The sequence below is a fragment of the Tasmannia lanceolata genome, unplaced genomic scaffold (genome assembly GCF_043159265.1).
Source record: "Tasmannia lanceolata isolate RefF3 unplaced genomic scaffold, GAP_Taslan_0.1 ptg000081l, whole genome shotgun sequence".
Classification (NCBI taxonomy): domain Eukaryota; kingdom Viridiplantae; phylum Streptophyta; class Magnoliopsida; order Canellales; family Winteraceae; genus Tasmannia; species Tasmannia lanceolata.
Window position 1 is genome coordinate 18,329 of NW_027518758.1, and position 72,089 is coordinate 90,417.

General features: G+C 39.8%; 1 protein-coding gene across 9 annotated transcripts; it reads left to right on the forward strand.

Annotated features, from left to right (window-relative positions):
* Positions 1-11,345: 11,345 nt before the first annotated feature.
* LOC143865505 (disease resistance protein At4g27190-like) lies at positions 11,346-39,999 on the forward strand. 9 transcript variants are annotated; one of them, XM_077375838.1, is made up of 4 exons: positions 11,354-11,607; positions 15,586-18,596; positions 18,733-19,775; positions 36,533-39,999. In XM_077375838.1, the coding sequence occupies exon 4, from the start codon at positions 36,538-36,540 to the stop codon at positions 39,481-39,483; it is 2,946 nt and encodes a 981-aa protein (XP_077231953.1). In that variant the 5' UTR covers positions 11,354-11,607; positions 15,586-18,596; positions 18,733-19,775; positions 36,533-36,537; the 3' UTR covers positions 39,484-39,999. The 9 variants fall into 9 exon arrangements, 7 of the variants coding, with proteins under 7 accessions (XP_077231953.1, XP_077231954.1, XP_077231949.1 ...); XM_077375839.1 differs by having other exon boundaries at positions 15,586-15,741; XR_013241910.1 differs by lacking the exon at positions 36,533-39,999 and adding an exon at positions 20,589-21,476 and having other exon boundaries at positions 11,346-11,607; positions 15,586-19,775.
* Positions 40,000-72,089: the final 32,090 nt, after the last annotated feature.

Sequence of the window (72,089 nt, forward strand, 5' to 3'; positions counted from 1 at the left end):
AATCCAGGAATGGCAGGAGTAGGGGGGTTATGTAGAAACCACAAAGGGGAAGTCCTCTGGGCTTACTCGGGGCCTATCGGAGTGGCAAACTCAAACGAGGCAGAGGTCCGAGCCGTTCATAGCGGGCTTCTCTCGATGCCTCGTCTAAAGTGCGACAAAATTATCGTCGAAGGGGATTCCTTAAATGTTATTCGCTGGCTTTCGGGTAACGCTTCTCCCCCTTGGCGATTTTTGCCTCTCTTAGAGGAAATAGAGGACAGAGCTAAGGGCTCCTCAATAGTTTTTCGCCATGTAAGGAGATCAGCCAATGCGGAAGCAGACAGCCTTGCCAAGAAAGGAGTCTTTCGGGCCGCGTTTGAGTGCTTTGACTATCTACCTCCTTGAATTATTGTACTGCTATCTTTGTATTATCTTTGTTCCTTCAGGACCACCTCGGTTCTGTTTTTTACATATATATAATATATTCTGTTGCCCTTTTCAAAAAAATATGTTGCAAGGCTTCTCGTTAGAGGTTTTCGTTGTAGTTTGCCTGTGTCGTCATTGGTTCATATGCAGTGTTTCACTAGGAGGAAAGACAAAAGATTGGGTGATTGAGAGAGATTTGTTTGATACAGCATTCATCCTTAGAAAAAAAAAGGCCAATGCAGGAATTGGTTTGTTCTCTTACATCGTATCTTAGGTTTTGTGTTGAATGTATGTAAAGCTCGTTTGTTTTAACAATGCCATTGGATGCATGCAATATGAGTGGCTTATGTATTTGCAAGTTCACCTATGAGATAGATACATAGAGATGATTATCTTAGGTACCTTACCAATATGCCAAAAGCTCCAGAGCTGATGGCATGCGTTAGGCTCTTTAAACCAGTCCCATACCAGGCTGAGTCCTATCCAGTCCCATACCTAAGTGGGCCCCCACTCAGGACCATAACATACCACCACGCTTCTGAATCCACCATCCATGGCGGACAGTCCTCTCCACAAGTCGCCCCTTCTGTGACTTGAACACATGACGTGGTGGCGGCTCGGATACCAAATGTTAGGTACATTACCAATACCCCAAAAGTTCCAGAGATGATGGAACACATTAGGCAAGGCCCTTTAAATTTTGTCTCATATCAGGCTGGGTCCCACCCAATCCCACACCTAGGTGGGCCCCATACAGTCCACTACCCACGTCCGATACATTGCACCATCCTCCGGGTCCACCCTTTGCCAAAACTCATTGTGCAACAAAGCAAGAGAGAGAGGTACGAAAAACTTTAAATATTCCTCCCAAACTTTTCTAGTTTCTAATGAGGGACTAGGGGTGTAAACGGATCGAATTCGAAGCGAATATGGCTAAATTCGAATTCGATTACAGTATACACTATCCGAATTTGGATTCAGATTCGAATTCGACGGATATTTAATATCTATTACCGAATTCGATTCCAGTGGATATTGTTCGAATTCGGATATTATCCGTATCCATTTATCCAGTAAATTCGAACATTTTATTGCAGCACTTTATCTTTCTTCTCCTTCTTACTCCTCGAATGAATATTCCAAACCCTAAAACCAGACATCTACCTTCTCTTCTCAAAATTAACTCCCAAACCCTAAAATATATGAGATCATCTTCTTCCTTTTAAAACAAAGGCAGAGAGAGAAGCAGTGGGGATGGATGGTGTTGGCAGTGGTCTTTGGGTTTTTTTTTTTTTTTTTGTATATGATGGAATATGTTTGGGTTATTTTGAATAGGGGAAGTGGGAGTGCTAATGGTGGAAGATGAAGAGAAATGGGGATGAAGATGGGGTTTGGGTTAGAGATGGAGGTGACTGGCAGTGATGGAGGGGTGGTGGTAGATTTTGATGTGCGTTGGGGGTTGGGGGCGCCAAGGAATGCCGGAGATGGTGTCTCGGCCTCCTCCTTTTTTCTCTTTCTTGCTTCTCTTTTTATAAACCTTAGACGTCACCTCTTTTAATTGCATTTTGGGTTTTTATATAACCCTAAGTTGGAAAATTGATCCGAGCCGTCCATTTACCATCAATGACCTAGATGGCCTTTTTGCTTTAGAATTCTCTAGAAGCTATGCCATCTTCTTTCAATCACCATTATCCATTTGTCTCTTTCATCCTACTGCCGACATTTGTTGCTTCATAAAGAAGCCATGTCAAACTCTAAGAATGCCCTTAAAATGAGAGATTACTCCATTTCCCCCACCCAAAACACTTTTTGTTTTCATTTTTTTTCTAAAAAGAAGATTCACTTTTCTTTTAGAAACAAAAGATAGTGTGTCATTACTTAAAATAAATATTAATGATATTATTAATAATAAATAAAAAGGATGTACTTCTCGGATTCGAATGTTAAACGGATCGGATATACCATTTACCAGATTCGCATCCACTAAGAGCTGGATATCTCATAAACGGATTCAGATAATATATGCTTGAAACGGATTCAAATAATATTCGCTTTAAACCGATTCGGATGCGGATGGTAATCAAATTTTCGAATATCCATTTACACTCTTATGTGGGACTATGTTTTGATCTCCCAAAAGTACTTTTTCATCTCTTTCAAAAAGCATCCACTTTACAAATAAAATACAATTTTATTTGTAAAAACTTTTCAAAAGAACTTTTATATTGAAAATACTCTAACAATCCCCCACCATTTTATCATACTTGAAACTCTAATGAATGGATGAAGGTATCTTACGATTTGAACATTCACATAGTGAGAAAATATCAAAGTTGACCATAAAGGCATAGGACACATGCCTTTGAACTAGCGATTCCATATGGCCAACTTGATACATTTTACACATAAGAAATACATCTATTCAGGTGATTTTAATAAGCCCACATGTGTATTGACCATGTGTCAATATCTCGGTTTCATGAATGCTCTGGAGACTAGCGAGGTCTCATAGAAGAAGCACCACTTCCACACTCACATAGGTAGGCTCATTAAGATTGCTGATATGACTATAGCACTCTAAAAACCTTGCTATAAGCCTATTAAGATCTCATTTGCTCAGTCTCCTCTATTACACATTACAGGTACCAAGCACTTTCCCTTGGGATATTATTTACATAATATTATAGTGCTTACAATCACTCCATATCATGTACTTGGACTCATTGAATTGAGTTTCCATCATTGACGATCATTTGTTACTGGATTTAGACTCATCCCTTTTATGGAGTTTAAAACACCAACCATCTCGCGAGATCTCTCTTTATTGTTCAACCAACTGAACTCACATAATCATATGTTACTACATTATCTATAAGTAACTGTCTTACATAACCTTACTCCCAAGTCCTATATATCCGGGCTTACCATTTGGTTATAGGCCCACGATAGAATAGTCACTATCGTTACATAAGTAATATTGGCTTATGCCAAATTAGAATTTTCATTGATAAATTCCTTAGCCAATCTGTTTCTTTATAACAAAAAGCCAATGCACCAAATTCTGGTGCAATAGTAGAATTAGGTACGCATCCTTACTTCTTAGAGACAAGGGAGATAGAACCCCACCATGAGTGCATATCCATTCACTTATTCATGTGTGCTCAGTTATTCAACTATCATCTTCATATTCTTTTGTCATTATAGGATACTGACTATAGATTTATCGATACTTCATAATTCTTTTCGGACATTTCAAAATCTATACATGCCAGTGTAGACATTTCAAAATCTATACATGCCAGTGTAACTAACCTAAATTACTAGTAAACATATTAAGTTAACCTACTGCATATTATACCAAGTCTACCACCTATGAAGACGTACATTAAACTACCAATTACTAGTGTAGACATTTCAAAATCTGTACATGCAAGTGTAGACATTTCAAAATCTATACATGCCAGTGTAACTGACCTGAATTACTAGTAAACATATTAAGTTAACCTACTGCATATTATACCAAGTCTACCACCTATGAAGACGTACATTAAACTACCAATACTTTGGTATACTTAGATTTAGAATCAGTTCTACAATTTTTTACTTTATGTATGTCCCAAAAGTATACAACTTGCTGTAAGTTCAAAATGATTGAACTTTTGAGTATATTCTATGCTGAGACAAAACCATGTGATTATTTCTTTCTCATACCACCAATACTCAAGATCATATTTGCAAACACCATTATTTTTTCATGACAAATTTTGATCAGTATATTACATGTTGGACAAAACCATGTGATTATTTCTTTCTCATACCGCCAATACTCAAGATCACATTTGCAGACACTAATGTTTTTTCATGACAGATTTTGATCACAAAATGCTTTGACATCTTAAATACTAATTGTCAATACCAAAGTTCAGCGTGTCATCCATATAAATAACTATTTGATAACAACTTCATCACCTTTAAGTTTGCTATCTTCACATTTACTACACCAAGTATCATTGGATCATCTGATACTATAACCTTGTCTTATCTTCCATGCCATTGTTTGTATACTTGATCAAGACCATATTACTTCTATTTCCTCTATCAGAAGTAATCAAACCTTCAAGTCGTTCCATATATGTTTCATCATCAAGTTTGCTATTTGAGATACTATATTACCATCCATTTAATAAATATGGACCTTATGGATAGATACTATGGTTATTATTACTCTAATGGTTTTAATGCTAACAATTGAAGCCTTATTGCCAAAGTAATTGATTTTGGCTTCCCTTTGCTAATCTTTTATCAACTAATCTTTCTTTAAATAAGTCCATTGTTTGCCACATTTTGATCTTTTCGTAAAGATCCACTTTCAACCTATGTGATAAATCAAAGAACTTCCCATAATAGAGTCTATTTAACAATTATTATTGCCATTCCACAATAGAATCTTGAGATTTTCTATCCTCTTCATACTTTTGAAGATAAGACTCTATGCTTAAATTTAAGGTGGAAGTTTCAAGAGAGTATCTAATTTTCTATACTAGATAAACTTTAAAATCAGAACTATATTTCTTCTTTTCCTTTCCCTTTTGTTTATTCCAATTTCATTTATTGTCTCCTCTTTATCTTTATGTGGCTTCAATGAAGATTTTAAAAGAGGGTTAAAACCTATCAACTTTGGGATATGGAAGACATAATCTCAAATAAGATTTCACCCTAAGTCCAATAATTGTTTTGATCTCAAATCGGACATTATGCTTTATAGCTTAAAAACTATACACTTACTTTAAATTGAATATGTATTCAATACCCAACCCTCCTAACCTTCTCTTCTTAATTTAGGGTACTAGAGTCAATTGCTTTATAATTGCATTCTTTGAGTTAACTTCAGTTAGGTTAGTCATATAAAATTCATAAGAGTTATTCTATCCAATCTATCACAATCAATTAACAATGCTTCATTCTAAAAGCTCTTGGTTAACCTTGTATTAACCAACACAACATTTGCTAATGCCTTCAATTTCTTATTGATTAGTTTAGCAACATTATGCGGCGCTGCCCTTCATGCAGGTCCTCAAGGATGCCAAAGGGAGAGGGGGCACACATCGTTGATGACCACAATACTGCGCTGTCAAAGGTGAAATGAGCGAAGGCACGCAGGGAGCATGCTTGGAAATGTAGTTGAGCACGGGGGCCGCATTGGGTGGCATTGAGGTGCTAGTGTCATGGTCGCCCACGGGAATTCGTCGTCACGTATTTCTTGGGATATCCGAGTTGGATGTGTTCCTTGATCTGATCTTTCACCTGTCTACAGCTTTCAGTGTCATGTCCATAACTGTTGTGGAACTGGCGATATTTGCTTTTGTCCACCTCAGCCCTATTGAGCGGAGTCTGATGGGCCACTCGACAAGGTTCTCTTGGTCTATCTCCTACATGATGCTTTCTCTAGTCGCGGTCAATAGGGTGTAACTTTTTGGTCGGCTGGAGGCCTCACGCCTCTGGTGCGGGTGGATGCTATGATCGAGACGGATTGTTTCTACATTTCGTTGGTTGGTTAGGAGAAGATTTGGTCCCATTTCCTCCTGTGCGATCTTCCTGTTTGATGTGCTTATTGACTTGCTTGTAGGGACCGCTCAAGTAACATAACTTTTCAAGGGTTTGCCCTTTTCTATCAGAGGGTCGCTAGAGAGGATGAGGTCACCTGAAACTCTGAGCTGGAGATGAAATGATCGACGAATGACACACCCAACATTTGAAAAGAGCCGATGGATCTGGTGATGAGAGAGGCATACCAAGTGTACGCCGCTTCAGGTAGCTTGGTTGCCCTTGTCAGGCGTTTGCATGGTAGAGGCCATGATAATGTTAAATCATCAAGAAAGGAGCAAGCGAAGGAGGACGAGTGGACCGTCCATGGACTCCTCTAGCACCTAGTGTATTAATCTTTGAGGCTAGTATTCAACCATTTCTTACCGTAAATACAATGTAGAGGCCCCGCGGTGGGGGCCAATCTGATGTTGCTCAAATTCGGTCAAGCAAATGAATGGTCCTGATACACTTGGTCTTGACTTCTATTTGATCTTGACAAAAGCGAGGTTGCTTCGACCTGTGGCCTACACTCACAGACTAAAGGTTAAGGACCACGCAGAGTAGGAACTCCGATGGACCCTTCGAAACTCAAGTCAGACGGAAGCACCAGAATAAGAGCTAAACACAAAAGAGAGGGAGAGAGATAGGTGAGCGAGCGGTAAGCAGCTCGGGTGGATACGTGCACCTGGGTGTGGAGTTCGTGTGTTATGCTCTACTTATGGGAGAAGCCAGAAGCCCCGAATGTGGAGTGTAGGGTTCCCTTTTATGGGCATAGTTCCTTGTTCATTGGTGTGATGTCACGATGACGTGACATTATGTATATCACTTGAGACGTAGATCATGCATGTATGATCTTGAGAGGCGATGTGACAAGTCATGAACTGTGTGTCGTCTCAAGTGGAGAAATTTCGCAGCCGGGAAATATAGGATCTTGTATAGTGGTCACTAGATCTCGTACTGCAGTCAGTAATAATAATGCTGAAGAGTGACAGGGCATTGTGTGCGATCTCTTAGGCAGGTAGAAATAATTTCAGGGATGGTGATGTTATAGAGGCCATTGCTATTGGAGGGTAGACCCAGTGCCAATTGAATAGGGTTTGTTCATCTTGTATTTTTCGGCTTGCAGGAAATTTTAGAAATATTTTTCCTTTTGAAACTATCTCAGAAATTTTCTGCAATCCACTGTCAGGGTCATTTTGGATTGCCGGAATTTTCTGAAAAAGTTTAGAAAGGAAAAATATTTCTAAAATTTTCTTATTGTTTTTCACATGAAAAAAGATAACGTGAACCAAGCCTATTCAATTTTAACTTAAAGGGATCTTCAATTTAACCATAATCAAATCATTTTCCTCTAATAAAAGGAAAGAACATTTTTTTACCGAGAAACGTTTAGAGAACCATGTAAATAAAATTTTGTAGTAAAATTTTCGTACATTTCTCTTTCTTCTTTTTAGTATTGTGGGAAATCCTCTCATATGTGGAAGTAGTTCTTCTGAAGAATGCTCTGGAACACGGAGAAATATGCAAAAGTATCGGATGGTTCTAAATATCAACGGTCAGTATCAAAAGTTAAAATACCCCCAAAACATAGACTTGGCAAACAGGTGGGCCGGGCCGGGTTTGACCCGACCTGTACGGGTTCGGGTCAAACGGGCCGTGTCAAAAATGACCCGTAAAATTTACGGGTCACTAATCATAGACCAAGAGCCCACCCGTACAGGCCGGGTCGACCCGCGGGTCACCCCTTTTTTTTTTTTTTTTTTTTTTAAGATATTTTTGTTGTGTGGTGCATTCACTACCGTTAACTAGAGCCCACATTAAGGTCTCCTTTAACAGCTAGATTTTTAATAAAGAAGGATAAAAACATTCGTGATATCAATGAGATTTTTGGATAGCCTCGTGAGTCATGAGCATATGATGTGACCATTGAAGGGATGGAATGAGAATCTTAGGCCAAAAAAATCACATGGAACCCTAGCTTGAAAATATCTCGAAAAGGGTCGAGAAGTTGAAGACATCTTCGTAATCATCGATCATGCAGCATGATGTGACACGTGGAAACATAAAATAAAAATAAAGGTGATGTGACATCATTTCTGATGAGGCCCGAGAAATTACGAAGAAACTTTCGGAGAAAGAAATCAGCTACTATATTTTAAAACGCGTAAAACCTCTATTTTACAGGCACCCGCAGGGGCCCACGGGTCCACGGTCCACCCGGACTGGCCCAGTTTTTACGGGTCGGTGGACCCGCGGGTCATGTTAAAACGGGTCAGACCCGGACCCCGGAAAATACGGGCGGGTCAGGGTCACTTCTTGCCGGGTCTACCAAAAAGCAAAAGCAACTGATATCGGCACAACCATGTTTAATAATAGCACAAACTCAGCTTATCTTTTCTTTTAAAATTGGCTTATGAGAACTTTTGTGAACTGTAATAACCTTCTTTTTTTTTTTTTTTTGTTTTTTATGACGAAGGGTGTCCCCACCCCCTTCGGGGGTAGAACTATTCCCTACGGATCTGCACAGGCACCCGCAGACCACCCGCATCGGGTAAGCCCGGGTGGGATTCGAACACTCGTCTCCGGGGAGCAAACTTGTGACTTTAGCCGAAGAGCCACACCCGTCCGGGTTTACTGTAATAACCTTTAACAGCTGTTTAGGGAGGACCGTGAAGTATAATTTTAACCCATCAATATAGCAATAGACCACTGGATAATTCTAACCTTTTAATTTTTTGCCATCAAATGGAGGGTAAAGTATAAAGAAGCAACGGTTATAATCATCCGATGAGATCAGATTGTGATCCAGGACTCATCCTTACTATATTGACCTGGGTCCCATGATAATTGGATGATTCAAGACTGTTAATCAAGCATGATATTAAAGACATTCTTTAATATGTGTTTAAGCGCTTCATGTTTTTCTGCACCCCAATCTGACCATTGATTGGGACCTTCGTTCTTCAAAAATTACGACTAATTATTGCTATGACAATAACTTTAGTTTCACAAGCTTATACACTCCTCCTTAATGAAAGACGTTTAAAAGAGAGAAAGGGGTGTATTTATCAATAGTTAGGGGTGTAATTTCATCTCCCCGTTATTTATGGGTAAATTGTTGTAGTGGTGGCCGCCAAGAAGATCAATTAGATAGAGGCTTCATAATATGAGAAGCTTTATGCTACCCACTTGTTCGGGTATCTTTCCAACCAAAATTATTCTTTATAATTTTTTATTAGCTTGTACAACTACAACTTCATAAATAGGTTATAAATATGATTTGGAACAATTACCAATAGGGGACAAAAATTAGGCGGAATTATCAACACGACCCATGCTTTTCAGAAATTATCAATGAGGGACAAAAGAGGTATTGTCATTAAAAGCTGGACGAAAATGCCCTTTTTTTAAGCAACACGTTTTGCTTTTCCACTTTTCCCTCTTCTCTTTTCTTTTCCTCTTTTTTTTCCTTTTTTCATTTTCAACTTTGTTTTTTTTACCTTACCGGTCATCTTCTTCATCATTTAGCCACCATTGGAGGCGGGAAAGCTCGAAAACTTGAAACGTGAGTTCATTCCCATCTATCCCTCTAAATCTAGGTTTTGTTTTTCATTTGTTTTAGGGTTATGCATTTCTCCTTCTCCCTTTCAATGGAGGATGAGGAAGTTGAATCATAGGGTAGAAAGAAAAAAAATGGTGAAAATGAACGAGTGAAAAAAAACAGGAAGTAAAAACTTGTTCATAAGAGACTTGATAAGCCCATCCGGAATTTGGTAACCCCATTTTGATACTGGATAACCCAAACCCAAGAGACTTGAAAACCCCCTTTCAAAACTCCAGTACCCTCGGCCAATTTTAAGGGACTTGATAAGCCCATTCATAAATTGCTAACCCCATTTTGATACTAGATAACCCCAATCCCAAGTACTTGAAAACCCCCTTCCAAAACTCGAGTACCCTATGCCAATTTTCAAGGACTTGATAAGCCCATTTGGAAATTGGTAACCCCAATTTTGATACTTGATAACCCCAATCCTAGAGACTTGAAAACCCCATTCCAAAACTCCAGTACCCTCGGCCAATTTTCAAGGACTTGATAAGCCCATTCGGACATTGGTAACCCCATTTTTGATACTAGATACCCAATCCCAGAGACTTGAAAACCCCCTTCCAAAACTCCAGTACCCTTGGCTAATTTTCAGGGACTTGATCACCTCATTCAGAAATTAGTAACCCTATATTTTTATACTAGATAACCCCAATCCTAGAGACTTGAAAACCCCCTTCCAAAACTCCAGTACCCTCGGCCAATTTTCAAGCACTTGATAAGCTCATTCGAAAATTGTTAACCCTACTTTTGAGAGTTACTAACCCCTTCCAGAGAGTTGATAAACCCCTTCTGCTACAAAACCCCCTACCTATAGCAACTATTCTAATGGCATTACAATTCTGCTCATGATAGAAATAACAAAAGAAATGGATGTTGTTCTCATTAAATGTGCTTCATGTATTACATCCCAATTTGTGTATTACAAAAAACAATTTAAGTAAATCAAAAAATGTGTAGCGATCCATTCATGTATTACATCAACTTCCAAAAAAGTGAGTGAAGCCATCCATGCATTATTTCCAGAATACACCCTAAAATACTAACCGCTTAAACTCTAAACAAGATAAATCAGAAACAGAGGAATGAAAAATAGTGCAAAACCCTAAAAAAAGAAAAGAAAAACAAAACCTAGATATAGAGAGATAGATGGTAAGAACTCAACATTCAAGTTTTCAAGATTTGCTAGCAATAATGGTGGCTGAACAAGGAGGAAGATGACTGGTAGGGTAAAAAATAAAAAAGGGTGATAATAGAAAAGTAAAAGAAGAGGGAAGAAGAAAAAAACAAGGTTAAAACGTGTTGTAAATGCCAAAGGGCATTTTCGTCCAGCTTTTAATGGCAAGACCTCTTTTGTGATAATTTTTGAAAAGCATGGGTCTGTTGATAATTTCTCCTAATGTTTGTCCCCCATTGGTAATTGTTCCATATGATTTATTTCCATAAATAATATTTGGACTACCTTCATTTGATAATTTTAACCCGTCATTAATTTTAATCATCTAATAAGATCAGATTGTGATCCAGGACCCATCCATACCATGTCTTGAATATTGACCGGGTTCCACCATGATTGGATGATTCTAGACCGTTGATCAAGCAAGATAATAAAAGACATTCTTTAATGTGTGTTTAAGCGGTTAATTTTTTTGTTTACCCAAATCTGACCATTGGGACCTTCGTTATTCAAAATATGACCCATATTTCGGTCACTTAAATAAATCCTTGACTTCAGGAGATTCTCCCTCCTCAGTTATTGCTGTGAGCTGATCGAAAATATCAAGTGATGCTCTGAATTTACCTTTTTAAGCCTCCAGCCTTATCTTTGAGGAGACAAGCTCATCCACTCATTCAAAGCTATCTTCTGTTCTTCGTACACCCAGAAACTTTACTCTTTTTGAAGGCATCTATCTCCCTTCACTTCTTTTATAAAGATCATTTGAAGAAGCAACCTTAAGATCATTCATCTCTCTCTCTCTCTCATTGCATTTGTTAACCAGGACAATCGGGTATGTTGTTTGAGTCCATATTGTATGTTGTTTGAGTTCATATTGTATGTTGTTTGAATTCTTATTTCTGTATTTCAGATTTGTATCTCACTTAATTATCCTTTTCATGTAATGAAGTGTTTGTGTGTTCTCACAATCATCTCATGACACTCCAATCTTGATTCTTTCAAGAGTAATGGATTCTTATTGTATATTTGTCCGATTGTTCTAACCCAAGAACACCTGGGTGGTTTTTCCCATATATTGAGATTGAATTTAGTCTTTTTATCACCTATAGAAAACTAAGATAAATATTAAATTAGTGATTTTGTTTGGATTCATTTGAGGTAGATTATTGAAAATTATTTCTTTTAAATAGATGAATCTATGTGAAATATGAATACAGTAGAAGAGTTTAAACATGAATAAATCAAATATTTCGAGCAATCTGAATTTTGGATATTAGTAAATTGTAAAGAGGTTCATAGATGAAGGTAAGGCAGTCAAAAAAGACAAATGGATGTTACAGGTAGTGAATAATGAGTATCCAGGAACTGGGCGAAAGTTTCTAACATTAGCGTGGCCTTGGCCAAAGGTTAGCAATGGAGCTTGCCTTTCATGAAATCTGTTTGAAAATATTTTAAAAACAAATATCAAATAGGAGTTTTGCCTTTTGGAAATGAGTCTTTTTAAAAAGTGAGTTCGCAAAAGGCTCATAGAGACTACACGTTTAATCCCACATTGTTGAGGAGTTTATATAGCATCTCTTACTCCTAGCTCTGGCTTTATTTAAAGTGAGTTTTGCATGGTGGCCATAGGACGGTGCAATGCCCAGCAAAAGCAGTTGGTTGTAGGATACTAGAAGTGCATAGCGGCGCTTTTTGTGCATCCTCGCAAACCTCAATTAGGCACTTTAAATTTTTCCGAGTAGATATGGGCCATTGATAATAATCAGAGTTGATCCTGATCGATTAAAGTAATCATACGATCATATATGGTGTTCGGATGTGATCGTTCATAGATGGCTGCAATATGGACCACAGGATCGTACCCAGATAAGTTTCATCGATCTTTGGTTTCCCAGATGAGTGTCATCGGTCACTAATAAATGGTTCTCATCGGGTAACTGTCTCCCAGATGACAGTCATTGGCCGGAACTCAAGCGGGTGGGATATGGACCACAAGATCACGATCATACGTTTACCAATGATTAGGACCAACCAGAACCACCATTGGAGATCAATAGCGATCAAATAGTCAAATAACGACTAGATCATGATTGAACGGGTTTTTGATATGGCCAAAGGTTGCTATCTGTAGTCAATGGACCATAGAGTTGCAGTCGGATACAATATTCTAACAATAGCATTGGAACCTACACTGATCAGGAGTCAATCTAAACTATAGTCCACCTTAAGAACGAGTGCCGACTGTTGCACCCCGGCCCCGATGAGGGAAGGAACCGCTGCGGAGAGGGAAGGAGACACGGGCGCGTCAATCTCTATCCACCTCCATGTGTGACCTTTGTTTCTTTTGTGTCGTTTTGGTATATGGCTCTATGTTTTCTTTTGTTTCGTTCTTTCCTGTTGGTTGATCCGAGGGAAAAAGACGGGCATTTCCCTTTTTGAGTATATGCTATTTTGCATGGGAAAGTATGTGGCCTTAATATAACAGGCATACCTTCAAGAGGCGTGCTAGGTCTTGTGAGAATGGGAGGCATGTCTCTTTCTTTACATAGTCGCCACGTAGGAAATAACGGGTCCTAGGTCCCGATATGACACTTTTTGAGCTGCGTCGAGATTCTCAGCAGGGGCCGGAAGGGGTTAGCATCGGCTCCGCTCGACCGGTGATCGGTCTTTACTGGGAAAATGAGAGCAGGATTCCAATGGATCTTGAAGGAGAAATGGATGCTAAAAAAGGACTGAAATTCGCTCCTTTTATTCCTACAGACGGAGAAAATGAAGCAAGGAGTTGTTTCAAAGGGTGGTCAGCACGAGCCTCATCTTATAAGGATGGGTCCGGCAGGGCCCGGGCCCCCCTTTTCCTAGGTTCGGGCTCACCCATTGCTCTAGGTGGCTCGATTCTTAATTTGAGTGTCCTTGCCCGTGAGATGGGGTGCTCCTTTTCCTTTCCTTCTCATCACAATCCCCAAATGTTGAATTAATGCGATATTTTGGGATTAACTTTTATTAGATGAAAAATCAGCTTCTGCTTCTACCAATTGTTTTCGAAGCCCAAAATTATGGGGAACCGTTCTTCCGAAGACCCCAACGTCATAGTGGTAATGAGGGTGAAGGCCTTCGTGGGGACTTGGAGTTCTGAGTGAAATTGATCAAAAGTGGCTGAACCTTACTGAGGACTTTTGTTATGAACCCTCACTGGGCTAGAAACCCTTGGATGCCAGTCCGATCTTATATTCGCTTTTCGATTAATGGTAGATCCAGAGCTATTAGAAGGGTTTTCACCCCCGGGCCTTATTAATGGTTTTTAATCATTTTTTTCGATTAATGGTTTTTAATCATTTTTTTCGATTAATGGTTTTTAATCATTTTTTTAGGAAAAAAAAAACTCGGGTTGGGTCGGGTTGAACCTTATTGGGTCAGAACACGGGTTGGTTCGTGTTCGGGTTGAGTATATGGTTTCTCATGTTGGGTTCGGGTTGGCCTCAACAAGGTCCAACCTTACCCGAGTTGCACCCCTACACAAAGGGGTGAAACACAACTTTTGTTCTTGAAAGACTTCTGATATAGATCAGAAACAAAGGGGAAAACGAAAAACCAATGGAGCTTTTTGTTCTTTTAGTTTTACTCAAGATCTTGAAGTAGAGGATGAAAGTGATGACAGAAATTAAGTGAGTAGTGAGAGAGATGAGTTGCCCGAATTTTCTACTCTAGAGTTTGTGTTTGTAAAATCCCTACAAAAACCCCATCCGTTTTTATCACTTTTACAAATTGGTTTAAAATAATGTCTAGATTCAATGAACCTAAAGTGGAGAGATATGTTGGACGAATTCTCTATGTGAGTTGGACGAATTTTGTCCTACAAAATCTCCACTTTCTTTTAGTTTAAATAAAAAACAAATTCCTATCTAATCTCCATCTCTCTTTATCCCTCTAGCTTCCCTACTTTTTATCAATCTAGATTTTATCTAACTTTTAATTTGAATTTCAAAAATAAAACACAAAAGGTGATGGACGAATTTGAGTGGGGACCACTCCCCTAAATAATCCTCCAAAAACATTTTGCACTAATTAACATCATAGTTTCAAATTTAATAAAATCTCTTTTGCTTACTGTTGAATTTTCTAAAAGAAAAAAGGCAAAAAGGTATTTTTACTTTGCTTTAAAATTGGAGGGAAGATTCAGAATTTGAAGTCTCCCTGTTGTTTTCAAAAGCAAGTGTCTTTTTCTTATTTGGGACTTGAACCTAAAACCTTGGAGTGTGTGTGAGTGGTTCTCATCTAAAGGCTAAGACAAATAGTCCCACATTGCTCACGGGGAAGAAAACTCTCACCAATATAAGGTGGAGAGTTGGAGAAAGGCTTGGGCCTTCAAGGGGCATGGAATTCGTTGGGTGCCTAGCTTTTGTATGAACACAAGTTCATATTCAAAACACACTCGCGCGCACGCCTCGCCGAACCGTGGTCCGAGGTCCGGGTTTACAATAAAAAGGTTATTTTTATTGGAAAAAGTTTTGTTTTTAAAAACCCATACGTATTGATGATGCCACCCACATTAAGCGTGCATAACTGTTTCAAGTCTCCAACGATCACAAATGTGATTGTTGGGAGAGGAAATGTTTTCTCCTTAATGGTGGCTCTTACCAACAGTCACATTCGGATCTATAAAAGGGGAAGAGGCTGGCATTGTTGTATATGGTAGAGACACAACATATTTTATAAAGAAAGTTTATGTTCTTTTTCTCTCAAAAACATCATCTTCTTCCTCCATTCCCTTCATATCTGAGCATATTTCCGTTGGTGATTCTGGGTGGACCAGTCAGCGAGTGCACGTGGACTGGAGCCATATTTGGCTGTTTTATCTGGGAGCGCCGATTCGCTAATCCCGGCTGCATCGGTAGGGGATACAATTCTTAAGGAGAGTGACCAAGTGGCACGACTCAGCCTTCTCCTTTTCAATCTCGTTTACAGACAGGTTTTCTTCAAAGGAGATAAGTACCATTTGTTTTTGACATCGTTTCTGGATTTTCCAAAAGAAAGTAATTTTTGCTTCGAGCAACAGTTTTTGGCTTTGAGTTGCATATTTCAATTTGACTAAGTCATAAATCAGATCCTATATTTTTTTCCAACACTTACTTTATTTGAATTTTATATGCTAAAAGGAAGTGGACGAGTTTTTAAGGTGAATGGGTTGGTCGTGTAAGATCACCTCATCCCCTAAAAATTCTCCCATTTAAGAATTTTCACAGTTCATTTATGTAAAATAAATAAAACTCATTGTTTATTACATCACATCAATACCTCCCATCCAATGGGATTTAAGTTCCATTTTAATAACTTGAATTTCCCTTAAGACCCTTTAGTTAACACTTAACTAATTTGGTATTAATTTGATCTCCCATGGTGTCTATACCAAAAGACCATGCATATTTTTCCCCGATATCTAATACAACGGATCCGATCCGCCAGTGCAATCTAGGAAATGTGGGACCCTGAACATAAAAGGATGTGAACGGGCTTGTTCACATACGAGTTATGAGTGGGATCGTTGCAGGGATCCGACGCTCGGTCCTTTAGAACCCAAAGATGGGCTACACTTCGATCTTGCTCCGTAGTCAAGCTACAATCGCATTGGATCAGTGGCCTCCATCGTGACATAACCCTAAAGATGACCGTCAGATCATCATACCCCTAATCACATCTAATGTGCAAGTCCTTTATCTGATCCACATCTACTGAGTTGGGTCCTACAGGGGGTGGATATCTATTACCCGCATGGCCCACTCACGGTATACCTTCCAGTCAAGCAGTTTTGGGCCGCCCGCAAATGCATTTGCAAAACAATTTCATAAACATACAAATGTTTTTCAAAATAACTTGATAAACCATTTATCAAATTCCCCTGGCCGGGCTATTTTATAGGCCTACTGCTCTTACCGAAATTGTAGATGTCATCCCCTACAATTTAGGGTGGAGAATTTCATATTGGGTATCCCTATTGGACTCAAAGGTTTGTCCTAAGATCTAGTACTACTCGTATGCGATTCCAATTAAGAACCACTGTAAGATAGACTAAAACACTAGAACGGGCCCACAGACTAATATGACCCCTTCAGTCAAAGGACATGTAAAGGGACCTATCTAAGTAGAACAATCTTACTAACTCCTGTGGGCCCGTTCAAGCGATCCTCTCTCTCCTCTCCTTTTCCCTAGGGGTATGTCCTTATTAATAGCCAGGTGGGAGGGGTAAAGTTCATCATTTCGGGGGTTTCCGACCGGACATCCTGCTTTTCTGGCATGGGGGTGCCAAATATTGGTATGGTGTTGTGTGATATGATGTTGCATGTTAGTAGTATGCGAATCTACTAGGGATTGTGTTGTAGTGGATTGATAAGGGAGGTCCAACAACTCTTAGAAACTTCACTACTTGTTTTTGGAGTTGGGAAGGTTTCATATATCTGGTGGTTTCACAGAAAATTCGTAGCTCATTTCTGTAGGAAAGTGATCAGATACCTGATAATCTTAAGAGATTTCGCTGCTCGTCTCCAGGTCAGTAGAGATTGGATTCCTGATGACCTTGGAGACTTCGTTCTAAGTCCGGAAGGGATTGGATTGACTCGACTATTCCTTTAGAAACTTCGCAGCTTGTTTTGTGGTAAAGCGGATCGGATACCTGATAGTCTTAGAAACTTCTATGGTCGTCTCTAAGTCAGGTAAAGATCAAATTCCTAATGGTTCTGGAGACTTTGATACAAGTTAGGAAGAGATTCGGTTTCCTGATAGCCCGAGACTTCGCTTCGGGTCATGAAGGGATTGGATTTCTGATGGTCATGGAGACTTCATTCTAGGCTGTGAAGAGATTCGATACCTGATAGTCCCGAGACTTCATTCTAAGTGGGAAAGAGATTCCTAGGGAATTCATTCCAGGTGAGTAAGAGATCAGATTTCAAGATGGTCCTAGAGACTTTGTTCCCGGCCGAAGAGATTGGATTTCCGGATAGCCCTAGAGACTTCGCCCCGGGTTAGGAAGAGATTGGATTTTTGATGGTACTGGAGACCTCATTTCAGGTCAGGAAGAGATTGGATTACTCGACGTCCCTTCAAAAACTTCCCATTCGAGAGAGCAGATTGAATACCTGATAGTTGTAGAGACTTCGCTGGTCACCTCTAAGTTAGGCAATGATTGGATTTCTGATGGTGTTGTAGACTTCATTCCAGGTCAGGAAGAGATCAAATTCTTGATGATATTGGAGACTTTGTTCTAGGTGAGGTAGATATTGTATTCCTAATGTTCCTAGAGACTTCGTTCCAAGTTAGGAAGATATTGGATAGCTCAACATCCCTTCAGAATCTTTGCAACTCATTTCTTTAGGAGAGCGGATCGAATACCTGACAGTCCTAGACACTTCGTTGCTTGCCTCCCAAGTCATGTAAAGATAAGATTCCTGATAGTCCTGGAGACTTAGTTCCAGGTTAGGAAGAGATCAGGTTCCCTAATAGACCTAAAGGATTCACTCCGGGACAGGAAGAGATTTGATCGAGTTCCAACTGCACATGGGATTGAGAAAATTGCTTTGGAAATTGGGCTAAAAAGGAGCCAAAATTGTTGAATTAGGTAGCTTTAGGGGATTGATATCAGGGGCGAGGTTTGCGAGGCTTGTTGGAGACGGGTTGAAGTGAAGTGGTCTGCTGGGACAGGGGTAAGACAAATCCATTTGCTGGGAATGTCCGGCCGGACAGGCTGTATTCAGTCAGATGAACCCATTGAGTCTACTCGCATGATGCGAAGCAGCGCTTCCATGGCAGTTTTCGTGTGGGAGGCTCGAATAGGTACTGTGATCATGGGGGGATAGAAATGAGAAACGCATCGTCTCTCTTCTCTCTATTTATTATTATTATTATTTTCATTTCTTCTTCTTCTCCTTTTCGTTGTTATTTGGTGACTGGTTTGCTCTTATTTTGTCAGCACCAGTGGAACTCTTCCCGTTCACATTTTTTGCCTTTTCTTCATTGGTGTCTCGGAGACCCCCTTTATTTCCCGCGAATAAGGGCCGGAGCCCCATGGTGGCAGCCTCCTAGAACGAAGAAGCGGCCTCTTCTGGGATCGAGGATTCCTTCTCGTCGAAAACCAAAGATTGGGAAACGATGGTGGCAATGCCAGTGGAGGATCCGTCCACAAACTGATACCGAGGGTCACACTTGACTCATGTAGGGGCCCACCTGTCATCGTTGACACTCAAAAGGCGCTGCATGTGGTCTCCTTTCTCTCTTTTGGTTGTTGTTCTTTGAAAGGGGGGTGAGATGGTTGATTGGGCTCTGTTGGCATTCGGACGGGCGAATGCTTTGTTTGCTCGAATGTAGACAAGAGATGATTTAGTAAGGATGAAAACATTGAGTGAGACTCAGGGGGCGTCTGGGCGGATGGTGGCCTTATCCGGGCGGATGCCTTGTGTATAGAAACTTGATGAGGAGATCGAGAGATCCAAGAGGTGTTTGAGAAGATGCCTCCTGTGAGCAGAAACTTTTAAATGGGGAGGCAAACCCATGGGGTATCCGAGCAGACAGTGCTTGATTTGTGCGGATGCCCTTGAGCAGACAGATACTAGTATGGGAAATAAAAAGTCCATGGGGTGTCCAGGCAGACGCATCTTGTGGAACAAAAGTTTTGTGAATGGGGAAAGGACTTGTTCCCTTGTCTTTAGTCTTTTCTTATGTGTTGGATCTTGCTTTGTAGGCTACAAAACTTCCTAAGTCCCGATGCTCCATCCGTCGCTTTAGTGTACGACTGGTGGAAGGTGTGGGACCCGATCCGGGAGGACGTCCTTTCCCAACCGATGCGAGGGGTGTCTATAGAAGGTCCTTCATTTGAAGCTCCAGAAGAGGCTTATGGAGGATGGCTTTGGTCACTTCTTGAACGTTTTCTGCAGAGCGATGGAAACAAACATGGTTGTAGCCCTGGCTGAGCGTTGGTGGGATGACACCAACACGATCAATTTTCCTTTCGAGGAGGTGGGACTAACTCCTTTTGCTTTCTTGTCTGTTAACTTACCAACTCTCCAAAAGCTTAAGCTGTTGGAGAAAGGCGTTATTTATCATTTTTCCTTTAACACTCCCCCACATGTGTGGCATACTTGGCAAACACGTGGCATATGTGGTCCCACTTTGGGCCGACTATCGCATGTGGATTTTTGCTATCCAGGAGGTTTGAACTCAAGACCTTTGGCTCTGATACCATGTTAACCTACCAACTTCTCCAAAATCTTAAGCTGTTGGAGAGGCGTTATTTATCTTTTATACTTTAACATTGTCCATCTTGGGTCTGAGGATAGGTGGAATCCCACTGACGCTTGATGATGACATCAGGCCTTCAGACATCCGAACCTTGATGGCCCTATTGATGCTTCTTTTGCTTCGATCTCCACTGTCCTAGTGGATTGGTTGAGGTACAAAGGTACATTGAATTATACACAGGACCAAAAACACACAAGTGGCAGCCAGGCTTGAAGGACATCCCATAACCATCAACCGATCCAAGCAATTATAAGAACTGACTCATTCAAAACAGTCCTATATACAATTACTGAACTAAAATGAAATTGAGCTTTTAGGATTGAGGGCTTTAAGTCTGTAGTTAGGTCAGATGATTATTAAACAGGCTTTAGAATTCATATGCTCAACTGAATCTAACTTTGACAGCACGAATTGTGACCTGACGTATATATCCAAATTCTAACATTCTGAATTATGATTTCAGTTGTTGCTTTGACGAATTGTGACCTGACATATATATCCAAATTCTAACATTCTGAATTATGATTTCAGTTGTTGCTTTGTGTGCTCCAATGCATGAAGCCCAAGCCAGACATGAGAATTAATCACATTAGGAATGAGAACTATGACACAGTCACAGTAATCAACACAGTTAAGATCCTTATGAACCTATCATTCATGTCTAAAACTTGGACAGCTACAGAAGTAGGGCAGTTCACACGTCTTGATCCTAACACTTATGGGCAGTCATTCTCATATAACAAAAACCATGCTCGTCACTGAGCTAACAACCAAAAGCAAAACCGATCAACACCATTTATAATCTAAACCAAGAGCTGGACATATGAATAGTCTTTAATTTCCAATTGCAGTTTCCAATAGCCTTAGGTCTGGACTGAGTCTTTCAAGTTCCAATTCGTTCCATATTTCACACTACATGTGTGACTTTTCTCTCTCCTGACCCCTCACTTTCTATTAATTATATGCACCAACCCAGCTCCGCCCTTGCTAATAGGGGTGGTAGAGTCTCCTTCATGCGCCACTTCAACATCTCCTGCCCTAACTGAGATGGGGGTAGACAATCAGCGAAAGCCCGATCCACGAATATCGCGTGAGTGAAGAAGGGCAATGCCGCTTGTAAAGCTCTTTTGTCGAGTGGATGATCATGACAACCTTCAAGCCAAGAATTCACTATTGAAATATCAATTCCCTTAGGAAGTGTTGAAACCACAAAGATTACCTTCAACCGAGGACTTCCAATCAGTTGTATTATTACTATTTTTTCTTTTGTTGAATAACATGTATTAGGGTAGTTTAGTCATTACATGTAGCTTAGAGGGTATTGTAGTCATTGTACATTGTTGCCCTATTTGGGGCCTATATATGCATGTACATCATATACATGAGGAGCTCCCTAGTGGAGACTCTCCATCCTCTTCACTCCTCTTCTTCTTCCTCTCTTCTCTAACCCTAATCACATTTCTTACATGGTATCAGAGCCAAAGGGCTGATCCTCAAGAAGGAAAGAAGAAGAGTCTATCTCCCTTCACGCCATCATCTCTCTCTCTCTCTCTCTCTCTCTCTCTCTCTCTCTCTCTCCATATGCGCAAGTATTTTGTTTCCTTTTTGTTTTAGAAAATTCCTACAATCTCTCTCAGATCTCTCTCCTCCCAAATCTCTTTCAAATCCCTATATTCTCTCCCTTATCTCTTGTGTATGGTTTACTGAGAGAGATATCTCGTGTATGGTTTGCGCAAAACCCATTTGGGTTTCCTTTTTTATGCCACGTAATCTCTCTCTCTCTCTCTCTCACCCTCAAATCTCTTCCCTCTTTGCCCTAAACCCATTTTGGGTTCTACTCCACATCCTATTCCTCCATTATCCAACATCCAAAAACCCAAATCTCTTTTTTTTTCTAAATCCATACCCTTGTTGGGTTCTTTCTATTTTCTTAATCCCTTTCTGTATATTTTCAACGGGCAATACGGGTATGGCGGGCATAGGCGGTGTCCTTCGTGAGGCAAATAGATGAATAATCATGTCTTTCTCTGGACCGGCTGGATTCTGTGATGCAAAGAAGTAGAGGCAATAGTCCTCCTATTCGGTCGCAAGTGGTATGCGTCGCATAATTTGGGACCCCTCATCGTCAAAGGTGACTCTTCTAACACGATCTCATGGGCTTCGAACAAAGGTCCTGGTCCTTGGAGGCTTGCCTATATCTTGGATGAAATCAGGGAGCTTGTGCGGATCATTCATCACAAATTGATGCACATGAGGAGATCTGCGAATACTGCGGCGGATAAACTTGCAAAGGGATTCAATTGGAGGGCATCTTCATGGTAGTGGACAATTCTCTAGCGATGTCTAATATCTCGCGGTTGTCCTTTTTTTGTACTTGGTTGTCGGTTTTTGCTCGGCTTTATTGGGAACACCTTGTCCCTAATCACTTGTAATCGACTATCTTGGATTATGGAATAAAATTTTCGATTTCTCAAAAACAAAAAGACACGGATACATCCATTACAGAGATGAAAATGCTAGAAGAAATTGAGTAATTAAGATGAAAATGCTAGAAGAAATTGAGTAAGAAGCTCAAGGATATACCCTACCTGTGGGCCACTAACTGCAATTATGAGATCTTGGACTGCTCTTTAGTTTAAGATACATCAATTACAGAGATGAAAATGCAAGAAGAAATTGAGTAAGAAGATCAAGGATTTACCCTAACTATGAGCAACTACTTGCAATTATGAGATCTCAGACTGCTCTTTAGTTTGTTCTTGGAAATTCTTAGCAAAGTACCTTCAGCTCTTGCAAGGAGATGCAAGAAGCATAGAACTTCTAAAAATCCTTGCATAAAACAAGGTGTTGAAGATGAAGAAGAAAGAAAAATTGCAAATCAAGCGTTAAACTCCTCCTCTATTCATACTAATTCCATCTACAAAAGAGATTTACAAAAGCAAAATAATTTGTAGGGACAAATGTGAAAAGGCTGGCAAGAGGAATTCCTGAATGGTTGATATCTGGTGCCAACTTTAGAAATTTGAACTAGAGGAATGAGTTTTCGGATTCCACTTGATGCCAAGCTTGCGACCAATCAAAAGTTGGGAGAAAGAAGTTAGTCATAAGGTAATCGTATCTCAAACAACCACTATGGATTAATAACTGGAATGTTCTAGTGTTCAAGCCTGTGTAAACACGTCTGCGCATGGATCCAAAGTATTTTAAGGAGCATAAAGTTGGTCTTAAATTTCAAACTCCATTACATAGCCCGTGAATAGTCAATTAACATTGAGCTATTGAAAAGTGTTTGAAAACCAAACTATATTGTTTTACCCAGTGTTTTTGTTTATGTTTTTGGGGTATGTGTGACGTAACCCATGAATTTATCTCTGTTTCTTTTTTAATCATTTCTGTTTTTTATTTTCTTTTTGTGTTCCTTCTTTTTTAATGATTCTTTTTGTGTTATTTCTGAGATAAAGAGAGAGGTAGAGAAATTTCAGTTGCAATGGGATGGTAACATTAGGTGTTCTGAAGACCGACTTTATATTCAATATTTTATTATATGGACATTCTGCATTAGTTCACCATCAGCCGTTGTTTACTAAAAATAATAATTAAATTCCACATTTAAAATGGTTATTAAGGTTTTAATGAAAATAAATGGCTAGCACTCGCCCAATCAGCTTGATTCTCACTCGCCCCTGTAATCGCGCGATGTAATCCATAACTACTCCTCGAAATTTGAAAATGTAAGAAGCAACATGGTGAGCTAACGCTGAGTAGGTAAACAAGCATCCTATAGCAGATGGATCAAACATGAATGCAAGGAACATTTAAGCATTTCAAAAAAACATTTAAAGGATGCATTTTCATAAGAAGGATTTTTTCACAAAATAGAGACATTGGAAATTACCATGTATCATCATGCAACAATGTACATCTCGGTCAATGGCCTATACCACGGTCAGTGCCACAGCCCCACTGACATGCTAGTACCCAATGATTAGTCTACATGGTCATGACAAGTGTGACAACCCCACTGGCAGGTATTAATACCATAGGTACCGGGTGGTATTCCCATTAATACACAAGCGCTCAATTAACCGTTCTACATGCCCACACGCCAGTGCCACAGCCCCACTGGTGGGTGCTGGGTACCCTGTTTAGTTCCAGTTTTACAGCCCCAACTGGCAGGTAGGAAAACCCCGAGTTACGTGGCTGAGCTTAGGGCATGCATTACTCAATTCAATACACTGCAACCCAACTGGCTCGGTACTCTCTTGTTAGAAGAAATCATTTTACAATAAACATCAACACATGCATGGTCAAAATCAACTTACCACTAACCTAATAGTGTCACCACACTTGCATGGAGAATCTCATGATGAACCCAAATGCTTGATCCACAATTTATGCATAAACCATAGTAGGGAACATCATTAGAAAACAATCAAACATATTTTCATGTTGTCTAAGCATATTGTAAAACCACTAGTGCATGGGAGTTCCAAAATAGTTTTCCAATAGATTTAAAATTCTTAAAACATAATAGGTTAACTACCTTTAAAAAAAATGTTATAGGATGACGAGTTACTTACAATAGATGATGGTCGAAGTTTTCCTCCTTATTTAAATTTCTAAATCACCTCGAATGTCACCAAAATTTACGATTATGTCAAAGGTCAATGCTTTGTATACACAATTCACTCATTTGGGGCCAAGTTGCGCCCCAAATTCACACCCTGGAGATCAAATTGCAACCCGCCAAAAATGGCCTAGTCAGCTGACCAACCAACCTTTGGTTTACCACCTCCTCAGTCATCTGACAATTACATTTGGTGGACTGAAACGACAATTCCAAGATTTTCCAGAATTCGCAGGTTTCTTCCGTTTTCTGTAGTTTTCCCCCAAAACTTGAGTTTCAACATAGAATTAATGGAAAAACACCCTAAGATTCTAATCCTTAATTTCCAGAATCCTCCCCTCCCTATTCGGGGTTGTCCAACGCAGATCTCGTCGGAATCCTTGCAATGTGAGAATCCCCACGAGCCAATAACTCGTTGGAAATCAAATCGGGAAATGGCCGATGATGAAAGACATGGCTAATCATATGAATCCCAATTTTAAACTTTATCAATATGATTTTCTTCCTTAGTTATTGATCAGATCCATTCCTTACCTTAAAAATTGGTTCTCCCGCGCTGGATGTCTTCCTCGGCTTTTCTTACTTTCTTACTATTAAAAAAATGTCTTCTCCGGCCTTTGCTCTTCCCTCTTCTAACCTCTCTCTAGGGTTTCTTCTGAAGAAAATACCGCCATTAGTGAGACTTTAAGATTATTTATGCTAATGGAACTCTAATCAATATAATTTGACGAAAATACCATATTAATCCCCCAAATTTCTAATTGCACCTTCCTGGGTTAATAGACAAAAATACCCCAAGCCTCAATATGGTCTAGGGTGTTTCAAGTACTGTCATTGTATGTTTGATATAGAGACGACAACAAAGGGTGTTTCCAACTATCATATGTTTTAATGAGCCAGAGAGCTCATCTCTCTCTCTCTCTCTCTCTCTCTCTCTTGTGCCCTCTCCGGTTTCCCTCCCTTTTCTCCCGAAGAAGAATAAGAACTCCCTCCATTCAAATCCGTAGTGTTTTTTCTTCAATATATTTTAGTTATTGTTAATTTTTTCCCAAAATATCTTGTTTTACCCAATGTTTTTATTTATGTTTTTCGGATGTGTGGTGAAACCCATGAATCTATCTCTCCGTCTCTTTTTTAATCTTTTCTGTTTTTTTTATTTCTTTTTGTGTTCTTTCTTGGAGAGATAAAGAGGTAGAAACATTTCGGTTGCGACGGGGCCGAAACATTAAGCATTCTGAAGGCCGACTCTATCTTCAAAATGTTATTATATGGACAAATCTATCATTTATGTCTCTTACAATGTCAAGCATGTCTACCCGTTTTCCCCTTGGCCTCAAAGTGCAGGCGCACACACAAAATCATGAAGTGAAAATGCTTACATTATAACTGTCATGTTTGGATTGCAGGAATTTTCTAGCAAAATTTGAAAAAGAAAATCGTTTCCCATATTTGTTACTTTTCCATAGCATGGCAGATGGTTTGGCTAGAGATGGGGTAGATAGGCTTGCTTTGGGGGAATTCATCTCCTCTCTCAAACCTTGGTTCCCTGCGTATAATTCGGGAGCTAGAACTGTTCGTGTAAGATTTTATAATATTCCTCTTCATGCTTGGTCCTCTGCCACGATGGAAATTCTGGGATCACATCTGGGCCAGGTCCTTGAGACCCAGCTTTTTGATAATCACTCTCATTGTCAGACTTTTGCCTCTGCCCTGATTATTTTCCCTGTCTGGAATTCCATCCCTCGTTCAATTAATCTAAGCGTAGATTCCACCATTTACTCGGTGGGAATCAAAGTTGTGTCTGAAGACAGTATTAAGTCTTTGGCTTGTCAGTTGTGGGAGAGATTAGCAATAAAGACAACCTTCCTCTTTTTGGGAATATCGAACAATCTCTCACTGATAAAGGCTCTCTGGCAGAGGTTAGCTTACCAGATTCGGTGGTCGTGGCCACTGGACGTGAATTGGATTTGGTGATCGTACTTTCAAATTTTGAAATCCCCACCTACCCTCGTGATTCCTCAAATCCTGTTATTGTCTCGTCAGGGAGTAGGAAGGCCCAGCTGAGGGGACCCATGACCTTGCCACGTACTACAAAGTCAAAAAGGGAAGCGCCACGTGGCTCAAAGGGCAAGGCAGGTAGAAACAAATTTGTGGAATTCTCCAACTTTAAATCGGTTGAGGAGCGGAAGGCCCTTAAATTAAAAAAAATAGATTTTTTAGATCGAATTTGAGCCCTGATATTAAAATTACACGTGGGCGCAAATATAGACTTACAATAGGTTCTGGGCCAAATGTCCCTGTCTTGGCTACACGCAGCGGCCTTTCATCTTTGGGTTGGAAAATCAAATGTGCCCATCCTAAAAAGGGGTTTACGAAGAAAAAGCCTCACTCAGAAAGCCTCCATGAATTGAGAATTCTGCAACCCTCTTCTGGTCCAGCTATGTCTGAAAAAGCATGTCTTGAAGGCCCCAGTAATTGGGGGGGGGGGGGGTGAATCTACTTTGGTGGACGAAGACCTGGAGCTCCTAAAGACGCTTAAATATAATGAAAAATTGGCAAGGAAGGGATCTCCGACGCCAACTGAGGTGTTAATTTCTCCACTAAAGAAGCAATGGTTGAAATATCGGGAAGCAATTCAAAGCATGGGTGCTCCCTCTTCCCATCTCACCATGACTAGTGAGGAGGAACTTCATACACCTCTTCGTAATCTGACCATCTGCAAAAAGTTGCTGGAAAAAGAAAGACGAACGCGAAGACGGTTATGGGAGGAGGAAAAACAATCAGCGATTTCAAATTTGGAATCAAAGCGAACAAATTTGGATGAAGATTTTCAGGGCTTAGCGTTAGGAAGTCCAAGGGTTGAACAGGGTCAACTAGAGCAATCTAAAACTCCAGATCTTAGTTATCAATTCCGTTCCGTTCCGGCCGGAACGCACCGGAATTCCGGTTCCGGTCCGGCTTCCGGAACGGAATGCCTATATTTCAATGCAAGCCCATCTCACCAGCTATAGCTATAGAGGTCAAAGAGGGGAAGGTGGGCTCCTAGCTTGAAGCTTTCATCGGATTAAATGAACCATCAGAAGGAGATTTATTCGAGAAAGACCGGCCAGACTCTCCATTCCGAATTCACATCCGGGTTCCGTTCCGGTCATTCCGGCCGGAATTCTGGCGGAATCCGGAATTCCGGCGGAATGGGCGAAACCCCCTATTCCGGCCGGAATGGGGTTGGAAAGTTGGAAAAATAAAAAAAATTCAAAAAGAATCCAAAAAATTATAGAAATGCCCTTATGGCTGTTGGGGAGTGTATTTTACATATTTACCCTCGTTTTATGAGGGTGGGGGTGCTGTTTGGAGGGCTATTTTCGTCTTTTTGCAAAAAATTAGAAAACAATTCAAAAAATTCCAAAAAATTTACCATACCCACTGGATTTTTTTTCCTATTTTTTCCTTTTTTTTTAAAAAAAAAAATTCCCCTCGCCGGAGCGGAACGAGAAGTTTCGAACGAAACGGCCGAAACACCGAAACGTTCCGTTCCAGTAGCTAAAACGGAACGGCGACCGGAACGGAATTTATAACTAAGCTCCAAATAGGTTAGATAAAGGAAAAAGAATTTTGCTCTTGAACACTGAGGACGAATCTGGGAACCCAGACTTGCAAGGCATTAATGATTTCCTGGCAATGGGTGATGTATTAGGGATGTCATATCAGGAAACATAGAAAGACTAGAGAAATGTTATGGTCAATGCAAGCGAGATCTGCAATCGAAATAGCCAGAGAGGAAGACCCATAAGCTGATGTCAAAGAAGAACCCTTAGAGAAACTGATTCCTTATAGAGGCAATGGTTGTAGGGAGAGTGGAAGCTGGAATGAAGAATGAACTAACCAGGGGTCCTGGAGTCAACCCTTTAAAATGAAGGTATGACGATTACTCTTATAGTTTGGTTTTTTTGGGGATTCAGGTACTTGAAAGAGTTCAACTCAATGAGGGTAACACCACAATCTTGCAAGATGATGTTCCAAGATCCTTGGATGGTGGCTAAGTAGTAGTGGTGGACTCATCTTGTCTAGATGGTACATCCTTTGTGGATGCTAGAAGATGTACATAATACGGTCTTTTTGTCTTTTGTGCAGTATAGGGATGCCTTTTGTGTAGTTCATGGATGTATTCAAACCAATGTCTATGATCCACTTATCTCTTTGGACTGGATCTGGCATGTCGGTCCAGTCCGCCTTAATATTTTGTAATTGCAGAATGGGACTACTGGTCCCGATTGCTAGACTTAATATTAATGACAATTGTCAATTTTTTAAAAAAAAAATATATATATATATAGAGGAATAAGATTGTACGCTCGACCGTACCTAAAGTTGGGTACGGTAGAGTGCCAAATCACATGGGTCCCCCATTTTTGGTGGGCATCTAAACCATTCATTTGCAAGGCCCCATCATAGATAGGGTGCATACCAAAAATCAGCTCCATAGGATCATCCTAACCCATCCATTTGTGGAGGCCAAAATGGACAGACAATGTTTGTCCACAAATCTGCCCATTTTGGCCTCCAGTTTTGGAGGGGTTAGGATGATTCAATGGTGCTGATTTTTGGTATGCACCCTATCTATGATGGGGCCTTGCAAATGAATGGTTTAGATGCCCACCAAAAATGGGGGACCCATGTGATTTGGCACTCTACCGTACCTAACTTTAGGTACGGTCGAGCGTACAATCCTTTTCCTCATATATATATATATATATATATATATATATATATATATATATATATATATATAATTGTTTGCAAATTTGCTTGTATTAGATTGTAGCATGTGTCGTGTTGTTTTTCATTAATTTGCTCTCCAATTTTTCTATGCCAATGTTGCTTGTGACATTGATTTTCTTTGAGTATTTACAAAGACATTTTTCTTTACAGTTCTGGTTATTTTCCTTTATTTCTATATGTTTGCTTAATGTTGTTTGATATATATTTCTATTCATAAGGTTCCATTATTGTTTGTTATGGGATTTTTTTGTGAATTTTTAATTATTTTACAAATAAAACTAAAGCTTATCCAAATAAACTAAATAAAAAAGAATGGTTATGGCAGCAACTTTTGGCTCTAATGTCGAAATGGTTAGTAGCGACAGATACTTGTCGACGTTATTTCCATTTTACCATGATGGGTTTTAATTGTCGTTGCCGTAAATAAAAATTTGGCGGCGAGTGTTGCAGAAAAGAAGATGCAATCGGTGTGGGAAATTATTAATGACGGTATTGTGAAACCGTCGCCAATAAGTGTGATTGATATATGTGTTCGTGATTGAAAAATTTTAAATATTTTTTTTTCTTTGATACGACGGTAAAGAATTAACCGCCCCCGTAAAAATTATATTAGGGTTGATTTGAAATGTACAGTCACGGATTCATATTCGTTGGCGACGGTGAATTTTGCTGTCACCAATGTTATGTTGTAGCAACGGTTAATGGGGGATGGAAAAAAAAGTCGTCGCTATAGGCCCTTTTTCTTATAGTGTCACTAGAATCTTTCTTCATGCATGATGCAGACGCATCCTTTTCTAAGATTCCATGCCAAAAATTTTGGTGAGATATTTTAGGAAACTGACTAATCTTAAGAGATTTTGTTTCCTAAAAAACCTCTTATCTCCAGCTAGCATGTTTAGAAATCATAGATTTTATCTTTTGAGTTACTTTTATTATAAATAAGGAAGTTTATCTTTCATCAATTTTAATTATAATAGCAAGAAGTCTTTTCTAACGAGGAGTTTTAATTTGTAAAAGATAGAATATTGGACGATTGGAATATGAAAAAGGGGAGCTTTTGGATTTTTTTTCTTCAATATAACGCTTTCTCTTCCTGGTGTTACAGTTTCGTGTGAAAATCATATATCAAAAGTGGTGAAATTCTATTTGGGTTTTGGCTTTTGCAACACTGATTTGGTAATCGTAGCTCTCGTTGATCCTTGGCGTTTGCCGTGAAGAGGTAACTACCGTGATCGAGGTGTTCGTATGAAGGCTCCTCGTCAAGATCATCAAATTGATGAAGTCGCGATGACAATAGTGTCGCCTTGGAGGATTTTAACCTTTTTTATCATCATGCTTCACAGGGGGAGAATGGAAGTTCATGATGGGACGGGTGCTAATCAACCCTACCGTGATATTAATATGTGATTCAAGTGTTTGTATTTCGGTCATGTAGTGGCAGAGTGCCGAAACTGTCAAAGAATTTGAGGAGTTGGTCGAATCGAAGGTTATAGTTGAACAACCATATTTAAATTTGGGCAAAGAGTTTGACGAGTTGGTTGAATCTAAGGTTCTAAATGAACAACCATGTTTTGATGACTACAATGATAATGAGGCTGACAAGATCACTTGGAATGATCATGATGAGGCGTTGGTTACTCGGCCTACTATGAATAATCTTATCATTGATAGTGGGAGTTGCGAGGATGTGGTGACACAAGAGATGGTTGTTGTGTGCTATGAAACCACGAACGAAAAGAAAAAAGAAATTGGATTTGACGGCATTGAGATCAAAGTGGAGGGTAAATGGTGAAATACTAATTTGATTTCTTCATCAATTTTTGTCGCTTCATTTTTATTGGATCATAAATTGAAGCCTACAACAGATGTTTATGAACTCAAGCTTATTCAGCATCAAGAAAGAATATCTTTTCGTCCTAGACATTATGTAAAAGATTTTATGCTCTAGAGTTTCAGATGATTAGCATTCTTCGACACTTCAAAACTCGAGGACGACTTTTTTTGAATCATGGGAAAATGATGCTGGCGAAAATTAGTAAGAACATACACTCTTCGAAGATTCATATCTGACGACAGATTTTCTCCAACCTGGGAGACTAATGCAGACACATCCTTTTCTAAGATTCCATGCCAAAATTTCAGTGAGATATTTTAGGAAACTAACAATCTTAAGAGATCTTGTTTTCTACTAAGCCTCCTATCTCTCGCTAGCACGTTTAGAAATCCTAGATTTTATCTTGAGTTACTTTTATTGGGAGTTAAATAAGGAAGTTTATCTTTTATTAATTTTAATTATATTAGTAACTAGGAGTCTTTTTTGACGGCTCTAGTTTAAGTAATCCGGATCTTGCAGGTATTGGGGGAGTTCTCAGATCTAAGTATGGAGTGGTGCTTTCTGCCTATGATGGGCTTATTAGGATGGCTGGTGCCTCGTAGGCAAAGGTTCGAGCAGTTTACCAAGGTTTGGAGTTGATAAAGAATAATCACCTTGATAATATTGTGCTTGAAGGAGATTCTTCTAACATCATCAATTGGCTTAAAGGGTCTCATAAACCTCCGTTGAGATTTGATAGGTTATTCGATGAGATGTTTGATTGGGTGAGGCCCTTGGAGGTTGTGTTTAATCATGTCAACCAAGTGGTGGACAACTTAGATAGAGAGGGAGTCTTTAAGATTCTCTAGCGCTCTTTGACTCTCTCCCACCATGATCTATTTTCTTGTGATCTTTCTTTCATTGTTGTTCTTTCGTTCTTCACTGTATCTAGTCCATCTAAGTCCTTTTTATTAATATATACAACTACCTCTTTTTGTTTAAAAAAAAAAACTAGGATCTTTTTTAGCAAGGAGTCTTAAAAGATATGTATTGGACAATTGGAATATGAAAAGGGGAACTTTTGGATTTTTTTCTCAATATTACGTTCGTGTGAAAATCATATATCAGAAGTGGTGAAATTCTATTTTGCTTTTAGCTGTTGCAATTTCTTCTTCCGCTCGCACTAATGCATTATGTGACAGGTGCTATGATAGTGTTGGAATTTTCTCAACCGAAACATCGCACTTTATTAGTGGTTTTAAGTGTAGGTCATTTTATAATAGCTCTTACCTTCTCATCTACATGGGTGCCCTCTTCTCATCTAAAGGCTTTCTTCCAATCGTCACTTGATCTGATCCTAATCTGGTGATAACCTCTTCTTAAATCTAATTTGGAAAACACTATCGACCATTCTAGCATATCCAACATATCATTCGGCTGTGGTACAGGAAATTTATACTTCAGACAATAATTTTATTAATGATCCTACTGTCAATACACATGCTCTAATTTCCATCTTTCTTATTGTCGTCTACGTTGGCACAGCACACAAACTCATTCTTTCCCTAACTAATCCCTTACGAACTTATTCTTCTACTTAACATTCTACGAATTTGTTCTTCTTTTGACTCATATGACTACGAACGATTAGGTAAACTAGCACCGAGAATAAGGTCCATATTGTGTTGAATGTCCCATATAGAGGAATTCTATATGGGAGTTCATTGCGAATAATTTCGTTCAACTCTTGCCAGAGACAGAGCCAGGAATTTGCACTTGGGGGAAAATTGGCAAACAATGGTTGTTATAGTCTATGGAGGATTAAGTATTTTCAAATAAGGACAGTTTTTGCGTCCCTGAATACCGGACTCGGGAAGAACCAAACAAGACTTCAGCCTTGTGCCTTTGTCCCAATGGATCCAATCATTTTTCAAAATCCAAAACAAGCAGTTAGAGGCTCACAATTGGTTCTCAAAATCCAAAACAAACTTAGATCAGATTGATAAAGAGAAATTTAAACAAAAATAGAGATCAGATTGAGAGAAAGAGGGAGAGAAATTGAGGGAGAGGGCATCTCAAAATCCAAAACAAACCTAGATCAGATCGATAAAGAGAAAATTAAATGAACAGAGATGAAATTGAGAGAAAGAGGGAGAGAAATTGAGGGAGAGGGCATACTTTTCAACCTTTGGCCGGAGTAAAACTCTTAGAGTTGGAGATCAAGAGACAAGAGAAGGAGGGAGAGATTGAGATGTAGATGGAGACTTCAAAGAGATGAAAAAACCCCAAAATTGTTGAAAACATTGAGCCAAAAATTATTGACACCGTAGGGAGCCTAAAAAATATCATGTTTCCAATTCTTGAGAGATTTGGAAACCCACAAACTTCTTTTTTGAGATAAAAAGGTAAAACAAATAAAGGAAATTTGTCCCCCCCCCCCCCCCCCGCTCACAAAAATTTAAAAATCTAAGTAAATTTTGGATATAAAAATAGCTATAAAAACTTTTTGAGATTTTTCAGGGGCGCAATTGCGCCCCCCCCCCCGAAATCCGTCCCTGACTCTTGCATCAATGTATTTAACCTTTCTGGATTACCAATATGCCTCATAAGTCACAACATCACCCCTCACTACTAAGGCATATATCTCATTTTTTTTTTACTCTCACAAATCTATCATAGTTAGGAGGGACAGCCCCACCATTAGAAAAGATATAAACATAGGGGCAATGATTATTTTTTCCAATCTTTGAAAAAGATATAAACATTGTCTTTGCCCTTACGGGTATTCAACATCATACAACCAGGGCCGATCAAGTAATTGATAGGCTTTCATATCGACCACATCACATACTACTTTATCTATAAAATATTTTACAATAGAAAATGAAATTTGATGCCTTTCAACAAACTTGGTTCGTTGACTTTTTTTATCCATCATATTTTGTATGAAATAGTGTCTTCCATCTTCAACTATAATTTGTCCACCGTTTCTCTAGAGATAATATTCTCACTATTTCCCTCATCAATAATCAAATTGCAAAATCTTTGATTCATTGTACACTTCTTTTAGAAGATGTTGTGCCACTGTGGATATGCCTCTTGATTAGGAGATTACATTAATCTCCTCATGACAAAGGATAACCCTTGATCTTCATAGGTCAACATTTCTTCACCATCTTCTTGGGAGACTTCTTAGTCCTCCCCTTCAATTTTAAGGTTCTCGTTGCCTGCCCCTTCTAAACTAGTTTCCAAGTTAGGCACTTGACAATGGGGACATTGATTGAATTTGTGTTTAGGCTGGCCACATCAATAACACGTGAGCATATGGGGTGGAGAATACATGTTTTTGTTTCCATCCCTAGTAGTGGTCATTTTGGAGCGGATGGGATGGAGAATACGAGTTCTTGTTCCCATCCTAATAGTGATCATTGTCTTATTCACTTTCAAAAACTCGGCTCATGGACAGGGATGGTCAGGATCACTCTGAAATAAGAACCTTCCCTCGACTGTGAATCGTGTCCCATGATGATTCAATAGTAGTCGACCCCCCTATTGCCGAGTTCCTACTCAAAGATGATCTAGTTTCACATCTACTCTAGGTTCTAACTTGACACCTTGTTTAGGTCCAAACGAGCTGTGGCCAGATTCTATCATGGATGGCCATGGGCGATCCACCGATAAATCTTGCTACTTGTTATGATTCTGTCACTATAGAATCATTATATGGGGATAAGCTATAAAACACTTTCACATAATCCTTCTCAAATAGGCATCCTTGACGACAATACTGATACTGTTGGAATAACACCTGATCATAATCTATCTGCAAGAATCACGCTCGCAGTAACTGCTTCATTCTTTGCCAAATTTGAATTGGTGCCTTCATATGTCGTGTCTGTGAAAGTTGGAATTGTTTACACTAGGCCGAAGCCCCATCTTTAAGATATTATGCCACTAACTTCACCCCTTTGCCTTCACGAACCTCCATATAATAAAAAAAATATAACTACCTCAATAAGCCAATCGAGGAAGTCCTTGATTGAAGTTGACAATTGAAGTCTAGAAGATCATTTTTTATTGGGTATTTTTTTTTATCATGTCTGGCTCTTCATTTCCCCAATGTTGGAGGATATTCTCCTCAACCTATTCATCTTCGTATTCATCTTCACTGGGTGGAGGTCGATGATTTACTATGTATAGTGAATCACAAACATGTTGACCGCAAGCCCCGTCACAGATCATACATGAACGAAACTATAGAAAGGAGTGAGAAGATGTAGCTTTGATCAAAACCTTGAACCCACAAGGAGATCTAGCGAATAAAGTCAATAAACTTCTCTAAAAAGAAAATTCTATAGATAATAATCAAAAGTCTCACACAATATGATTATCAAGTCTTAAATGGTCCTAAAGACTCCAAACCAAACTCGCTTTCCTATAAGCCGTACTTATTAAAAATAATAAATTTTATAAAATAGTAAAAAATATAAAACTTATTAAAACTCAGTACCCTTAATTAGGAGAATTATAATCTAGTAGAACTCTCAATACCCGAGATGGCTAAAAATGAGCAAGGTACTAACTTATTATAAATAGTAGATTTTGACATCATACTGAAATTTGACCCTCTAAATGGCATGTTCTTGAGATGCTTCAAAACAACCAATGAACTTTAATTGATTGGCTTTCCTGTAGGTCTCGTCATCCTTTTTCCAACAATGTATATTAATAACGATTCCTATAACTGTAGCCAACCGTAGCCAACTTTTCTTATCCAGGTGTCCAAGGTAATCATCTATGATACGTTTTACATTAATAATCCAGTTAAATCGTCTATTTTGCTTTTTGCTTGCCTTATAAAATTGTCTGCATAACTTTTCTTCCCAATCGAGAAATAGAATATTTTGTATAAAGTTTCTACGTCCAATTCAATCACAGTAAATTATGATCTGATTTGGATGGAAATCATCATTAACCCTTAACATACATTCACTAATAGAAATATTCATGTCTTCCCAATTCTCTTGTCTTTTAGGAGCAGGGATTTTTATTGTATATTTTTTATCTTTTATCACAAGCATATGAGTGTTGTTTTTGCCCATATACGAAGATGGAATTAGTCATTTCTAATGGATAAAATATTATAATTTAAAAGAATTGTTTTGGATTCCTTTTAGGTGGAATATAAATGATATGTCTATTAAGAAGATTGAATGCATACTTTTATTTGCCTCTCATCCTTTTCTTATTTTGCAGCCAATATGGAATCCCTTGTGGCAGCGATTTCACCGGTATTTGAAATTGTGAAGTGGTTAGGTGATCCTATTATTCGACGCATTAGTTATATCAAAAATCTTGAAAAGAATTTTAAAAATCTCAATGAAAAAGCAAGCCTTCTGTATAGTAGAAGGGACGACATCAAAGGGGAGATACGTAGGCATGGAAGCAAAGGGACTGCTACGAATGAATGTGAAAACTGGCTTAAAAAGGTGGAAAGGCTACAAGATAAGGTGAATGTGATAGAGAAAGAATACCATGAGGAGAAAATTTGTTTGATGGGATGGTGTCCAGATGTTTCATTGCGGCTGAAGCTTGGCAAACGTACTGATGAGTCCACTAATTTGATCATAGATCTCTTGGAGAAATCTCCCTCTTGGGTCGGTGGGGTGGTGGTTGACGCACCGACAAAGATAGCTGAAGCAGTACCTGCACCAACAATAGAAGGGAACACATCAACTGATCGCACTCTACAAAAAATATTGGGATGCATCAAAGACATTAAAAAACAAAAGATTGGAATTTGGGGAATGGGTGGAGTTGGAAAGACGACGGTGATGAAAAGTCTGAACAACTCAGCAAAAATAACCCAGTTGTTTGAAATTGTCATATGGGTAACCGTCTCAAAAGATTGGAGCTTGCGAAATGTGCAGAATGAAATTGCAAAACGATTGTCATTGAATTTAGGAAGTGATGAATCAAATGACAATATGGCAACAAGAATATATCAGGAATTGGAAAGACAGAAGTTCATTCTTCTTTTGGATGACATGTGGGAGAAAATAGAGTTGGACAATGTTGGAATCCCTCGCATAAACCTAGAGAACGGTTCCAAAATAGTGCTGACGACTAGACGCCTACAAGTTTGTAAGTCGATGGATACTGATGTGGAGATAAGGGTAGATATCTTATCTGAAAAGGAAGCATGGAAACTTTTCCAAAACAAAGTGGGGGACGTTGTTGAAAATCCAAGCATACAATCCTTAGCAAAGGATGTGGTTAAGGAGTGCCATGGTTTGCCGCTTGCAATCATAGTGGTGGGAGGGAGCTTGAGGAAGGAGGAGGATGTCCATGTGTGGAAAAATGCATTAGATGAGTTACGCTCGCCAACTATATGTGAGATCGAAGATATGGAAGAACAAGTGTTTAAGTCCTTGAAATTCAGTTTCGACAGGTTAAACAATGACAATACAAAGAATTGCTTTTTGTACGGGGCACTGTATCCGGAAGACCGTGAGATACCAATAGATAAATTAATTGAGTATTGGAGGGGGGAAGGTTTTATCCGTGGTGCAGGTGCATATGATAAGGGACATGCTATAGTAAAACATCTCACAGATGCATCTCTTTTTGAAAGTGCCGAGACAGACTCTGTCAAGATGCATGATGTTATAAGGGATCTAGCATTACGAATCACTTCTCCAACTGGAGAAGGGTGTAGATTCTTAGTGAGAGCTGGTGTTAGGATAAGCGAACCCCCAAGGGAAAAGGAATGGGAAAACATGGAGAGGATCTCCTTGATGCATAATAAATTAAAAAGTCTTCCCCAGTCACCATATTGCCTCGAGCTCTTGACATTGTTGCTTCAACAGAACAGAACATTAACAAAAATTCCTGCATCATTCTTTGATCACATGGCAAGCCTTCGAGTTTTGGACCTAAGTGACACCAGCATAGAGTCGCTACCAGAATCCATTTGCAATTTACTCAGCCTTCGAGCTCTATTTCTAAATAATTGTCAGAATTTGAAGACGCTCACGTCTCAAGTTGGGGCACTAAAGGAACTTGATGTGCTTGCTCTTGGAGACGGGACAAAGATTGATTGTTTACCTATTGAGATTGAGGAGCTAACTAAACTTAGGCTTCTGCATGTGTCTTGTCACGAAGTCAGAGTAAGAATATCGAGGCTCTCTCTATTAGAAGACTTGCGTATCAAGGTAGATCCATATGATGGGAGGTGGGATGAGAGCTTTGCAAATTGTATGACAGAGGAGATATGCAGCTTGAGGGAACTAACTCATCTCGGATTCTGCTTCCCAAATCTGGAGTGCCTTGAACAATTTGTCCAAGGCAGCCTATCGTGGAAAGAGAAACCTCTTAAAACATTTCAATTTGTGGTTGGTTTCTTTGATCCAGACTTCTGGCTCTATACTAAAGGAGGTCGAGCTTTGGCACTTGGTGATAAGGTCACAACCCATGCGAATGCGATCGTTGAAGTACTAAGTCGTGCTGATGCTTTATACTTACGCTGTCATGGTGGAGTTAGAGACCTCGTGGAACTCGGCGTGGAAAACTCGAATGAGTTGAGAGTGTGTGGAATCGTAAGATGCCAAGAAATGGTGACTGCAATGGATTGGAACAGGCTACAAGAAGAGACTACTGCTTTACCAAACTTAAAGTTTCTGCATCTTGAATTTCTACCTAATTTGCGGAGCCTTTGGGAGGGGTCGATGCCACCTGGAACCCTCTCTAGCCTTACTCAATTGATATTGTATTGTTGTCCTAATTTGAGGGAGCTTTTCTCCTGGCGCCGTATTAATTTTCAAGAACTCCCTAACTTACAAGAGCTGCTGGTCTGGAAGTGCGATGAATTGGAGGAGATAATTGTAAATGAAGAGGAGAAGGTCGACCAACTCCAACATGATGATGACGACGATGATGCTCTACCATCACTGCTCCCGAAGTTGAGAGTCTTACATCTTAAAAAGCTACCTCAATTGGGTAGTATTTGCAAAGGGGTCTCCTTGGCTTTTCCTGCACTTGAAGAGATAGAAGTTTATAGGTGTCCGAATCTAAAGAGGCTTCCCGTAGGGATAAAAAAGGCACCCAATCTAAGGAAGATTCGTGGGGAGAGAAAATGGAGGGAAGCATTGGAGTGGGAAAACGATGCCATCAAACAACAACTCCAACCTTTCTTCCACGCTTCATAAAGCTGAAGCCCATCCCAAATCCCAATTACGGTATTTCGCCCCACAGGTTTTTATTTTTATTTTTATTTTTTCGGTTCAAGTCAATCGATGTATGTTATAATGTTATTTATAAGGGATTTGGTTGGGACAATCGCACAAGGCTAGGCTCCACTTGTCAACAGATTTTTTCTTATTCTTTCATGCAACACCCTCTCTTCAAAATGCTTTCTACGATTGTCCCTTCCAAATCCCTATTTATATAGGATGGACGATCCAAATCATTAATTTATGGGTCCAACTGGGCTGCGTCGTAGCCATCCAAAGCCTGTCTCTTATTAGTGGTAATGTTGCTAATGTGGTGAAAGGGGTTTTTCGAACTGGGTTTGTTGCTGTCGATATTGGGCTCTTTGTTTTTTGCTTGAAGAAATGTGTTCAGATGGGCTTCTTAGATTCTAGGCTCTCTTTCTTTCCTGCTTTTGTGGCTTGATGGATATGTTGAATTTCCTGTATTTAATGTATAAGTTTGTGTTGATGGTTTTTTTTTTCTTTCTGAATCTTAGTCCTTTCATTAGTCATTCTGTATTCCTCAACTATTCTGTTTTCAGAGAATATAATCTGTGCTTTGTTAATTGAGGAGATTTGATTATTATTTTTTTAACTCTCAATCTCGGTGCCAGTTGGGCATTTCATTTTCTAATTTGTTGTAACAAATATTAGAAAATGAAATGATCAATCGAGACCGAGATTGAGAGAGACATGGTTGAGTATACAAATCCCAATGTAGCATCCAAATCCCTAGAGACTACCAACATGTGTAAAATTGCATGTCTTGCGACATGACATCACTTGGATTTACATATGAAATATCCCAAAAAAAAAGAGATTTCTATGTAAACCTCTCTCTCCTGGTTAACTTGCATCCAAACAGAATAAGGCACATGGCATTATATGGCTTTACCGGGGTTTTAATTGAATCAAAATTCCAGCCGCCCTCCATAAACTTTACTTCCGTAAAGAATGCTTAAGCATCCAAACAGAGCCCCAAAATTGGACTGTTGTATTCATCTTCAACAACTCCTTAAACTTACAAGAGTTGAATGTTTCAAGATGTGGAGGATCGGAGGAGATAATTGTAAATGAAGTTGAGAAAGTTGAGATTTTTAGAACGTGTACACTTAACTAAAGTGGGGAGTAGTTGCAAAGAGATCTCCTTGGCTTTTCGTTCACTTGAAATGATTGACGTTTATAGGTGCCCGAATCTAAAGAGGCTTTCCTTGGGGATCCAAAGGAGACCCAATCTGAGGTATGTTCAAGGTGAGAGAGAATGGTCGGAAGCATTGGAGTGGGAAAATGATGCCATCAAACAACAACTTCAACCATTCTTCGCTGCACATATTGAATACTGAAGTACATCCAAATTCCGGTATATCTCTCTCAATGTTAATTTTTTCAGTTCAAGAGATGTATATTATTTGAGGATGCAGTTTGGTGATGAGTAACCAATGGGGGCGTCCTTTCATCTGATTTTTGGAAGGGAGCCCTATAGACTTCCTCATATTATTTATTAATGGAAAACACTTCCAAAATGGGATATCGTTTGGAAAGTAAAGATGAAAGTGGAATTGATTAGACCCGGCAAACGGGTGGGTCGGGCCGGGTCAACCCGCGGGTGATGCGGGTCCACGGGTCGGGTGAGAAAATGACCCGCATTTTGGCGGGTCAAAATTTACGTAACCCGCGCGGCCCGCGGGTGGGCCGGGTCAACCCGCGGGTCACCCGCAAATATGCCGCAAATATGGGATTGTAATAATTATTTTGATTCGACCGCCTCTATTTGCCCGTAATTGTCATAACCTCCAATATGTGATTTGGTATTTTTTTCGTAATTTTAAAATTTTATAACCCTTTCTAGGTAATTTTTCATTCAAAACTTTATAATTTAGCTAATTTACTTTTTGTGGTGTAATGATTACTTTTTTACATATTTTCTAGGAACATTTTAGCAACATTTGGATGCGCGCATCTTTGCATACACAAAGGCCACTTGCCGAGAAATTGCCAAAGCAGAAGCTTGATAGCAAATTCTAATAAAATAAAAACCACATTTAAATGTTATCAACACATTTAAATGTTATCAACACTACTGGGCACTCTCACTTTATGTATGGCCCACACCATAGGATGATCCAAACCGTCCATTAGTTGGGCCATAGCCTAAATAGGTTATGCTCCAAAAATCATTTCCATAGGATGATCCTATCCCTCCAATCTGAATGTTAGAGGGTTGATCCTAACCCTCTATAGATCGGAGGGTTAGAATCAACCGATGGAAATAATTTTGGGGCATAACCTATTTAGGGTATGGCCCATCTAATGGACGGTTTGGAACTTTGGATAATCCTACGGTGCAGGACATACCGTACTTTTTATAAAGTGAGGAGTTACTCATAAAAAACAAACAGCACTGATGATAACATTCTCAAAAAGATTAAAAAATACTGTAAAAATGCGGGTGCCCGCGGGTTGCCCCGACCCGACCCGTGTTTTTGCGGGTTGGGTCACCCGCGGGTTGGTTTTTGACGGGTCACGGAAACTTAGACCCGTGCCCGCAAATTTGCGGGTGGGCCGGGTTGACCCGCGGGCACGGGTCACTTTTGCCAGGTCTAGAATTGATGGATGGTTTGGTCTATTCCTCATATTTTATTGGTCAGATGAGTTCTGCCAAAAAAACAAAGCACGGCCTGCATTACTGGGCGAAAAAAAATATTCATTTGTTGGCCCCGGAATATATAGGTAGTGTGTTAAAAATCTCCTCATGGATGATTCTAATCTTCGATTTATAGATGTTTTCAGGCTGTGGCTTCCATTTACAACCTATCTATGCTGAGCCCAACAGACTAATCACCTAGATCACCCAATATCGTGGGCTCAACTTGACTGCCACATTAGGCCTAGCTGCACTTATATGCAAGGTTTCGGGTTCCCATATCATTTTCCTAAAAAAGCATTAAGAGGGACAACCAAAGTTAAAAACCTATAGGGAGCATTTATCATCAACCTAAAGTAAAGTTAGACGCAAGTACGCAACTGATATTAAAAGGAGAATTTTGACCATATAAAATCTCTGTTTTAGTAGGATGCCAACTTAATTGTAATATCAATGGCTTACGCCCATGTTGAGTACTTATGCCAACTTTCGAAAGTTTATGGTAAAGAAGCCTTAAGGCATGTTTGGATCTATTCATTTTGTTTTCTCATAAAAAACTCTCGTTAATTTTAGTTTTCTATGGTTTGGCTCTCTCATTTAATTGGGATTTTTATTTTCGTATATAAAATATTCTTCAATAAATGGGGAAAGAAAAACAAAAAAACCTCCAAATAGCCTTATTTCATGAGGAATGATAAACTGAAAGGCATCCTTCCAAAAAACCATCTACACGGGCGCCGACAAAAAAAAAAAAAACTAACATAAAAAAGAATAATTAACTTCTTTAATGTATCAGTGGGGTTTGCCAAACCCTAACTTGCCTGCCAAAATTTTTAAAAAAGAAATGTTTTATTTAACTTTGGAGAAATTAAACTCCCTAAAATTCCTGCTATACACGACCAAGACCTATCTTTCTGCTTTCCTAATGACTTTATTTTTTATTTCGAATGATTGATCTAGTAGGTGCCTAGCTGAGTTTTGTGCAATATCTGATTTGCGTTTTTTGCAATATTCCCTGTGGCACTTTCCATCTTTCTAGGTGATCTTAGTTTTTGGTGGAATTACTCAATGATTTGACTTCATGTTAATCATATCAAGTTCAAACACCATTTTCTAGGTTGGTTTACTCTTAGGTAGAGCTTATTACAGATGTGTACATATCCAATGCCAAAGCTCTCAAGATAGTATACAGGCATCAGAACGTTCCTTTTACTGCTTTCTTTGGGAAGTGATATTTACGCCCCTTTTCATCACCAGGGACACCAAGCGTCAATGTATCAATGGTAAAAAGGGGGCTCATGTACTTTATGTCAGAAAAATCCAGATGCTTTGATTGCAAAGTACACTGGCAAATGGGTGTCCCTGGTGATAAAAGGGGCGTAAATATCATTTCCCCTTTCTTTTAGTTGTATTAACATTTGCATTCACTAGCTTGTTTTGGATTTCGTCTACGATTTTTTTCTTTCCTAGTTATTGATGATTTTCACCATCTTTTTTTCTGAAAGCCACTTGATTTGGTGGGGATAAACACAGTGAATGTGAACCAAACAGAAAACGAATTCCAAAAAATTGATAAATGTCAACCAAAAAGTGATAAAAATATATTTAAAAAAAAAAAAAAAATTCCTAAGAGATTATTACTTTCCATAATTTTCTTTTCCCTAGATCCAAACATGCCTTAAAGAAGTATTTGATCTAACAATTACATGATCATGTGTATGTCTGTAAGCTAGGTGGGGTAGGGAAAGCCTTTTGCCTACCGATTTGTAATTCCGTAGGGATAGGCCACCTTTCTCTACGGAACAATCCATAGGGACATGATTGGACTTTCCCTATGGAAGTTAATAAATACCGTAGAGAAAATGTACTTTTCCCTAAGAAAATTGAAATTAGTCCGTAAGGAAAATGTGCTTTTCTATACGGAATTTCGAAAAATCCATAGGGAAAATGTGCTTTTTCCTACATAATTTTGAAAAATCATTAGGTAAACAGTACTTTTGCCAACGAAATTTCAAAAAAAAAAGAAAAAAAATCCGTAAGGAAAAGGTGTTTTTCCCTACGAAATTTCCAAAAAATCCGTCTGTAAAAGCTACTTTTCCCTACAAAATTTCAAACAATTAGTTGGTAAAAGTTTATTTACCCTACGGAATTTCAAAATAATCCATAGGGAAAAGTTGTTTTCCCCTACAGAAATTCAAAATAAAATCTATAGGGATAGCCTTTTCAATTTTTTTAATCCATTAAATAATAATTTCCTGCGACCTAATGTACTTGTACATTCCACAAATAATCTATATATAACAACAAAAGTTTTGCAATTATAACATCCATTTTTCTACAACATCATATACAAATATAAAAAAAATAAATTTAATTGAATATCTTTAAAATCACAATACATCATTAGCAAATGTCTTCAAATTGTTTCCTAAACAAAATACTGCATCTTTCAACATTCATCATTTAATGATTTACATATCATTCATCATCCCCTCGATCCTCATCCTCATCTGTGATCTAACAATTTAACCTACAAACACAAAGAATGTATAAATTAATTATAAATCAACATGTGCATATAAAGAAAATTCATTTCAAGAATTTAACTTGTCGTTTAAAACTAGTTGTACACTTACAATTGCACGAGGCCAAGCAATGCTACTTCTTATGAGGATTGAATAGCCATTAGAATATACTTGGGGTGCCCCGCATTGTTAATGATCACGCCATCAGATAGTATGTATTCACCATCAAAATTCATGGCAGTCTCTCCATCAGAAAATCATGCAAGACAGCAAATTGAGATTAAGCTCAAACATGCAAGTTTATGAAGAATTTATGATAGCAAAGGACCATCAAGAATGTGATACCAAAATGCTAAAAAAGACAAGATAGTACGAATGGTCTTTAGAGTAGAAGCAATGGCCGTTAATATGAAAGAAATGACAACAAAAAATTCTGATTTAACTACAGTATTGACATCTGTTAGATGCCATAAGGGCAATTCAGTCATTTCACTGTATATATATATATATATATATATATATATATATATATATATATATATATATATATATATATATAAAGGGGAGTGTTTTAATTTTTTGCACTCTCCCTCTCACGCCCATCTCTCTCTCTCCATCTCTCTGTCTCGTGCTCTCTCTCTCTCTCTCTCTCTCTCTCTCTCTCTCTCTCTCTCACGCATCTCTCTCTCCTCCACCATGTAGATTAACATGGTATCAAAGCTTCAGGTGGAGGAAGAATTTTTTTTTTCTCTGTGAAGGCGAAGATACGATTGCTAAACCTAACCTAGCCATCCGAATCTCCAAACCCAAATCCCCAACCCATAACCACTACTACTAGAAGTGACTATAACCCTAACTGTACCCAAACCCTTAACCACTACCACTAGAAGTGACCATATCAAATTCTAAAGAACCCTAAAAATATTTTGCGCATAACCAAAACCCAAATCCCCAAGCCCAAATCCCCAACCCATAACCTCTACCACTAGAAGTGACCATAACCCTAACTGTACCCAAACCCAAATCCCCAAACCATAACCACTACCACTAGAAGTGACCATATCAAATTCTCAAGCACCCTAAGAATATTGTCCGCATAACCAAAAAACAACCTTAGCCGCACCTTTCAAAAATTTCTTCTATGATCCAACCCTTCGGATTCATGATCTAAACATGTATTCTTCACTCTTTATCATCTCGTGGTTGGTTCCGAGCTACTGTTTGTTGATTCTCTCATATTAGTGATGTATGTTTGTGATGTTCTTGCCTCTTTCTATCCCGCAACCGTGTGTTACTGTGTGAGATGGCATCTGTGGGCGTTGTTGTGGGTGATCTGTTTGTGATTTGATGGTGATTGGTTGCTGCTGTGGATTTGTCATTGGATTGGATGATATCGATGGTGGTGGTGTTGTCGTGGTTGGTTGTTGGTGATTGTTTTATAGTTAGTTGATGTGTTGGAGATTTTAGTGACTTGTTTTTTTTCCATTGTGGTTGGTGGGTATTTTTTGTAGTGTTGTGGGTGTTGGAATATTCATAGAGGTGTTTTTAGTGTTTTTTGGTGCCTTCATTATGGAATCTGTGGAGCAATCTTCTCAGTCACCTGCCGACAACAAGGTTGTTGAGATTCGTTCTTCATCATACAGTGGCCAGTCTAGTTATTCCCATGTCGAACCTCCCCTTCAAATGAATTCTATAAAGTTAGATGGGACTAATTATCCCCCATGGAAGATGGCTATCTACACTTACTTACTTGGACGTCGGAAAATCAGTTTTTTAGAGCGCATGCCACCGGCTACTAGTGATTTGACTTATGATCAGTGGCGTGAGGATAATGCTGTGATCCGTTCTTTTCTATGGGGTTGTATGGAACCCAATATTGCTACTTCTCTGATGTATCTTCAGTCGTCGAAAGAAATTTAGGAGCAGACGGCTACGATGTATTCAGGTGTGGATAATCTTACGCGTATATGTGATCATTTTTCCGAGTGGTTTAGCCTTCAGAGAAGCGACAAGCCGTTGGATAGCCACTACATGGACTATCTAGCACTTTGTTAGGAGCTTGATCTATTGATGCCGTTTACTACATATCCTGTCGTACTTAAAAAACGTCAGAAGGAGTAACGTGTGGTTAGATTTCTTGCCTCATTGGGGCCTGACTATCTCCAACTCCGACATCAGATTGTCAGTTCCGGTTCTATTCCCACCCTTGCAGATGTATTTTCTAGGGTTCAACGTATGAGAGTAGTTCAGCATAATGACCCTATGGGTGGATGGGTTTGCTCATGTGACGTATGTTGGGACTGATCGTGGTCGTGGTGGTGGCCGATTTGGGCGTCGTCGTGGCCGTGGCAGTAGCCGTGACTCTGGGGGAGGCCGCGATGGAGGAGGCTGTGGTCGTGGGTCCCATTATTGTACTCAGTACGAAGGGACATACAGTTGATTATTGCTATGATCTACATCCTGAGCTTCGTCCCTTCAGACTTGCAAGTGCTTCTGTTGCAGCTTCTAATAGTCCTTCCTCCTCTGCTGCTCCATCTATGACTCCTGACACCATGGTAATCCCCCGTGTAGAATATGATGATCTGTTACGTCTCCGGGAAAAAGGGAAGCAGCCAACTATGCACATAAAGGTAGCCCCTCATGTTTTCTTTCTGGTACTTATTCTGGATCATGGCTCATTGATTCAGGAGCATCACACCATATGACTGGTAATCCTACAATTCTCTCTTCCTTCCAGTCATTTCCTTCTATGGGTCCTCGTACTGTTACTTTTGCAGATGGAACTACATCTCCTGTATCTGGGATGCGTGTAGTCTCCACCTCAACGGGTCTTCAATTGTCTTATGTTCTTTATGTCCCTTCTTTTCCTGTTAACTTGTTATCTGTTAGCCAATTAACAAAGTCGCTAAATTGTTCTGTTTCATTTTTTTTTATCCTATTGTGTTTTTTAAGACATGAAGACTGGGACGAGGATTAGCTTGGGCCGTGAGATTAATGGCCTTTATTACCTTGACCAAGCAGGAGCTGGTGTCGGACTTCGTACTTCAATTGATGCCTATCAGTGGCATTGTCGTTTAGGACACCCACCGGCTGACATGCTTAGGAAAAGCTCTTTTGTTTCAGATTATGTTCCGTCTTTTCATTGCGAGTCGTGTGAGTTGGGAAAACACCATCGTGTGTCTTTCCCTTCTCGAGTTAGTAGTCGAGTGTCTTGTCCTTTTCAACTTATACATTCTGATATTTGGGGTCCTTCTAGAACTACTTCAATAAATGGATTTAAATATTTTATCATATTTGTTGATGATTTTTCTCGTGCCACTTGGTTGTTTTTACTTAAAGATAGATCTCAAGTCTTTAATGCCTTTCATAATTTTTATTTTGAAGTGGCTAACCAAGTTAATTGTTCTATTAAGTGTTTACGTACTGATAATGCTAAAGAATATTTTTTCTGTGGATAATGGATTTGATGATTTTCTTGCGTCTCGTGGTATCATTCATCAGTCGTCATGTATATATAAGTCGCAACAGAATGGTGGTGCTGAAAGGAAATTTGGTATCTACTTGATATGATTCAGACCATTATGTTTCAGATGAAAGTTCCTAAGATTCATTGGGGAGATACAGCTCTTACAGCATGCTACCTAGGGAATCGTCTTCCTTCATCTGTTTATCTGAAAAAATACTGTTTTCAGTCTTATATCCTTTAGGAGATCCGTTTCCCTTACTTCCACGTATCTTTGGTTGTACGTGCTTTGTTCAGAACTTGTCTCCTGGTCTTGACAAGTTGGAGCCTCGAGCAGAGAAGTGTATCTTTCTGGGTTATCCTTGTACCCATAAGGGTTATAAGTGTTATAGTCCATGTCTTCGGAAGACATATGTCTCTGCAGATATCACATTTTTTGAAGACCAACCGTATTCGGCTGATTCTCCTCCTCCTTTATCAGTTAACGTACCCAGTGTGCCAGTTCTTATCGTGATGGGGCCTCCTGTGCCCACTCTGCCTTCTCTACCTATACCTACAGTTGTTGTTGACCCCGCCTGAGTCCTTTAGGGAAAAGTACTGAGTCTGAAGTGCAAACTTATACTCGGGGACCTCGACAGGTTGTTCTTCCTACGAATGAAGCACCATCTCTACCCCTTGCTATGAATGAGGCACCCTCTCAGCCAACTAATCCTCCTCGGCAGTCAGACTGTCCTCCTTCAGGTATTTGTTCTCTTCCTGCAGATTCACCCATTGCTAGCCGTACTCAGTCTCGTATTGTTGCACATCCCATTTCAAATTTTGTTTCTTATGAGCATCTTTTACCATCTTTTCGTTCGTTTGTTTCTAGCCTGTCTTCGATTACTTTGCCTAAGTCAGTTACAGATGCTCTAAATCATCCTAGTTGGCCGGCTGCTATGGACGCAGAAATGGCTGCACTTCAGTTTAATAAAACTTCACCGTAGGTTCCTCTCCCTTCAGGAGCACGACCTGTTGGGTGTCGTTGGGTCTTTGCCATCAAGTATCTTCCAAATGGGTCGGTAGAGCGTCTCAAAGCTCGTCTTGTTGCTAAAGGGTATACTCAGACATTTGGTGTCGACTATCAGGAGACCTTTTCTCTCATCGCCAAAATTCCTTCAGTACGGGTATTGATCTCTCTAGAAGTTAATCGTGGCTGGCCTCTGTATCAGCTTGATGTGAAGAATGTCTTTCTCCACGGTGATCTTTCTGAGGAGGTTTATATGGAGCAACCTCCTGGGTATGTTGCTCAGGGGGAGATGTTCGCAGCAATATGCCGTCTTCAGAAGGCAATTGATGGTCTGAAGCAATCACCGAGGGCTTGGTTTGGAAGGTTCAGTACTATGGTTTTGCGTTTTGGATTGAAGCAGTGTGCTGTCGATCATTCTGTGTTCAGTTACAAGTACGCATCTGGATATATCCTTCTGATCGTGTATGTCGATGACATTATAATCACAGGAGATGACATGTCTGGCATACAAAAATTGAAATCCTTTCTCCAAGGAGAATTTTCTACTAAAGATTTGGGTCAGCTCAGATATTTCCTTGGTATTGAGGTAGCACGCTTACGTCATGGTCTCTTTATCACAGAGAAAATATGTGTTAGATATTTTGGAGGAGACTGGATCAATGGGTGTGAAACCTGCAGGTTGTCCTATGGATCCAAATGTTAAACTTCTTCCTGATCAGGGGGAGTTGATGAATGATCCTGGTCGTTACAGAAGACTGGTCGGTAAGCTAATTTATTTGACTGTCACCCGGCTAGATATATCGTTTGCAGTGGGTATGGTTGGTCACTTTATGAGTTCTCCACGTACTTCTCACTGGGCGGCTGTTATTCATATTATCAAATATTTGAAGGGTACTCCAGGCAAAGGCTTGTGCTTTAGAAAGTATGGACATGAAAAGGTAGAAGGATACAGTGATGCATATTGGGCAGGATCTCTTGGAGACAGAAGATCAACTACTGGAAATTACACATTTGTAGGAGGCAATCTAGTGTCATGGAGAAGTAAAAGCAAGACGTCGTTTCCAAATCAAGTGCAGAGGCCGAGTATAGGGCTATGTCTTATACAAGTGGGGAGCTAATCTGGCTTCGCTCCTTCTTATCAGAAATCGGGTTCACATTGACATCTCCAGCTCAATTGTATTGTGATAATAGGGCTTCAATCATATTGCAATGAATCCAGTATTTCACGAGTGGACCAAGCATATTGAAGTAGATTGTCACTTCATTCGTCATCGGATTCAAAGTGGTGAAATTTGCACAGTGTTCACTCGATCTACCAATCATCTTGCAGATATGTTTACCAAACTGTTGGGGTGTGCAAAACGAAATGATTCTTGTAACAAGCTTGGAATGTAAGATATATACCTTCCAGCTTGAGGGGGAGTGTTAGATGCCATAAGGGCAATTCAGTCATTTCACTGTCTATATATATATATATATATATATATATATATATATAACGGGAGAGGGGAGTGTTTTAATTTTTTGCACTCTCCCTCTCACGCCCATCTCTCTCTCTCCATCTCTCTGTCTCGTGCTCTCTCTCTCGCTCTCTCATTCTCTCGCGCATCTCTCTCTCCATCTCTCTCTCCTCCACCATGCAGATTAACAACATCGATAAAAGAAGTAATGGTTCGTACAAAGAGTGAGTTCTCTACTGTTATGTTAGATATGGTGGCCGATTAAGAAGCATTGACTGTTAAATTTAAAGAAATTGATGTCAACGGAGGTGAAGTTAATTGTCAAAAATGCAAAGTTGGCTTTTGAATTAACTGCCATCGAACCAGCAATTGCAACTAAATATCTTAAATTGGCAGCCAAAGATGTAGGCATACTCAGTAATGTGATCGAATTAGAGCCATTTGTCAAAGCCTCACAACAGCTACATTCAATATCACTGCATTCCAAAAGGAGATTGCGGAAATGGAGTAAAAAGTTGTTGTGTACCGGGAGGATCCTGCCAAGACAGATAGTGCAGCTACTAAAATTGGGGTGGAAAAGCTTAAGGAAATATGGGAGTGCTAGAACGTGGTACCGTAGTTTAATTTACTGGAATGTGTAGTGAAGGTAATGATAAATCATACATGAAGGAAATGAAACCCAACCAAACTAGAAAGGAAAAAAACCCCAAGGCCACATTATCCTCTAGTTATTGATGATTTTCACCATCTTTTTTTCTGAAAGCCGCTTGATTTGGTGGGGATAAACACAGTGAATGTGAACCAAACAGAAAATGAATTCCAAAAAATTGATAAATGTCAACCAAAAAGTGAAAAAAAAAATATATTTAAAAAAATCAAAAAAATAAAATTCCAAGAGATTATTACTTTTCATAATTTTCTTTTCCCTAGATCCAAACATGCCTTAAAGAAGTCTTTGATCTAAAAATTATATGATCATGTGTACGTCTGTAAGCTAGGTGGGGTAGGGAAAGCCTTTTGCCTACCGATTTGTAATTCCGTAGGGATAGGTCACCTTTCTCTACGAAACAATCCCTAGGGACATGATTGGACTTTCCCTATGGAAGTTAATAAATACCGTAGAGAAAATGTACTTTTCCCTACGGAAATTGAAATTAGTCCGTAAGGAGAATGTGCTTTTCTATACGGAATTTCAAAAAATCCATAGGGAAAATGTGCTTTTTCCTACATAATTTCAAAAAATCATTAGGCAAACAGTACTTTTGCCAACGAAATTTCAAAAAAAAAAAATCCGTAAGGGAAAGGTGTTTTTCCTTTCGAAAAATCATTAGGTAACGGGAGAGGGGAGTGTTTTAATTTTTTGCACTCTCCCTCTCACGCCCATCTCTCTCTCTCCATCTCTCTCTCTCTCTCTCTCTCTCTCTCTCTCTCTCTCTCTCTCTCTCTCTCTCTCTCTCTCTCTCTCTCTCTCTCACGCATCTCTCTCTCCTCCACCATGTAGATTAACATGGTATCAAAGCTTCAGGTGGAGGAAGAATTTTTTTTCTCTGTGAAGGCGAAGATACGATTGCTAACCCTAACCTAGCCATCCGAATCTCCAAACCCAAATCCCCAACCCATAACCACTACTACTAGAAGTGACTGTAACCCTAACTGTACCCAAACCCAAATCCCCAAACCCAAATCCCCAAACCCTTAACCACTACCACTAGAAGTAACCATATCAAATTCTAAAGAACCCTAAAAATATTTTGCGCATAACCAAAACCCAAATCCCCAACCCATAACCTCTACCACTAGAAGTGACCATAGCCCTAACTGTACCCAAACCCAAATCCCCAAACCCATAACCACTACCACTAGAAGTGACCATATCAAATTCTCAAGCACCCTAAAAATATTGTGCGCATAACCAAAAAACAACCTTAGCCGCACCTTTCAAAACTTTCTTCTATGATCCAACCCTTCGGATTCATGATCTAAACAGGTATTCTTCACTCTTTATCATCTCGTGGTTGGTTCCGGGCTACTGTTTGTTGATTCTCTCGTATTAGTGATGTATGTTTGTGATCTTCTTGCCTCTTTCTATCCCGGAACCGTGTGTTACTGTGTGAGATTGCATCTGTGGGAGTTGTTGTGGGTGATCTGTTTGTGATTTGATGGTGATTGGTTGCTGCTGTGGATTTGTCATTGGATTGGATGATATCGATGGTGGTGGTGTTGTCGTGGTTGGTTGTTGGTGATTGTTTTATAGTTAGTTGATGTGTTGGAGATTTTAGTGACTTGTTTTTTTTCTATATTGGTTGGTGGGTATTTCTCCCATTTTGCTTCACCCAAATCTTCCTTAAATACACAAATCCCTCAATTGAATAATTTTTATTTTTTATTTTTTATTTTTTTTATCACTGATTTTCTTCCCACTACTTGTTTGCACATTACACTGAAATACAATACAATTGATTTCTCATAATAAACAGAAAACATTTTCTTGCACTCTTTAAGCCCAATTAAATCTCCCTGCACTGACATCTCTAGTAGCTTGCCTGTCTTGGGATTGCATATTCCCATAATCACATTCATTCTGTCTTACAAATATTGGACTATTGATTTTCTTTACCACCAAAGGAAGCTTGTTTTAACCCGGTATTTTGAAACCCCTTTTCATTATCCTGGTTCAAAAGACCTGCACTCACCATTTTGCATTGCTCAAATCTATATTGCCTTGCCTTCATTATTAGATTCAGAGCTTTATTATTCGCACTTAGTATTAAAGTCACTTTAAAATTTAGAGCAACTACTTACACTAGTCACATATTTTGTCTTATACCCATCGCGTTGTTAATTTCTGCTGCACCGTTAACCTTTACATATCTTGGGATTGATACATTTGAGCTGCTTGGAACTTAAATTTCATTTACTATATAGATCAGTTCACCCATCTCGTCAAATCATTTGCATCTTGAATCTTAATTTGCTATACTAACCCAGTTGAACTTGTCAGGTTCTTCATTCTCAAAGCTGATTTTTGCATTGTTCTGTATTAGTGTATTCTATCTTGTTTGTTTATTATATTGCAAAAGCTATCAACGCAGCCAATAGAATCGGCATCGACCTTGTCTGCAATAGCACACTCCGGGGTGTACAATTCGTACATCAGTTTCGCCGCCCTTCATCACAGATTATACAGCACACTGAGACAGCCCAAGGGAACCTATTCATCGTCACGCACCGGTCCTTCGACTCACCAATCAACAAAGCTTCCGTAAAGGTCAATATAATTTTACTGCCTTATCAACCTCGCTGCCAAGCAATTGGGCCAAGTTCTCCGCAAGAGGTTAGTAGCCACATCCTCCCATATCTGTTCCAAAATTTAGGTCCTAATCTTAACCTTTGAAACCATCTCTCACCTAGACTTAAGTTATAAGCTTTCACTTGCTTTCAACATTAAAATCCCAAATTTTGTAAAATTCTTCCGTTCCTAGCTTCAAAATTTCGAACTTATTTAATCTTTTAAACTTATAAGTTTTCACAAGGATATTAATTTGTGTTTTTTGCAATATCACCCATTGCACTATCCATCTTTCTGGGGGATTTAAATTTTTGGTGGAATTACTCAATGATTTCACTTCATGTTAACCATATCAAATTCAACTCCATTCTCTAGGTTTGGTTTACTTTTAGCCAGAGCTTATTACAGATTTGTAGATATCCAATGCCAAAGCTCTCAAGTTAGTTTACGGGCAACAGAATCTAGGTTCATGTTACTGCTTTCTTTTATCTGTATCGACACGTGCATTCACAAGCTTGTTTTGGATTTCATCTACGGTTTTTTCTTTCCTAAGATTTTCAATACTTCTCAAGATTTAGGGAAAAAAAAAGTAAATGCATGGTGTCTTTAGTAATAGTCCAGCTCTATTCTGCCATACATTAAGCGAAAACCACAGAATTGTCAGTTCGTTTTTTCTGTCGTAGTGCACAGCAAGGCCTCTGTCGATTGCCGCCGCCCAATGGGTTCTTTTATTTGGTCGTTTAGCAGCCCACAATTGCAATTTAACGGCCCATAGTTGTTAGTTATTGATTGATTTTTCATTGTCTTTTTTCTTGAAACCCATTTGATTTGGTGGGGATAAACATGATGAACGTGAACCAAATAGAAAAAAGAAATGTAAGCCCAATATCTCAACCCTTGGCAATCCTCTAATCTTGTTTTGATGATTCCAAACACAAGTTGATTCATCATTTTTTACTAATGAATTTTGTGTTTAAGTTAAAAATACAATTCAGTCAAGGATGAAGCATGGATCAAGGTTTGCACAAATCATGAAGATCAAGTGAGCCAAAGGAAAGAAGAGGAGATTCATGATGAAGACAGAGACTCGAAGAAGAAGATCAAAATTTAGGATTTGAAGTCAAAGTCTTGAGTTTAGAATGTATAAATCTAATACTTAAAAAAACCCACTAACAACTACTCAAGGGTATCCTTAAAAGGTCCCAAATATGATTAACAAACAAGGGAAATCAAATAAACCCAAAGCCAAAGTACCAAAGTGAGCTTAAATATGAAAAAACATCAAATTGGCACTTGATAATTGGTCTAGATAAACATCAATTTCTCTTATTTGTAGAGCACAAGAACGTCAAAATCTGATGAGAAACAAGGGATATATAAATTTTACAAAATGACTGGGCAAAACTGGAAAAATCCTGAAATTGTCTTGTGGCTAGTCAGGCTGCCCAGTAGACTGGCATGGCCTACTTCCAGTGGCAAATTGTTTTTTTTTAAAAAAAAAAAAAAAATGCATAACGGCCATGATTTGGCCGACACTCCGAATTTATAGCCGACTCACGCATCCTGCCGTGTCGGACACGACACGCGTGTCCACACGTGTCGACACTCCTTTGGACACTCTTACTTGTATTGCTAGACTTAATGTGGGTGTGTGGACATGTTTTTGTACCGTGTCAAGTGTGACATTCTATTTTTTTTATTGAATATTGTGTTTACCTCTTTTAGACAACTTGTATCCATGTCGAAACTGGACACATGAATCCATATCCACAAATCATTATTACATATACTTTCTATTTTAGCCGTGTCCCCGTTTCTAAAGTTTGGTGGTTTGCCGTGTCCGACGCTCCGTGTCCGTGTCGACATGCGACGCTCGTGTCCGTGTCCACAAATCATAGTATAACAGCTAGTTTGAAACTTGCCTTGGGGGAGCCCTAAAATGTCTGGTTTTGGGCAGTTTGTGTGTAAAAAGGGTTCTCTAACCCCTTTAGAATGAAAAAATACACTCCAAAAGACATTTTTATCACTAATATGAGTGATTAACACCCTTGTGCTTCAATTTGGATTTCTTGAAGGGATTAGATCCTAGGCTTCAAATTGTACATTCTTTCAAGAGAGAAACTTGTTGTGAGCTAAGTGTTATATTTGCCTTGTGAGAGGCCATTGTATTTTTAATTTTCTTTGATTGTATTTGGTTAGTGCTAGGAGACACGGAGCCATCTTCGTGGGCGAGTGTTCAGAGATATAATAAAGCCTTCTCTGTGGTGGGATCTTCACCAAGGTTAAGAAGATCGGTTGTAATGGTGGGATCATCACTGAAGTTAAAAGGATTGACTTAGTGAAAGCCATCACGTTTGTTGCATCACGTTTGTTGGTGGGAATGGAGTAGGTCTTGAATTTAATACTGAACCACTACAAAACCTCGGTGCACATTTTCTTACTCTTTCTTACTTTACTTGCATCTTGATTTCATCTTCTTGCATTCATCGTTAAATGATCTTGCATTCATCTTCTTGCATTCATTGCTAGGATTGCCATCTACTTGGGCCTCACATGGTCTTTTCAAGAAGTCCAAAAAATTGATGGATGCCAACCAAAAAGTGAAAAAAAAAAAAAAAAATATATATATATATATATATATATATATAAGAAAAATCCGAAAAACATGCTTCTAAGTGAGTATTACTTTCCATGATTTTCTTTTCCCTGGATCCAAACATACCTTAAATAACTCTTTGATCTTACGATCATAAGATCAATTTATTCTAATGCAAATTGTTGCTTAAATGTTGTTTTTTACTGTCAATGTTCAACAAGAAATATACTTGTTATTCAATGTGAGGAGATTTATTTGCCAAAGGAGATCCAAAGCAAGGTGTATTAAGGAGATAGTTCCGATCAATCAAAGGTGGGATTGAGGGTGTGGAAGTGAGGTGTCACACTGTATTAAGGAGACAGTTCTGACTGGTCTATTGCATGTCGGACCTGCCACCTTGTGAATGGACAAAAGTTGTTGTCTTCATTAACGAGGGTGGCTGGTCTGATGTGCGATAGACTAGCCGTGAAAACCCTTTTGCGATGGACGCTAGCAATTCCTATATATATATATATATATATATATATATATATATATATATATATATATATATATATATAAGAAAACTGTTGGTGAGCTTAAGCGCACCATTTTTTTGGTGCGCTTAAGTTGTTATAACGTCTCCCATTGGTGCGCTTAAGAGGGACCCAAACATTTAAACGAAGACCCAAACATTTAAACGAATGGGAGGCGTTATAACAACTTAAGCGCACCAAAAAAATGGTGAGCTTAAGCGCACCAAAAAAATGGTGAGCTTAAGCGCACCAAAAGTTCTCTCTCTCCCTATATATATATATATATATATATATATATATATATATATATATGAGGAAAAGGATTGTACGCTCGACCGTACCTAAAGTTAGGTACGGTAGAGTGCCAAATCACATGGGTCCCCCATTTTTGGTGGGTATCTAAACCATTCATTTGCAAGGCCCCATCATAGATAGGGTGCATACCAAATGTGATTGAAAAATATTAAATATTCTTTTTTTCATACAGTGATGGTAAATAATTAACTGTCCCCCAAAACTTATATTAGGGTTGATTTGAAATTTACTGTCACAAATTCACATTTGTTGGCGACGGTGAATTTGGCAGTCGCCAATGTTATGTTGTAGCAACGGTTAATGGGCGACAGAGGAAAAAAAAAGTCGTCGCATTACGCAGACGCATCCTTTTCCAAAATTCCATGCCAAAATTTCAATGAGAGATATTTTACGAAACTAACTGATCATAAGAGATTTTGTTTCCTAATAAACCTTTTATCTCTAGCTAGCATGTTTAGAAATCCTATATTTTATCTTTTGAGTTAGGAGTTAAATAAGGAAGTTTATCTTTTATTAATTTTAATGATAATAGTAACAATAAGACTTCTTTAGCAAGGAGTCTTAAGTTCTAAAAGATATATATTGGATGATTGGAATATTAAAAAGGGGAGCTTTTGAATTTTTATTTCAATATTATGTTTTCTCTTCCTGGTGTTACGGTTTCGTGTGAAAATTGTAAATCAAAAGTGGTCAAATTCTATTTTGGTTTTTGATTTTGCAACAATGATTTGGTGTCAGAGCTCTCGTTGATCCTTGGCATTTGTCATGAAGATGCGACTACCATGGCTCTTGGGCGTGATCGAGTTGTTCCTATGGAGGCTCCCCGTCAAGATCATCGAATCGATGAAGTAGAAGTATTAAGGATGCAAGTCCAACAAAACTCTAAGTCTCGTTGGCAATAGTCTCTCCTTGGAGGATTTTAACCATTTTTATCATCGTGCTCCGCAAGGTGAGCCGGGTGAAATTGAATTTCATGATCGAACGAGTCCGAATCAGCCCTACCGTGATATTAATATGTGCTTTAAATGTTTGGGTTTCGGTCATGTAGTGGCAGAGTGCCAAAACCTAAGGCATGTAAATTTGGTCAAAGAATTTGAAGAGTTGGTTGAATCGAAGGTTCTAGTTGAACAACCATATTTAAATTTGATCGAAGAGTTTGACGAGTTGGTTGAATCTAAGGTTCTAAATGAACAACCATATTTTGATGGCTACAATGATGATTAGAGTGATAAGATCACTTGGAATGATCATGGCGAGGCGTTGGTTACTCGGCGTACTATGAATAATCTTATCATTGATAGTGGGAATTGCGACGATGTGGTGACACAAGAGATGGTTGTTGTGTGATATGAAAGCACGAACGAAAAAGAAAAAAAATTGAACTTGACGGCATGGAGATCAAAGTGGAGGGTAAATGGCGAATTACTAATTTGATTTCTTCATTAATTTTTGTCGATTCATTTTTATTAGATCATAAATTGAAGCCTACAACAGATGTTTATGAATTCAAGCCGATTCAAGATCAAGAATGATTATCTTTTTGTCTAAGAGATTATTTAGAAGAGTTTGATGCTCTAGAGTTTCAGATGATTAGCATTTTTCGACACTTCAAAACTTGAGGACGACTTTTTCTGAATCATGGGGAAATGATGCCGGTGAAAATTAGTAAGAACGTGCACGCTTCGAAGATTCAAATTGGAGGCCGTATTTACTCCAACCCAGGGAGTCTGATGCATACAGATCCTTTTCTAAGATTCCATGCCAAAATTTCAATGAGATATTTTAGGAAACTAGCTAATCTTAAGAGATCTTGTTTCCTAATAAACCTCAACTCTAGCCGCAGCAGCTGCAGAGACTAAAGGAAGTCTGTCCCTCTTAATAAAGGGAATAATGGTGCGAATACTAACGTGCAGCAGCCTCAACGCCTGTTTACACCTCAGAGCCTTCCATTGTGTCAAATCATCCCCTTGTTGCTCGAGCGCACCTTGATAATTACGCCGTTGTGCCTGGGCTGTGAAGGCTCTTAGCCACATGGATAGTTCAATGTGCTCATAGCGCCTGACCCAAAGATGTGGATCATCCAAGGCAGATTAATAGCATGGCATACTTCTAGGTAAAATACCAATCTGGCAATTGATCGATCGGTCTCCAACGAATGGTTCTACTCCTGTATTTTGTGCTTCGACTCGGGAATCTCGATCCACCAGGTATGGATCCGAATCAGAAACTCTAATGTGATTTCTATAAAAACTGGCACTGAATATAGTTAAGTTGCACTTGCCTATGACTCCACCTTAGCTGAGGCATACTTCAACAGATGAACCAGAGCTCCTATAAACACTAGCTGTTGAGACTTATCTCTCGCTAAAACATTTAGAAATCGTAGATTTTATCTTTTGAGTTACTTTTATTAGGAGTTAAATAAGGAAGTTTATCTTTTATTAATTTTAATTATATTAGCACCTAAAAGTCTTTTTTTAAGGCTATAGTTTGGGGAACTTGGGTCCTACAAATATTGTGGGAGTTCTCGGATCTAAGTATGGAGTGGTGCTCTGTGCTTGATTGGACTATTGGGACGACTGATGCCTCAGAATCAGAGGTTAGAGCAGTTTACCAAGGTATGGAGTTGATGAAGAAGAATTACCTTGATAATATAGTGGTCGAAGGAGCTTCTTCTAACATCACTAGTTGGCTTAAAGGGTCTCATAAACCTCTGTGGAGATTTGATAGGTTATTCAATGTGATGTTTGATTAGGTCAGGCACCTGGAGGTTTCGGCGATTTGTCAACCAGGTGGTGGACAACTTAGCTAGAGAAGGAGTCTTTAAGATTCTCTAGCGCTCTGACTCTCTCCCACCATGATCTTTTTTCTTGTGATCTTTCTTTCATTGTTGTTCTTTCTTTCTTCGTTGTATCTAGTCCAACTCGGGCATTTTTATTAATATATACGGCTACCTCTTTAAAGAAAAAAAAAAGCTCGGATTTTTTTTAGCCATGAGTCTTAACCTGTAAAAGATATATATTGGACAATTGGAATATGAAAAAAGGGAACTTTTAGATTTTTTTTTCAATATTACGTTCGTGAGAAAATCGTATATCAAAAGTGGCGAAATTCTATTTGGGTTTTAGCTTTTACAATTTCTTCTTCCGCTCGCACTACTGCATTATCAAATGGGTGCTATGATATTGTTGAAATTTTCACAACCGAAACATCGCACTTTATTAGTGGTTTTAGGTGTAGGTCATTTTATAATAGCTCTCACCCTCTCATCTATATGGGTGCCTGTAGAGCCTACCAACTAGGAAAAAAGAGGAAGGTTATTTCATAAAACTATTCTTCTTACCTAACTTGTTTCCTTTGAGTGCAAGAAGTACCTTTCTTATGTGACCAACATGCTCTTCTTTGCTATAATTGTATATCAGCATAATCTCATAATAAACCACATTGAATTGACCAATAAGGCTTGAGAACTTGGTTCATTAGCCTCATGATGGTGCATGGTGTGTTTGTGAGCCCAGATGACATAATTGGACCCTCCTTGGCCATAAAGGCTTTCTTCCAATCGTCACTTGATCTGATCCTAATCAGGTGACACCCTCTTCTTAAATCTAATTTGGAAAATATTGTCGACCGTTCCAGCATATTGAACATATCATTCGGCTGTGATATAGTAAATCTATACTTCAGACAATAAATTTATTAATGGCCTTACTGTCACTACACATGGTCTAATTTCCATCTTTCTTATAGTCGTCTATGTTGGCACAACACACAAGCTCATTTTTCCCTAACTAGTAGTCCCTTACAAACCAATTCTTCCTCTTTAACATTGTAATAATCTGTTCTTCTTTATACTAATATGTCCGCGAACGATTAGGCAAACTCGCACCTAGAATAAGGTCAATATTGTGTTGAATGTTCCCTATAGAGGAATTCCATATGGGAGTTCATTGGGAATAATTTCGTTCAACTCTTGCCAAGGACAGAGTCAAGAATTTGCATCAAGGGCAAATTAGAAAACAAAGGTTGTTGTAGTCTTTGGCGGATTAAGATATTTTCAAATAAGGACAGTTTTTTGCGTGTCTAGATACCAGAATTAGGAAGAAACAAACAAGACTTCAGCCTTGTTGTGCCTTTGTCCCAGTGGACCCAATCGGTTTTCAAAATACAAAAGAAACATTCAGAGGCTCACAATCGATTCTCAAAATCCAAAAAAAAACTTAGATCAGACTGATAAAGGGAATTTTTTTTAAAAATAGAGATGAGATTGAGAAATAGAGAGAGAGAAATTGAGGGAAGGGCATCTCAAAATCCAAAACAAACTTAAATCAGATTGATAAAGAGAAAAAAAAACAGAGATCAGATTGGGAGAATGAGGGAGAGAAATTGAGAGAGAGGACATGCCTTTCGACCTTTGGCCGGAGTAAAACTCTTAGAGTTGGAGATCAAGTGACAAGAGGAGGGAGAGATAGAGATTGAGATGTAGACCCCAAAATCGTTGAAAACGTAGAGCCAAAAATTATTGAAACCGTAGGGAGCCTAAAAAATATCATGTTTCCGATCCTTGCGAGATTTGGAAACCCACAAACTTCTTTTTTGACATAAAAGGGTAAAACAAATAAAGGAAATTTTCCCCCTTTTTCACTAAAATTGAAAATTTTAAGTGGGGCAAAGAGTAATTTTGGATATACAAAATAGCTATATATATTTTTTTGAGATTTTTAAGGGAGGCAATCCCCCCCCCCCCCCTCCCTAAACCCGTCCTTGACTCTTGCATCAATGTATTTAACCTTTCTGGATTACCAATAGGCCTTACATTACAACATCACCCTTCACTATCAAGGCATATGTCTCTCATATTTTTGTTGACATTCACAAATCTATCATAGTTAAGAGAGACCGCCCCACCACTGGAAAAGAAGTAAACATAGGGGCAATGAGTATTTTTTCCCATCTTTGAAAAAGATATAAACATTGTCTCTGCCCTTACACGTGTATTCAACATTATACAGCCATGGCCGATCAAGTAATTGATAGGCTTTCATATTGACCACATCACATACAACTTTATCTTTAAAAACTTTTACAATAGAAAATGAAATTTGATTCCTTTCAACAAAATTGGTTCGTTGACCACCTAACATATTTTGTATGGAAGGGTGTCTTCCATCTTCAGCTTTATGTTGTCCACCATTGCTCTAGAGAAAATATTCTCGCTATTGCCCGCATCAATGATCAAATTGCAAAATCTCTAATTCATTATACACTTCTTTTAGAAGATGTTGTGCCGAGTCAAATAGCAATGATTTGAAGAACTTCTTTTTACATTATTACTATTTATGAAACCCAAAGACTTGATCGTATGGATATGTAAAATACAGGATTTCCAATCCTAGCAGAAAAAGGAGGGAAACGGATACTCAATTTAAAGTGAGTGAACAGAATTCCATTCGATCTCGTAGATACATATAGAATTATGTGGAAAGCCGTATTCGATGAAAGTCGTATGTACGGCTTGGAGGGCGATCTTTCATATCTTTCGAGATCCACCCTACAATATGGGGTGAAAAGGCCAAAATAAGTGATTTGCTTGCCTCTTGATTAGGAGACTAGATTAATCTCCTCATGATAAGGGACAACCCTTGATCTTCATAGGTCAACATTTCTTCACCATCTTTTTGGGAGACTTCTTATTCACTCAAGTTTCTAAAGTATTGAATGTAAATGATGTATGGATCAACTAAATGATTTTGCTATAAAACATGTCCAAATCAGTGGCTTTACGAGTTATAAATTGCTATTGTGTTGAATAGACCCAAGTATATTGTTTGTGATGAATCCATGTGTGTATAGTGACTCTTTATGACATATTTGCTTGGCAAGAAATGATTTTTTATTTCTAGTTGCTATGGCAAAATGTTAATGTAAAAGATCATGGATAAGCAAATGTAATTTTGGAATGAAAATAGTTTATCTTTAAGAATCTCTTTACATGGAAAACATAATTACTTAGACTGCAATCCAAATTTACTTCTTAGATCATAAGTAATGGATTGAATAATAATGATTGTGTTAGTCAAATGAATTGCTAACATAATTGGTAGTTTGAGATATTCTCTGAACTTTATATGGAATATACATTAGAATTTGATGTAGACATCCTAGTTGTGCTTGTATACATTGATGAAATACTATTTGTAATATTGTGAAATATCTCAAACATATAATTGTTAAGAGATTCAATATCAGAGATGTCTCGCTATTTTATGAGGAATAAGCGATGTTGTTTAGAATCATAGGATTCTTGGGTCACTATTAATTATGCCTTATACAATAAATGGGAGTGTGATCTCTTGGAGATCAAAGGAATAAACTAAAATTGCTCAATTCGCCGAGGAATTAGAGCATGATGTACTTGCTTATGCATAATATAAAGAGGTAAACTGGTTGAAAAGTATATTTTCAATTGATATATTCAATTGAGGAGATGGTGTAAATAACTTAGGTAGTTTGATTTAAATATGAACTGCATGAGATAAAATATAGTAGGAAGATTAAGTAGTTATATCAGTAATCCTAGACATGATAACTGTGAGCACTATTTAAATGTTTAAGTACCTTAAGGGTATTATTATTGTTCTAGTTATCTAACTAATTGAGTTATACTAGAAATATAGTGGTGTTAATTAGTTGTCAGGATTAAATCTAGGAGTGGACTTGCATTCACTCTAGGCTGAGACATGGTCTCTTGAGATTCAACCAGGCAAACTGGCTGAGTGCTTTGTCCCGTCTGTGTGTGGGTGGCCGGCCACGTGGCGCTACATTGTTGGCCGTTTGATTTTACCCCCAACAATATTGATGGAGCACGTATCAAAATTATCCCCCATTAGATAATTTTAACCCATCAATCTTTATCAATCAAATGGATCGCGAAGTATTAAGAAGCAAGGGTTATAATCATCCAATAAGATCAGATTGTGATCCAGGGCCCATCTATCCCAACTCCCAAATCTAGTATATTGACTTGGGCCCCACCATGATTGGATGATTCTAGACCGTTAACAAAGCAAGATAAGAAAGACATTTCTTAACGTGTGTTTAAGGGGTTGATTTTTTTGTGTACCCCAATCTGACCATTGGGACTTTTGTTTTTAAGGAACAATTACCAATGGGGGACAAACATTAGGTGAAATTATCAACAGAACCCATGCTTTTCAAAAATTATCAACGAGAGACAAAAGAGGTCTTGTCGGTAAAAGCTGGACGAAAATGCCCTTTGGCATTTACAACACGTTTTGACCCTTTTTTTCCTTCTTCCCTCTTCTTTTACTTTTCCATTATCACCTTTTTGATTTTTTACCCTACTAGTCATTTTCTTCCTTGTTCAACCACCATTGTTGCTGGCAAATCTTGAAAACTTGAATGTTGAGTTCTTACCATCTATTTCTTTGTATCTAGGTTTTATTTTTCTTTTCTTTTTTTTAGAGTTTTGCACTATTTTTCATTCCTCTGTTTCTGATTTATCTTGTTTAGGGTTTAAGCGGTTTGTATTTTAGGGTGTGTTCTGGAGATAATGCATGGATGGCTTCACTCACTTTTTTGGAAGACAACTGGTTGTATGAGAAAAAGTTAATGTAATACATGAATGGATGGCTACATATTTTTTGATTTACTTAAATTTTTTTCTTGTAATACACAAATTGGGATGTAATACACGAAGCACATTTAATGAAACCAACATCCATTTCTTTTGTTATTTCTATCATGAGCATAATTGTAATGCCATTAGAATAGTTGCTATAGGCAGAGAGTTTTTGTAGCATAAGGGGTTTATCAACTCTCTGGAAGGGGGTTAGTAACTCTCAAAAGTAGGGTTACCAATTTTCGAATGGGCTTATCAAGTGCTTGAAAATTGGCCGAGAGTACTAGAGGTTTAGAAGGAGGTTTTCAAGTCTCTGGGATTGGGGTTATCTAGTATAAAAAAATAGGGTTACTAATTTCCGAATGGGCTTATCAAGTCCTTGAGAATTGGCCCAGGGCACTGGAGTTTTCGAATTGGGTTTTCAAGTCTCTGGGATTGGGGTTATCAAGTATCAAAATAGGGTTACCAATTTCCGAATGGGCTTATCAAGTCCTAAAAATTGGCCGAGGGTACTAGAGTTTTGGAAGGGGGTTTTCAAGTATTTTGGATTGGGGTTATCTAGTATCAAATGGGGTTACCAATGTACGAATGGGCTTATCAAGTTCCTTAGAATTGACCGAGGGTACTGGAGTTTTGGAAGGGGGTTTTCAAGTCTTTGGGGTTGGGGTTATCCTGTATCAAAATGGGGTTACCATATTCCGAATGGGCTTATCAAGTCCCTTAGAATTGATCGAGGGTACTGGAGTTTTGGAAGGGGGTTTTCAAGTCTTTGGGGTTGGGGTTATCCTGTATCAAAAGAGGGTTACCAAATTCCGAATGGGCTTATCAAGTCCCTTATGAACACGTTTTTTACTTGCTATTTTTTTTTCACTCTTTCGTTTTCACCATTTTTCTCTTTCTACCCTACGATTCATCTTCCTCATCCTCCATTGAAAGGGAGAAAGAGAAATGCAAAACCCTAAAACAAACGAAAAATACCTAGATATAGAGAGATAGATGGGAATGAGCTCACATTTCAAGTTTTCGAGCTTTCCCGCCTTCAATGGTGGCTAAATGATGAAGAAGATGACTGGTAAGGTAAAAAAAATAAAGATGAAAATGAAAAAGTAAAAAAAAAAGGGAAAGAAGAGAAGAGGGAAAAGTGGAAAAGCAAAATGTGTTGCTTAAGAAAAAGGCATTTTCGTCCAGCTTTTAATGACAAGACCTCTTTTGTCCCTCGTTGATAATTTCTGAAAAGCATGGGTCCTGTTGATAATTCCGCCTAATTTTTGTCCCCCATTGGTTATTGGTCCTTCTTCAAAATACGACCAATATTTCGGTCACTTAAAAAATCTTTGACATCAGGAGGCTCTCTCCTCAATTAGTCAATTACTGCTGTGAGCTGCTGCCTCATCAGATAGACATATAAAGTGATGTTCTAAATTTACATTTTTACCCTCCCCAGCCTTATCTTTGAGGAGTCCGGCCAAGCTCATCCACTCATTCAATTATTGATCTTTCGTTACAACAACTCTTGGATTATCAAAATCACAGAGAAATTCATTCGTGAGGTGTGAAATCGGTTCAATGAAAGATATTACGAGCAGACCGCTTAAAAGAAACCATATTTCCTTTATTACCTTCTATATTTTGTGCACCAGAGCCATATAAAATTTCTCAAGGCCCAAAACGTAGTACTAGTTTAACTAGTAGACCCCTAGCTTATTATATTTTTTCCTCTCCTTGTCCAACTACGTATACCATGCTCCACTCGTAATAATCCTAGTTACACACTTACACTAGATAACTATCGCAAAGATAACCCCACGTGGAGTAGGAAACAAGACACTGTCCCAACATTTAGGCCATGTGTAGCTCTTGCAGTGGGGTAGGGCGGGTGGGAGAAGGAGAGACTTGAAAGGGCACAATTGAGTGAGGCCTGGAGGGTGAGGAGTGGCTAAAAAACCAGAAAAGGTGAATCCCATTTTGACTGGAGTTTTTGTTCCTTGTTTTTTAAGATTTTCTTATCCTCTCGTCACTCAGTCCCTCTCATATCCATCAATCTCCCACACACCCACCCTCACCTTTGGATTTGCCATTGACATATCAGCGCCCCTTAAAAAATCAGCGTCAAGGAAGGGGTGGAAATATCAGCGCCCCTTAAAAAATCCTCGTCTTCTTCAGGAGATTATCTACTCAATTATTGCTATGAGCTGGCCTCTTCTGCCGACAGTATGAAGTGATGTTCTAAATTTACCTTTTTACCCCTCTAGCCTTATCTTTGAGGTGACGGCACAGGCCAAGCTCATCCACTCATTCAAAGCTACTTTCTGTTCTTTGTACACCCAAAAACTTTACTCTTTTTGATGGCATCTTCCTGACAATTTCTTTTATAAAGTATTTTTTAATGAAGAATAAATTGGAGTAAAGGTTGACAACTAAGTATGAACTTGAAAAAGATATACGGAAAACGCCTTATGCCATTGACGCTAGCAAATCCCTAGTTATAGTCATCAAAAGGTCATATTTGCATCCCCCTTACTTTGATGGATACACCGTCTCTTTATTCCAATAACAATAACTTAGTTTCACAAGCTTATACCACTCCTTAGTCCTTCTCAATGAAAGACGTTTAAAGGAGAGAAAGGGGTGTATTCATTAATAGTTTTCGGGTACAACTTATAATAAATAGGTTACAACTTACAAATCTGATTTATTTCCAGAAATAATATTTCATTTGATAATTTTAACCAATCATTATGATGGGGTCCGGACTCAGCACTGAGGGAATCCGGACTCAGCACTGAGGGAATCCGGACTCAGCACTGAGGGGTCCGAACTCAGCATCCAATTAGCTGCTGGCACGTGGCCCTCACAAGGACCGTTGGAAGGCCAACACCTGTCTCCACTAGGTGTGGCACCTGGACCAATCAGGGACCTCCACCTGCCCTCCTTAGGTATGAGACCTGGTCCATACAGAGGCCACCACCTGTCTTGGACAGGTGGCTCAGAACTACCACCTGTCCTAGACAGGTGGCTCAGAATCACTATAAATAGCCTTCACTTGTGCTAAGGTGAGGGTCCTGAAAATCTGAGAACCAAAACTCTAAGTTTTTGCTCTGACATTGCTCTGCACTCCTGCTCATACTGACTTGAGTGTCGAAGCGCCCGTCCGGAGTATCACTCCGGGTTGGTCCTCTGACCCTTTTCTTTCTTGTCTGTACCCTTGTGCAGCGCAGGACTCAACCAGCCCCTCAGTCGTGGCTTGTTAGCTCGGACCACCCAGCCCTACCATAACCTGTTACCGATTTTAGGCCTAACAGATTTGGCGCCATCCGTGGGACAACGCAACAAAAAGCTGTTCGAAATCTCACTCAGATAAAAATGGTAGGACAAACCGGCAAGCGAGCACCTCCGACTTCTCGGGCTACTCGGGCTACGGCCCCCCGTGAAGGACGAAGTGAGCGGCTGGCCTCGCAGGTGGAGGTCGGGGCGGCCGTGGAACGGACTTCGCCCCACTCGGACCGTTCAGACCCTACCCCGACCCCAAGGGAGATGCGGGCCCTTTTTCAAGAAATGACTGCTGTAGTTGCGCAGTTCAGGAATGCGGCCCCCGCACTCCAGCAACACCCAGTCGAGGTTTCTCGACCCGTTCAGAGGGGAGAAAGCTCCCGCAGAGAACGCGCGTCTCCACCCCGGGACCAAACTCGTCACTCCACAAGAAAAAACCACCGCTCGCGGGACAGGAATGTGCGCCCTGAGCCTCGTCAGCATCACCGGTCACGATCTCCCTCCGTGCAGAAACGTGGCAGCAAGAGAGACCCCATGCACGGAGAGGGATCGCGGCACCGGCGAAGGAGTCCCCTCAGCCAATCCGGATCCGCAAGGAGCCCATCAGCCGTGAGGAGTAGACCTGCCCGTCTGGCCGAACAGAGGGATGATCCGATGCTACTGAGGATCCAGAAGATCGATAATAGAATCGAAGAGCTGGCTAGAGATCACGGCCGCCCTGCTTCAAGGATCTTCAGTAGCAATCCCCCTTTCACAGACAGGGTACTCGGCGCGGCAGTCCCCTTGGGCTTCAAGATGCCGCAGATCCCGCAGTACGATGGGACCACCGATCCCGTGGATCATCTGCAGACCTTCAGGACCACGATGCTTCTCCACGGGGCGTCGGACGGGTTCCTTTGCAGGGCACTCCCCACCACATTAACTGGAGCCGCGAGAGACTGGTACTCACGGCTGAAGCCCAAGTCTGTGGACAATTTCGACGACTTCGGGGACGACCTGGCCCGACATTTCATGAGCAGCAGAAGACCTCGAAAGACAACGGCTTCACTGATGGCCCTGAGGCAGGAAGACGGTGAGGCCTTAAAAGCGTTCGTTGGCCGGTTCAACAGGGAGGCCCTGCAGGTACCCAACCTGGACCCCTCCGCGGCAACGAATGCTCTTCTGGCCGGAGCCCGGTCCACCGACTTCAGAAGAGCAGTCGCTCGACGCAATCCGCAGTCCTTGGCAGATCTGATGACCGGGGCGGAAGAGTACATTTCCGTCGAGGAAACTCTCGCTGCCCTGGATTCCGTCAGCAAGAGAAGACTAGAGGAGAAGAACCCCGCCAAGCAACGTAGGGACGACAGGCCCCAGAGGAAGGAGAGCAGTCCGTCCCGGAAGGAAAGGAGCTCCCCCCGGCCTCGAAAGGAGAGGAGCCCCCCGACGAGGGAGCGCTACACGCCGCTCACCGCATCCAGGGCTCAAATTTTGGCAGCCATTCGGAAAGAAGACTTCATCCGATGGCCGAAGAAGCAGACACCAGAGGCGGGCACGCAAGATATGTCCAGGTATTGCCGGTTCCATAAGAGCCACGGCCACGACACCAATGCCTGCATTCATCTCAAGGAGGAGATCGAGCAGCTGATAAGCAGAGGGTACCTCGGGAGGTACTTAAAAAATAATGACAACAGAAGGGAGCGCCAGGACAACCCGAGGCCCAGAGACAGAAGCCCTCGAGACGCCCAACCCCTGGGCGACCGCATCCAGGCTCCTGCCCCGGCCGTTCTCCCTCCTCAGGTACCTCAACCTCAACCTCAACCTCATGGTGTTATTGGTACCATTTCAGGAGGGCCGACCGCGGGAGGGACCTCTTCATCGGCCCGCAGGACCTATGCCCGGCAGGTCAACACCGTTCATGCCTGCAGCAAGAAGGCCGAGCCAGAAAATGAGATATCCTTTTCGGAGGCAGATCTTGACGGTCTGATCCTCCCGCACGATGATGCCCTGGTCGTCACCATGCTAGTGGCGAACTGGGAAATGAAGAAGATCCTGGTCGACAACGGGAGCTCCGCCGACATCCTCTACTATCACGCCTTCGAACAGATGATGATCGGAGCTGACCGTCTGAAGCCGGCCAACTCAGATCTGTTCGGGTTCTCGGGAGAAGTTGTCAAGGTCGAAGGGCAGATTGAGCTTCCAGTTCTTATCGGGGAGCCGCCCCGCCAGTCCTTCGCTATGGTGACCTTCCTGGTGGTTAAGGCCAAGTCGGCCTATAATGCCATTCTAGGACGCCCTGGCCAGAACCTCCTCCGAGCTATTCCCTCCGCTTATCATCAGAAGATGAAGTTCATTAAGCCAGGAGGCGTAGGTGAAGTCAGAGGGGATCAGCCCCAATCAAGACAATGCTATGCGGCAGCGCTGAGAGGGAAGAATGCGTCTGAGTCTCTTCCAATCGAGCTGTACGATCTGAGAGGCGAAGCGCAGGTCACAGTCAACGAGCCCGCAGAGGACCTCATCTCTATTCAATTGAACATCAATGACGAACAGAGGGTTGTCCAGATCGGCTCTGCCCTGCCAGAGGCCGCGCAGCAGGATCTCGCTCAGTTCCTCAGAGCCAATGCAGATGTCTTTGCCTGGACTCCTTCAGACATGCCCGGCATTGACCCGTCGATTAGCACCCACGAGCTCGGTGTCGATCAGACATGCAAGCCCGTGAAGCAGAAGCGGAGACACTTTGCACCAGAAAGGCGGAGAGCCATCAGAGAAGAGGTGGAGAGGCTTTTGAAGGCCGATTTCATCCGTGAGATCCAGTATCCGGACTGGCTCGCGAATGTGGTGATGGTGAAAAAGTCCAATGGGAAGTGGAGGACCTGTATAGACTTCACAGACCTGAACAAGGCCTGCCCAAAGGACAGCTACCCACTCCCAAAAATAGACCAGCTCATTGACGCTACAGCAGGTCACGAGCTGCTCAGTTTCATGGATGCTTTCTCAGGATACAATCAAATCAGAATGTACGAGTCAGACATCCCGAAGACATCATTCGTTACCGACCAGGGGACTTATTGCTATCGGGTGATGCCTTTCGGACTGAAGAATGCAGGAGCTACTTACCAGCGTCTCGTCAACAAGCTGTTCAGAAATCAGATCGGTCGGAACATGGAGGTCTACGTTGATGATATGCTAGTGAAGAGCAGAAGTGCTTCCAACCACGTCTCCGACCTCGAAGAGGCCTTCCAAGTCTTGAGGGAACATAACATGAAGCTTAACCCGACCAAATGTACGTTTGGCGTCGGAGCAGGCAAATTCCTGGGCTTCATGGTAAGCCAGAGAGGAATAGAGGCGAATCCGGAAAAGATCAAGGCAGTAATGGAGCTGACTCCTCCCAACACTATCAGAGAAGTACAGCGGCTGACCGGGCTGGTGGCAGCTCTGGGGCGGTTTATTTCTAAATCCGCCGAGAGATGCCTCCCGTTCTTCAATGCGATCAAAGGTATAAAAACCGCGCCCTGGACTCCGGAATGTCAAGCAGCGTTCGAGGAGCTGAAGCAGTACTTATCCTCCCCCCCTTGTTGTCCACGCCGGAGCCAGGAGAAGAGCTGATTCTGTACCTCTCAGCGGGACCCTTGGCAGTTGCAGCAGTACTGATCAAAGAAGAGTCTAACCAGCAAAAGCCGATCTACTATGTCAGCAAGGTCCTCCACGATGCAGAGACCAGATATCAGCGAGTAGAGAAGCTCGTGTGCGCCCTCATTATGGCGGCCCGGAAGCTAAGGCCGTACTTCCAGGCGCACACAATCAAGGTCTTGACAGGGCAGCCTCTCAGACAGATCCTCCACCGACCAGACACTTCGGGCCGA

What these genes read in the sequence shown, in the direction of transcription:
- LOC143865505 (XM_077375834.1), top strand. Translation starts at nt 36,538, where the DNA reads ATGGAATCCCTTGTGGCAGCGATTTCACCGGTATTTGAAATTGTGAAG.